We start from the raw sequence: 72,089 nt of genomic DNA on the forward strand, positions 1-72,089 counted from the left end.
TCTGTCTTTGCACTGTACTGTATTGGTTGAGACAGGCTCCAGGGAAAAGGCAATGACTTTTCACTCAATGAAAAAAATGAGCGACAGTCACATTGTAAGAAGAACATACGATGAGAGCTATTGCTTCAGTTCTTTTTGGAAAGTGAACCTGCCACAGTGATGTTTTGTTATGCATTTAAAAAAATTGGAACAGCAGCAGAAAAGGTACAGCAGCAAGATTTGGAAAGCAAAGGGGGAGAAATTGGCATAATGGGAATCATACATTGATACAATAATTGATATTGATAATGATATATTGATATTGATGATAGTCATTAAAGCAATCAGGGACTAAAACCTGGATTTGTATAAGGTTCCATCCTCACATATCCATATACATACATACATACATATATATATATATATATATATATACATACATATAAACACATATGGTGAATGGAGACTCTTATTGTCAAGGTGATGTACAGAGGTGAGACAGTTATATAAGTAAGGTAATAAGTACATTTCTTGTCAAACTTGTTACCCCTTCCCTCATTTTTCTCCTACTTTCCTTCCCCCAGCCCACCCCCCCTCTCCAAGTTGTACAGATTGTTTCCAACATAGTGTCTTGTGTACATCGCTGTTGCATTGGTTTCCCCTTGTCCTTTGTCTCACCATTCTGTTGTTCCCCTTCCTTTCTGTAATACAAATACATGTATATACAATAGCAAACTTTTAAGTGGTCAGAAGAAGTTTGTGAGCTGGGTGCTGGTGGCTCATAATTGTAATCCAGCTACTCAGGAGGCTGAGATCTGAGGATTGTGGTTTAAAGCCAGCCTGGGCAGGAAAGTCCGTGAGAGTTTTATCTCCAGTAAACCACCAGAAAACCAGAAATGGCTCTCTGGCTCAAGTGGTAGAGTGCTGGTGAACTGAGGAGCTGAGGGACAGTGCCCAGCACCACGACCGAGACACACACACACACACACACACACACACACACGAAGAAGTAAAAGATTTTGAGTACAAGTCCCAACAAATAGGAGGACATCAGAAAGTGGTTTCCATTCTAGAGTAGAAGAATGGGGTGTCCTTCACTTCAGGACAGCACGGGGAAGGATCTCATTGATGTTCTTGCCAGTCTGGATCCCACTGTACATCACAGACTGGGTCTATGACAGGGCAGATCAATAGGTGTTTCAGAGTGGAAAAGTCAAGTGTTGACTATTGGACCTGGTCCTGACAGGTGACACATATGAAAAAGTCTCCCTGAAATGACTTGATTAGCTGGTAGGTTTGACATCACAAATCCAAAAATAGACAGAAGCAGCCAACTGAGGGCAACAAAGAAGCAGGGAGTCTTTAAAACTCCATTCCCTAACTTCTCCAGTATTTTCTGTGCTCCATACGCCACTGCCTGCATTAAGGCCCTCAGAAGTGCCCTTCTGAGCAGGCGCCCAGCTACGGGAGCCTGGAGACATCTGTTGTGCCATTTCAACCCTCCATTCTCTCCACTGGGCCTTCTTTGTTTGTGGACCAAATGTGCCTATTTTTTTGCTCCACTGATTTAATATCCCCAGGAAAGCTCATAATGTAATCATAAAAGTTGGATCTGAGTGGGAAGTCTTTAGAGTTTCATCTTGAGCCTTTCCATGGGACCCCCCCCAGTCTGCCCCATAGCCCTCCATGCCCCAGACCCCCTGTACTAGGTAGCTACACTTGGAGTTGCTACCTTCTCATTGTTTTGAATGCATAAGCTATTGAAATCAATGTCTTCTGTGTGTGTGTGTGTGTGTGTGTGTGTGTGTGTGTGTGCTGTGTAGGCACCACATATATGCTTGTGTGCACGTGTTTGTGTATGTGCTGCCATGCCTCTATCAAGAAGCAAGGAAAATTTCCTTTTTCCTTTAGCTGCTTTTTAAAACAGGTTTCAGTCCATTAAAAGCAAAAGAGAGCATTAAGTGGCATTCTTTAGCTTTTAAGTGGTGAGCTTTCATCAATTTATTAATAAACTCTCACTGCAAATGTGCTCGTTACAGGCTAGAGCTTTAGGCTGGCTCTAGCAGCAAGAGCAATGTCCTCTGGGAACAGAAATCCAATTTGAAGTTCTGCCTTCAGGTAATGCATTTGGACTGTTTTGGAGAGATTAAACAAATAAATGCCAAAACTTTCTTTCCAGACAGCTAAAACTGAATTGTTTGTTTTGTTTTATTGTTTTTGTTTTTGTTTTCTCTAAAATGCTGGCCTAAGAATACAGCCTAGAAGCATTGTGCCAGGTAGGCCCAAGTCTTATTCCAGTTTCTATGTCCTTAATGTCATTGCGGTCCCATTTCTACTGAGCTGTTCATGTAGGAACAATAGAACTGGAAGCTGTCATCAGAATTCTTATAGAGACAGATTTGCCTTCATGGTAGCTATGATAGAAGATTTGATTTTAGATGCATAGACATATTTGTTATTATTAGCTTCCTAAACAACAGATATCCCTCCTTTCTCCATGGGAATTGTGTTGCCCTTTTTGCCTTGATTTTCAGGAAAACAAGAACAAATATTATGCATTGGGTATGGGAAAGGAAAGAGGTAGAGAAAGGAAAACAGAAATGTAAATTTATCTCTAGTTATAAAATTTCAACCTGGAGAGATTATATTGAAATATGTCCTCCTGTCTTTTTCCAGAGCATTGTGCTTGGGAATCTTATGGAAGACTGGCTTCGTCTTAACAAAAGTATTTTATTTTCTTTGTATATCCAGTTGTGATAATAATAACAGCTAATATATAGGAAGCACTTGATGAGAGTCTAACACTCTAATGTTTTACATTGATTGATTAGTTCAATACAAGAACTCAACAAAGGTTTTGACCTTATTCTTGAATAAGATAATGTAGAATTGAGAGGTTAAGCATAATGTTTGCACTTAGATATTTGATTCTATATCCTCCATCAATTTTCTCCATTCAGTAACTATATTAATGTTGTTATATGTGCATGTATTCCATGACATCTGCGTGCATTCACACATGATTGCATTGTGTGTTTGCATGTGCGTGTGTGTGCGTGTGTGTGTGTGTGTGTGCATGTGTGTGTGTGTGTGTGCCAGAACCATGGCTTGAACTCAGGACCTGGGATTCTTTCTTGGCTTTCTTGCCTCAAGGTTCTAATACTTGAGCCAGCCCACAGTCTGGCATTTTGCTGGTTAATTGGGAAAAAGAATCTCTTGCACTTTTCTATCTAGGCTGGTGTTGAACAATGACCTTCTAGGACCCAGCCTTTTGAGTATCTAGGATAGAAGGCATAAGCCCCAAGCACTGGCCATTGTGTGCATCTTTACAATTGGAAACATAAGTAAATGTTTAGGATTGACAACAACAAAAATGTTGGTGATATTAAACCTATTATTGTCATGTTAGGTGAGACTTGGAATTGATATGATACTCACCCAAAGCTCTCATTTCTTTCAATTTCCAAGTTCTGTTATATTTGGGCCACTTAATTAATTCTAGCCAATGGGTTTATGAGTAAAGAAGGTCAGATTTTGAACTACTGTGTTTTCAGTCAACTAAACAAAACAAAACAAGCTTGGAAAACCAGATTGTAAGTGACGGCAATAATTTGTTAAAAGTAACAGAGTTTTTTGAAAAAGAAAACTAAAGATAGTTACCCTGGAGAAATTTAGTGCTATAAGATGAGCTGTTTTCAAATACCTGATAAGGTGCAGCATAATAATTACAATCTTGCATTGCATAGTTGTAAGAATACAATAGAGGATCTCACTTGGATCGGCACAAATAAAACCTTATTTCTGATAAAAGATTTCTCATTTTAGATATTCTATCATATTTGTGAATTTCATACTTACTTTTATAGATTTTCAGCCACTCATAGTAAAAATTGAGAACATGTCTGTCTCTTTCATGGCAGTTTTCTTAGTTCTTTACATGTAATTAGCTTGCGATTTCAAAAAAAAAAAAAAGACAAAATAAGACATAGCTTAAGGCAGCTCTCAACTGTAATCCTAGCTACTTGGAGGCTGAGATCTGAGGATCAAGGTTTGAAGTCAGCCCAGGCAGGAAAGTCTGTGAGACTCCTATTTCCAATAAACTACTCAGAGAAAGCTGGAAGTGGCACAGTGACTCAAGTCATAGAACCTTAACCTTAACCTTGAGCAAAAGAAGCTCAGGAACAGTGCCCAGGCCCAGGCTCTGACTTCAAATCCCAGGACTGCGCACACACACACACACACACACACACACTCACTCACGCACGCACCTCTCCCACACACTCAAAGATATAGTCATCAAACAAATAAATGAACAAAAGAGTGTATAAATGAAGAAATAACAAATTACCTTTTTTTTTGGGGGGGGGTCCGGTCGTGGGGCCTGAACTCTGGGCCTGGGCGCCGTCCCTCAGCTCTTCAGCTCAAGGCTAGCGCTCTACCACTTGAGCCACAGCACCACTTCTGGCGGTGTTGAGGAATCTCATGCTTCATGCATACAAGGCAAGCACTCTACCACTGAGCCACCTTTCCAGCCCTAGTCTATGGATTTTTTTGGGGGGGGGGGGGTGTTTGGTCGTGGGCCTGAACTCTGGGCCTGGGCGTTGTCTCTCAGCTCTTCAGCTCAAGGCTAGCACTCTACCACTTGAGCCACAGCGCCACTTCCGGCTTTTTTCTTTTTGCTTACGTGGTGTTGAGGAATCGAACCCGGCATGCAAGGCAAGCGCTCTACCACTGAGCCACCTTCCCAGCCCAACAAATTATCTTTTATCCCATAGAGTAACCCAGATACATTCCTGACATTGGAAACCCTTGTGTGGGCTTGTAACTAGGTTTTATGAGTATTTTGTAATAACCTGGGCTGGGGTTATGGCCAAACTGATCCAGTGGTTATCCCAAAACCCTGATCTTCTGATCTTTACCTTTATACTGTTCTTCATTCCTGGTAATGATCTTGGAAAGCTTTTCATTTTTGCATCCCTAACAGATAGGAAATTCAGTCAAGATGTTTGTTGTTACAAAAGCACAGAGAAATATTGCAAGCATTTTTTGAGCCCTTCCTGTTTGTGGAGACATTCATCATCTTTTGATAACTTGTCACATCACCTTCAGAGAAATGGACAGCGTGTACTTTGTAATCAGGACAGGAGCCTGTAGTGTGACTGATGTGAGCTTGATCAGTTATCATTGTCAAATATGAGCCTCAGAAATGCGTGCCTTTGAAAGGCTTGTGCTTGTGTTTATGATGCTTGGCTCCATTTTTCCATAGGTGGTTATAAATTAATGCATAAAGGGGCACCTCATTTCAAGTTGGGTTCTCATATGTATGCATAACGAAGTCTTGATCATCAGGCAGATTAGCCTCATCATTCACCAAGCATCCTTTCCACTCAGCTGATCTCTAGCTGAATTTGTGACTTTCCAGATAATTATGTTTAAGCTCTGCTAAGTCAGTTTCCACAGAGGGTTTACCTCTACCTTGCAGCTATGCGTAGCTAGTTACTCAGCACCTACCCCAGGCTGCTGTGGCAGGTGGAAGTTTGAGAAGAGCTTCCAGCCTTCAAGGAGGTTGCAGTCTTGCTTTGTAGATTTCACCTTAAAGGTACAAGTGAAAAGGGCTACATAGAAGTGGCATTTGTGACAGAGGGGCAGGATGGGTGTGGGAAGAGAAGGGGATTATTTCTAGGTTTCGAAGCTCTGCTTCACCCTTCAATGGTCTTCATTTTACGATTTCATTGGAACCTCTCATGTCTACATTATGAGCCTCCTTCTGACCTTTCAAACACAGAAGCCTTGTGTATGAGGATGCTCATTTTTTTCAGTTGGTGATGGCAATACCCTCTCTCAGAAACACTTGCAGGTCAAAGAAGCTTTGGCCTGTGGTCTAGGCAAATCCATCTGCTTTAAACACAGCCATGGGAAATTTCTGGTTTTAGACACTAGAGAAGGTCCTTCTAACCTAGTCCTGCTGATGACAACTCTGAAGCCTAGACAGAATCCAGGAAGACAGTCAGGAGACCAGGCCAGGGAAAGAATGGGGTGAGAAAAGGGCTGGTGAGGTACCTCAGGATTTGAGGCGTTACCAAGTGGAGAGCTTCCCACTCTCCTTTTATGTGCCTGCTTGTTTCTTTGTGTTGTTGCGTCCTACACATGCCAGCCCGTGCTCCAGTGGAGTCTGCACCCAGAACTGCCAAAAGATAGAGTCAGAACAGCCCCAAGCCAAGCCTGCTCTTTCCACTCCTGTGTCAGGCCTAGGAGAGCAGCACCATAGGAGGGGATCCCTTTCAAGCAGCCCAGCTGTACTCCCAAGGAATGCCAGGAAAATGCTGTGCGTTTTCCTCCCTCCCCCCAGCCCCATACAGAAAGGGATGGAAGCTTCCTGCTAACCATTGCTGCCACAATCCGAGTCAGGAAAACAGAATAAAACTTAAAAAAAACTATGCCAAATCCCACCCCTCCATATACAGAAAGATTCAGACCTCCTCTATACTTTAGGGAAGAAAAATCACAGAAAAGCATAAACAATGTCAGGCAAAAAGCTGGAGCCTGTTTGTTTCCACGTAAGTAACACTTTTGTTTCATTAAACACACTAATAATACAGTTACTCAATTTCCTCTGCAGTTATATCAAAGATATCCGACAGGCCAGGCATTTAATTTTGGAAATAAAGTTTTATTTGCACACCATGAAAACAAACAAAAATAGAGAAATACAAAGCAGAGCACCGTGGACCAGTCCCAAGCTGGGAAAATGAATTTGGACCCTTTAAACATCTTTCTTTGGCAAGCTGGCCTGAGGTTAACCATTGTCAGTAGATGGGAATAGAAAAACAGTACAACAAAAGGAAGGAGGCTTTGTACCTGGCCTTAGGTGCTCACAAGCAATATCCAGTTTGTTGAAAGATTCTTCTAGAGCTGCCATATTCCTGAAATGTTTGGCAGTCAGAATAATCCATAGATTAGCAGCTTTCAAAACACCCTCAAGACCGAATTCTGTGACTGTTCCTCTGACAAGATATTTAGTAAGAAGTTTTTCATAAAGAACTTATTTCCAGCAAGTTCCACCAGGAATTCCTAAAGCAATGTCTAGCCTTCAGTGAGTGGTGGCCATACCCCTCTTCCATGAGGTCTGGTGTTTAGCTCTGAGTTGAGGAGTCACCTTTGTCCTGAGCCAGAGGTCCTGGCCCTGTGAAGGTATGAGCCTGCTCTTCTGCCTCCTACTCCAAAGTTATTTAGAGATCTCTGTAAATTTTGCCAGTTGTATTTAATCAATCCTATTGCAGTCAACACTAAACTTCCAATTACTATTTGCCTTCTTGCTTGCTTTCTTTTTTAATCTTTAAGGAGTTGTACACAGGAGCTGCCATTCAACAAAGCAGTTTCATAAAATTCAATGCAAATCTGTGTTTCTAACGCATTTATAAGATTATTTCTTTGTTGCTTTGTATGTCCCTCCCCCACAGTGTAACCCCCGCTTTCACTATATTTGATGTCAGTATAACATGTGGAGGAGACGGGGACAAACAAGTCGTTTAAGGATTCAGGTGGACCTGTTGCAACAATGAGAAGTACAAAATGTCATGTCAAAACCAGCTTTACAATGTCGGTGGGGGGGGGGGAGGGGGGTATGATTGGGTGGGGGGGGAGGAGGGAGGCTGGGAAGGGAGGTGAAGGGTAAACAAAGGAGGAGGTTGCAATGCTTGGTAAGAAATGTATGCATTATCCTGCCCATGTAATTGTAACCCCTCTGTACAGTATGTTCTCAAATAAAATAAAATAAAATTTAAAAGAAAGAAAAATAAAAAAAAAACAAAAATTCAATGCAAATCTATAAAATTAAGAAAATCAAAGGAAGTGGTGGGGTTGACAGGGTTGGGAGAGAATTATGAAAGGGATGACTTTGATCAAGATGCGTTTTATTCACAAAATGCTTTCTGTCTTGATTGGACTCTGAAAAAGAGTGACATCAAAGGCACGGTCCATATAGTAATGATAAATTGGATTTAAAAATTACAAATGTTTGAACTAGAAAACAAAACTATCAGTCCAGGAGGAAATACCTTGATTTTTATATCTGACAAAAAGTACATGACAAATAATGTAAATTGAACAATAAAAAAGTAAACTACCTAAACTGAAAATAGGAAACAGCCATAAACATTCATTCTACTGAAGAATGCACAGATGGTCAAAAGCATATAAAAAGATATTCCGTATCCATCCCCTTAGCTACAGGGAAAATGCAAGTGAAAACATAGTAAGACAATACTACTCACTTGTTAGAATGGCTACAAAAAAAATAAATACTAATTCTGACAACACTAAGTGCTGAAGAGGAGACAGACAAAGCAACTAAGTCTTTTCACATATTGCACGGGAAAAGAAAACTAACCAAGCTACTGAGTCAGTCTGGCAGTTCCATGAACATATGGTTGCCATATGACCAAACAATCTTACTCTAAGTATTTGCCCAAGAGGAATGGAAACTTCTGTTCACACAAAAATCCAAATATAAATGTTTACAGCAGTTTTACTAATCCTCATCAAATACTGGAAACAATCCAAATGCTTTTCTTGAGCAAATGGACTAACAAATTATAATAACTCACAATTGTAGAATGACTCTTTGTAACTAAGAAGAATAAACTACCAAGTGTAGCAAGTTGGGTAGATTTCAGATACATAGTGATGAGTGAACAAAACCAGTCTGAAGAGGTTCTATGTTTGCTCTATTACTTTTTATTTTTTCTTTCCTTTCCCCCCCCCCCCCTCAGCCATGGTGCTTGGGTTCTGTCCCTGGGCTCTTTTTCTCAAGGTTAACATTCTACCCCTTTAAGCCACAGCACCACATCTGGTTTTCTGAAGGGCAATTGGAAATAAGAGTCTCACAGACTTTCCTGCTTTAGCTGGCTTTGAACTGTGCTTCCTAGATCTTAGCTTCCTGAGTAGCTAGGTTTACAGGCGTGAGCCACCAGCATCTGCCCTTTATAACTTTGTCTATGCAGATTTCTGAGTTAAACTATTGGAGTGGTTTCCAGAGCTTAGGGTTAAAGGAAGCTGTGCCAGTAATGTGGTAGCAAGAAATATTTTGTTTTGAAATGAATGAATAATGTAGTATGTTATTGGTCATGGTGTGATTACAAAAGTCAACATGTGTGATTTCACAGGCATATATAGAGATTACATGCTGAAACTTGTAAAAATCTAAACAAAATCCACTATTTTGTTAGTACTGTTGTCTAGTATCAGTTTCTAACAATGTTTCTGTGGTGACATATGATGTATCAGTGAAAGAATTTGAGGGAAAACTGAGTAGAGACACATGAACAATGTTTTGTAACTTGTATGTGGGTCTATAATTGGTTCACAGTGAAAATTAAGCAAATTAGCAATGACAACAATAGCAATAGAAACAGAAGGAGACACAGAAATTAAACAAGAACCATGTAGAAGGCCAGGGCTTAGCCTCTTGGCTAATACTACCTCACACTTGACACTTGATTGAATGCACAGGAATTAGCATTTTAAAAATATACAGATGATTCTACTGATAGCAGAGATTGGAAAACCAGTGATTTGAATTAACTTTAGAGTAAAAGTCAGCTTTGCCTAGAAGGGAGTATTTATGGAGGACTGTTCTCCAGGTCTTCTGGGTTTATGGTATTTGGAAGTACTGCTTTGTGTGCGCTCATGCACATGCTGGTCCTGGGGCTTGAACTTGGGGCCTGGACACTGATTTTGAGTAACTTTTGCTCAAGGCTAGTGATCTACCACTTGAGCTATAGCTTCGCTCCTGCAATTTTTAGTGTTTATTGGAGATAAGAGTCTCATTGACTTTCCTGCCCAGACTGTTGTCAAACTCTGATTCCTGGATCTCAGCCTCCTGAGTAGCTAGAATTAAAGGTGTGGGACACCAGTGCTCCACAGCACTGCTTCTGTTGGCTTGTATTTATTTATTCATTCATTCATTTATTTATTTATTTTCAGCGCTGGATTTCCAGGGTAGACCAGGGTCTAGTGCTTTCTAGCCAGTGCTGAACTCTACTTCCCAGTAGCCTGCTCTTTAATAATCTTAGGCAAAGATGTCTGAGATTAGGGGTTGGTAATTTTTTAATGCAAAAACCAGGTGGAAATATTTTTAACCTTCGCATACCCCATAGACACTGTCAAGGCTACTTAATTCTACAACTGCTGTGCAAAAGCAGTACTGACAATATATAAACAAAGGTGTATGACTGTGTTTCTATAAAACTTTATTTATAAAACAAGGCAGTGAGGGGCTGGGAAGGTGGCTCAGTGGTAGAGCACTTGCCTTGCATGCATGAGGCCCTGGGTTTGATTCCTCAGCAACACATATGCAGAAAAAGCCTGAAGTGGCACTATGACTCAGGCAGTAGAGCGCTAGCCTTGAGCTGAGGAGCTGAGGGACAGCACCCAAGCCCCATGACCAACAAAACAAAAACAAAACAAAACAACAATAACCAAAAAAAACCAAGGCAGTGAGATTTAGCCTCACAGGTCACCATTTGCTGACCCCAGATTTATATAGCCAATTATGGGATGGTCTTAATCAATGGGGTTTTGTAACCCTGTTCTGAATTGTATGGTTGCTCTGTGTTTCTTTTTTTTTTTGAGACGTGGTTGCCCAATCTTGCCTCACACTTCCTAGTAGTTGGGACTACAAGCTACTGCCACACCCTGCCCTAATCAGAAGAAATAAATAAGTCCAGGTCAATAATACCAATGGCTCTATTAATCACTCTTGCTTGACTAGACTTAATTTGGTAAGTTAGTATGGTCTCCTCACTCAAAATTAAAAGTTACAGGTTATAAAAAAAGTCACGAAGACTTGAAGTTTCCGGAAATGACATCCTAGGAAATGAGTGAAGAGATTGGAAAACTAAACATAAAATAGAACTATGTAGGAGATGAAAAAAATTAGGGTTATTCTCCTATTTATGGATCAACAACTATATATGAACACCTACCTATGCTCTTCCAAGATGCAGGTTAAATTCAAGTCATTAAGAATGACTTTTTGAATGTATGTGTGCCATCCTGTAGGTCTAGGAGCAGTTCCTAAGCTTTTCCACTAAACTAGTGCTCTGTCACCTGAGCCACTCCCTCAATGTGTGGCTTTGGGGGAAGTAGTTCATTAGAGATAAGAGTCTCACAAACTTGAGCCATGATCCTCAGATCTCAGCCTCCTGAACAGCTAGGATTTCTGTTGTAAGCCAACAACTCTGGCTGATAATGATTTTTTTTTTTAAGTGCAAAGATCAAGGTGTGGTGGTATGAGCTTGCAATCACAAAGTTTGGGAAGCTGAGGCTGGGAGATCTCATCTTTAAGTCCTGCCTGGACTATATACCTTGCCTAGGAGAGAGAGAGAGAGAAAGAGAGAGAGGGAGGGAGGGAGAGAGGGAGGGAGGGGGGAAGAAAGGAAGGAAGGAAGGAGAGAGAGAAAGAAGGAAAAGAAAGAAAGAAAGAGAAAGAAAGAGAGAAAGAGAGAAAGAAAGAAAGAAAGAAAGAAAGAAAGAAAGAAAGAAAGAAAGAAAGAAAGAAAGGTAGGAAGGAAGGAAGGAAGGAAGGGGAAAGAAAGAAGAAAAGTTATGAAGTTATGAGTAAATACAATTTAAAATTAATAATACCATGTATCTATCTGATAATGGCCAGTTTTATCTTGTCATATGATAAGCCTATGTCTTCTGAGGGAAATATTAGTGGGACTAGATGGCCAGGTGCTGATGGCTGCTACCTGTAATCCTATCTATTCAGAAGGCTGAGACCCACAGGATTGTGGTTTGAAGCTAGCCTGGGCAGAAAAGTCTTCCAGGCTCCATTACTCAATAGCTAGCAAAAAGCTGGACTAGAGGTATGGCCCAAGTTGTAAAAGTATCAGGCCAATACCAAACTGAGCAAGCAAAAGGCCCTCAATCAAAACCCAAGTACTGGCAGATTAAAAAAACAATCTTTTTGTACATTTTTTATTATAAAAGTACTTTACAGTTACCTGAGCAAGGTAATGAGTACATTTCCTATGGAGCATTGTTGCTTCCTCCTTTGTTTTTCCCCTACCATCCCTTCTCTGCTACCTCCACAACTACCCCTCAATTGTTTATGTATTTGACAAAATGAATTATTTAGAATACTAGATCTAAATGTACGTCTGAATATATTTCAAGAACAGATGAGTGTTAAATTACTTGTTACAATGAAAGGGATCCATACCCTCTGAATGAAAGTGGCTTATTGGGAGATACCAAAATCTAAACTTACAGAATTAATAAGCAACTAAATGACAACTATCATCAGAAAATTAATGTGCTAGTGAACCAGGTTATATGTATTGTGTGTCTTACTGATCAGTAAAATACAAATGTCCCTCTTTGCCTTTGGACCTTTCTCTAGTGGAAGAAGGTGTAAAGAGGGTGTACACTGGTATTTCAGCTATCCTGCATTATGATACGACATTGAGCTATAACAGGTGAAACCAACAAGGTCACTTCCTGAGTCCTTGGCCCATTTTTTTTTCCTACACAAATAAGAAGTTCATCCTGTGTATTCAGAGGAACCAAGGGCTTTCTCCACAGTAGGAAATGCTAGGCAAGTGCTCTACCACTGAGCTACATCTGTATCCCTTGGTTCTCGAAGACAAGTACTCCTTGAGCAGCCCAAGCTGGCTTTCAACTCACGATCCTCCTGCCTCAGTTTCCGGATAACACATTACAGGTGTGAACACCACCACATTACACTATATGGACTTTTCTAATTCCTCCTTTTCTTTGTGTATATGTATGGATCCACCAGGCTGACTGCATGTCACTCTCTCTGTAATGAATATGTTCACATGGGGGTGGGGATGTCATTAAAATCAAATCTCCTTTTTTTTTTTCTAAGCAGAGAATTTTAATCTGTGGTAGCTACGGATTTTATTTCCATTAAAAAAGAAACCAAAAAGGAATAATCTGTGTGTTTAAATAGCAATAATTACCATAGATTCTGCTTGCGTTCAGACTCTGAGTACATCAGGAAGCATTTGTCATAGCTAATGCATTTCTGTCACATCAAGGAATATTGGAGAGGAGCTTCTATAATGAATATTAATGTAAGAGCCTGCCATAAGTGAAGCAAATTATAGAGGCAGGTAAATGGAGAATTAGTGGCGATTGCAAAGCAGCCTTTCATTACAAATTAAGTCCTTCTTAGATGTTAATAAAAATTTAAGGCCCTCTGTAGTCACCAGGGACCTGGCAAACACTGATAGGAATTGCAGAGAATTTCCCTTGTACTCCAGTTCTCAGTCAAGAGCCTTAAATAAGTTTGTCTTACAAAGGGATATTTGCATGTCTTAGTTTTTTATTCTATCCCTTAAATACATTTTCTCCTAAAGAAATCTACTGCCTTGCGGAATTAATTCATTTGAAGTCCATAGTTCCAGATGCATATGTTTAGTGAATACATTAAGTAAATAGAGCACTTTTGTGTTCATTGGAGCTCTATGCTGTATAAATAAGAGGTCATTAACACATCATTACATGTGTTAATTACACATGCTTAATGATAGTTCAGATATGAAAAAGAAAATCTCTAGGAAAGCTACACAGAGCAAAGATAAATTTCTCAAGTGGTAGCCTAGATGAAATGCACAGAGTTATGTGCATTTCTTGTTAATTGAGTGAAATGTATTTACATTGCTAGAATAACTCTGAAGTGTACGGTTAAAAAAAAACACCTTTACTAGACTACTAGTTCAAATATTAAAAAAATTAAGTTGATAATTTATGTTTTGGTCTGAAGTAGTTAATACATCCATACAATCTTTTCTAAGCAGTATTTATGAGAAATTTATGGTTATCACTGGATCCTGCCATACATTTCATTAGCGTTACTATCTTAATTATATATCATTCAAACTCAATACATAACAAAGATTTTTATGACCTAAAAGTTTAAAAATTCTTATTAACCCCTTTCCCTGCAAATTTCCTTACTACTAAACCTGAACAAAGAGAAAGAGAGAAAAATACTACATTTTTCTTGCTGTGTTACTGGGGACTATGTTTTCTTACTGAAGATACGCATAAACTTGAATGCAAGGGGCTGCCCTGTCTAGGCATGAAGCAGTACTGGGAAAGAGCAATCTTACTCCAGGCATCTGATTCTTGCCATAAGGGACAGTTTAGGATACATAATATGATGAGGACATAGGTCTCAGCAGTTCACAAAGCAAAAGTTTGTTCTTACTATAGCTCTGTCCAATGTATATTTATTTGAAGTACAGACTAATAAAGCTGGTACCTTGGGGTATTGCTTACTTCCAGGGGAGAAACTAGAAGTTTTAGGGTACCCCTTATTTAAGTAAGTTTCCTCCTGCAATCTGGAAGGTGGCATTGGTTAATTTCACTCTTTTGGGCGGTGACAAGGTAGATGGCATAATGAAATCTAATGGCAACAGGGTACAGAAGGGAGAAATTGAATAGCAGGGCAGGACACTGAAAGACAATACACATTCTCCACAAGGATCCTCTCACCCACACAACACATCTCCATTGGAATAACCAGCAGGTTGGGATGTGTAATGTGCTAAGGTCATGCTAGTGTAGCCCTGACATGCTCGATTCTTTTGTGGATCCTGTGTTGAGTGAAACCTCATACCACTTTCGTAGAGACCCCCTGAACAAAATTCTCATTAAGGATGATGGAGTGAGAATTAGAGCATGCATGTTTCCCTGCTTCTTGACTGATCTGGGAAAGATACCTTCAGTGAATAGGTGGAACAGGAAGTCACTGCCACGAGTGGACTTGTGTCTTTGAGAAGTCGGAAAATTGGTGGCCACTGTGTCATTTATTGATTTTGATTCCTGAAACTCAGGCTCCAGGAGTTGACATGAAATAATTTAATCTGTGCACTGTGCACAGATTTGGGGGGATGTCAGAAGTAAGAGCAGGCCTGGTAGAAGAAACCAGAACCAGAATTTGATGTTAGCGCTGCAGAGGGAGTTTGGAAGTCCAGCCAGTAAGAGCAGACACAGTGGCCTCTGGGTATCAGGGAGACAAACGCGACCATCAGTATGATCCTGAGGAAGCAGCAGTGACTTGGAGGTCAGTGTGGGGAGGAGATTATCATGAAATTCTTCATTGTAAGGATGAGTCAAGGTCTCCCCAGAGTGTGGGAATGGATCAGAGCTAGGGCAGGAAAGGAAAGGACAGGCAGGAGGAGCATGGGGGTCTGGTGGGTGCTGTCTATATGATATGGCAAAGGAAAAGGTGTCCTAAAGACTGTGAGGTGGACAGTATTTCAGGAGCAGTGAGTTTGGGAGCTGAATTTGATCATGGACATGGAAGAGAGAGGCAGAGAGTTCCAAAAGCCTTCTGCAGATGGGAGACTGTGAAGACTGCATGTGGAGGAGCCTCCACATATCCTCACCATGTCTCCCACCATTGGCAGGGAGGAGAGCATCCTGGAATCACTCTGACGTGGGAGTAATCAGGTCCTGGCAAACGTGAAGGAGAAGAGGAAATAAATAAATAAATGAATTCAATTTCAGTTTGGATGCTGGTTTCTGGAAAGCACAGCTATTTCCTATTTAAAACGCGTAACTTTGCCTATTAGAAAAGAAAATAAAAGGGCATATAAGTCTCTTATCACACTCAAGTAGGCACACACGCCACCACCTGAGCCTAAGTGCCCCGAGGACAGGATTCAAGCAAATACATGTATTACTTTGTACCGTAAGAAGGAAAAGCTGAATGAAGTGGCTCATGCCTGTAATCTCAGCTCCTTGGAGCTACTAGCTATTGAAAGGATAGTCGTGGTTTGAGGCTAGCTGCACACTAAGATGTCAAGACATCCATCTCAATAAACTAGACGGGAATGGCAATATAATCTCAGGTGCATGGGAGACATAGATTGGAGGGTTGGAGCCTCAGGCTGGACCAGGCAAAGAACATGAGAATCAAACTGGATAAAAAAAAATAACCTAACAGAATGGAACTAAAGGCATGGACCAAGTGATAAAGGGCTTGCCTAGCAACTCCAAGGCCCTGAGTTCAAATAGTAAAATTTCTGCTCAACAGGGTTGGGTCTATCTTTTAGAGTTATCAGATAAATAATAAATATATGTTGTTCATTTGAAGGATAATTGTTTCAAAGGACTATCTCTTCAAATGACTCTCTTCCCGTTTTCTGTGCCAATCCTGGCACTTGAACTCAGGGCCTGGGCACTGTCCCTGAGCTTTATTGCTCAAGGCTAGCAGCACTCTACCACTTGACCCCCAACTTCACTTCTGGCTTTTCGGTGCTTAATTGGAGATAAAAGTCTCATGGACTTTCCTTCCCTTGGCTGGCTTTGCACCACAATCCTTAGGTCTCAGCCACCTGAGTAGCTAATACTGAAGGCAAGAGCCATTCACACCCAGCACAAATTTCAATATTTTAAAAGTCTAACAACATGATCATATGTGGTGGCACATCCTTGTATCTCAGGTACAGAGGAAACGCAATGGCTGGACACCATCAGTACTTATCTACCATCTCCCTCAACAAAAGGACACACAGGATTGAATCCATGGCTAGCTTGGGCATAAAACAAGATCATACTTTGAAAATAACCAATACAATAAAAGGTTGAGGGCATGATTCAAGAGGCTGAGTGACTACCTAATAAGAACAAGGCTCTATACAAACAAACAAATAAACAAAGTCTAGCATGATGGTTCATGCCTATAATCCCAGAATCCTAGAAACAGAGACAGAAAAACCACAATTTGAAAGTCAGCCTGAGCAATATGCTGAGAATCTCTCTCAAAATCTAATAAATGTTGGGGTATGGCTCAATATGGAACTCCTATCCAGCATGTTAAAAATCTTGGATTTATTTTACTAGCCACTCAGGAACAAAAACATCTAATACTAGAGTTCAGAATTGTGATTACAGAGCTCATTTTAAGCACAGGCTTATAATCCCAACACATGAGAGGTTGAGGAAGATCAGCCTAGCCTAAAGAGTGAGAGCCCATCTAAAAACAAACAGACAAATAAAGAGCTTTAGCTCTTAATCCATATGACTAGAAAGTAGTGAGAAAACAGCATGCTTGTTACTGTTGATTTGCAGCACATGCAGAATGCACAGAGATACATATGAATTACTTTTCTAAAAGATGACATGGGAATGACCTTCCACTAAGCTATAAAAGGCAAGATAAAGGAACAGATTTCTCTGAGTGTGTTCATAGTACATGCTTTAAACTACAACTTTCATTGCCCTAAAATGTAATAGTCAGGTGCCAATGGATCATGCCTATAATTCTAGCTGCTCAGGAGGCTGAAAAGTGAGCCCAGGATGTAAATCCTATGAGATGATTCTCTCCAATTTACTAGGAAAAAGACTGGAAATGGACCAGCGGCTCAAGAGGTAGAGTGCCAGCCTTGACTGAAAAAGCTAAGGGAAAGGAAGGCCTAGAGTTCAACACCCAGTACTGCCACAGGACTAATAAGTAAGGCTTTTACCTGCCTTTCATCTGTGTTATGTATGTGGAGGTTTGCATTTATTATTTTCTATGGATGATCAAAAAGAGACATGACATTTTATATAAGTGTATTTGAACATATCTGAGTTCTGTGACTTCCTTTTGATTCGCCTTTAGCTCCATTGCCTTCTGTAGTTTTTTTGATAGACAGTTCTCCATCAAATAGCAAATAATCTTCCTTGTATGTATCTTTGTTTATTTTTTATTGTTATTGTAAAGGTAATGTACAGAGGGGTTATGGTTACATAAGTTAGGAAATAAGTACATTTCTCTTTGAACAATGTCACTTCTTCCCTCTTTTCTCCCAGTTTTTTTTCTCCCTACCCTTTCCCACAAGTTGTATTATTTTCAACATAGTGTCTAGTTATTTGTTTATTTATAGAATTTTTCCTATATATGACAGAGACCATTCTTCCTGAGTCTGACTTACTATGTTTAACATGATGATTGCCAGTTTCATCCACTTTCTTATAAACAACAAAAATTCTGTCCTTCCTAGCTAAGTAATACTATAATAAATGCTGGTAGCTGGGTGCCAGTGGCTCACGCCTATAATCCTAGCTACTCAGGAGGCTGAGATCTGAGAATCTCGGTTCAAAGCCAGCCCAGCAGGAAAGGCCATAAGACTCTTATCTCCAATAAAAACCACTGGAAAACCGGAAGTGGCGCTGTGGCTCATGTGGTAGAGCGCTCACCTTGAGCTGAAGAGTGCAGGGACAACACCCAAGCCCAGAGTTCAAGCCCTACAACCAACAAAAAAAAAAAAAAAAGAAAGAAAGAAATGTTGGTAAGAATATGTGTGAATGAAACACCATTCAGCACTATTGGGAATATCAGTTACTATAACCACAATGGAAATCAGTGTTGAAGTCCCTTAGAAAATGAAAAACAAAACCACTATCTGATCCTGCTCTGCCACTCCTGGCCATAAAGGGGTGTAAGTCAGCATACATTAGAGATACTTACACACCTGTGTTCGGAGTAGCACAGTTCACAGTAGAGAATGCAGATTCTGCCTTGTTGACCAACAGCACATAAATGGATAAATCATTTATCTTTTGTAAATACATTGAGGTACTGTTTAACCATAAAGAATAGAATGTTATGACTTTTTTAAAAAATGAAAGAAATCTATATAAATAGCAACCAGATTTTTTTAAAAATAGAGAAGCCTGTGGTTTACAACAATGAAATTTAAAAAACATATACTATGAATACCTAATACCCTGAATAAAGCCTTATTAGATATTCATTAATGAAGATATTCTATTATTTTATATGTATTTACCTGAATATTGTAAATAGAAGTTAACTGTGTCAGGTTTGGCCTTCTTACATATTGTTATAGAATGCATGAATACTATAGTGTAAAATTTGTAGTCTAATCACATTTTCTAAAGCAAACTTAAATTCAAGAACTGAACTAAATGAAACTGAACAATTACTGTTTCCCTCCAACCCACATTTCTGTAATGTTTCCTTTTGAACACTACCTATCTTGGTAGTAGTTTTTCTTATTCTGTGAAATAGATTAAAAAGTAAATAACATGTCAGGAATTCAGCCACACAAGGTAACAAGCTGTTTTTTCAATATCAACAGATAGAGAAAGGGACCCTCATCAAATGAGCCAAATACATCTTGGTCATAATTAAAACACAAAATAAGTCTAAGAAAATGGGTCAAGAAGAATGCAGTCATCAGCATGAGAAATGTATCCCTCATGTATAATTCTGCTAGCAATGCTAGAGCTGGCTTTCAAGCAGTACAAAATGATTTTGGATTTGGAAAATGGCAAGACTTGTGAAAGGGTTCTGATTAGAAAAATAGTCTATATGTTCTAATGTGTGCAAAGTGGATGTTCAGTTTTTTTCTCTCTGGATTTAAAATAAATGAAATATATTTCTAACCTCAGAAATAAAGTGGAAGATCTTTCACAGAAAAGGTAGCATGAACTGTAAGTGCCTGACGTGGTAAAAGAGTTATTTTTGTGTTGGATGACATGACCCAGAGCTATCTGTAACACTATGCTTGACCTTGGATGAGTTTCCCAGATGAAAGGACAGAATGAGATCAGGTTATTTATCAAACATTTCTTTCTTGGGCACGCTCAGATCCTCAGGATTTGAAGCACTTCCCAGGTTTCTAGGGAGACAGGGCAGCATCCACACCATCTTTGCCTCCTAGTCCCTGATAGTGTCTTGTTCTGTGTATCTTTTAGGCTGTTGCATTGTGGTATTCAGGCTCTCCCTGGGTTTTCCCATCTAAGCCTTGGCAATGGGAAGCAAAGAAAGTAGGTTGGGCTGATTGCACAGGTGGGTAATAGCTAGAAAGAAGAGGGTTTAGTTTAAATTGTTACTGCCTGGCACCAACCAGGCTCTCTCCCAGGTATTACACTTGCATTTGTGCATAGTAGCAAACATCTGTGGCAAAAAAGAAATAGTAGTTAAATATAGGTGGCATACCATTTCCAACATTTTGAATGTGATGTGCTTAAGTACTAACTTTGTACTAAATACTATTCTAGGGCTGGGAAGGTGGCTCCGTGGTAGAGAGCTTGCCTTACATGCATGAGGCCCTGGGTTTGATTCCTCATCACCACATAAGCAGGAAAAAAAAAAGCCAGAAGTGGTGCTGTGGCCCAAGTGGTAGAGCGCTAGCCTTGAGCTGAAGAGCTGAGGGACAGCGTCCAGGCCCAGAGTTCAAAGACCCATGACTGGACCCCCCCCCAAAAAAACCCTAAATACTATTCTATTTAAAAGCAGAATATTTAATAGGAGAAGATGAGGGAGTGTGGAGGAAGGGTTGGTTCACCAGCAGCTGATATGTCTGAGGAGATAACATTTATGTCAAGAACTGAGAAGAAGGAATTAAAAAAGGACTTTTATCAGTCAACACAGGAAGGATGTGCAAAGCCTTTGAGTCAAGAGAAAATGTGTCATGTGAGAGAGACAGGAAACAAATATGTCTGCCAAGGCTGAGCATCAGGTTTAAAATACACTTGTTTGTTTTAGTACAGGATCAAAACGATTACAGATTCCTTTAGGAAAGCCAAAGGAGAAACAATCTTGAGGTCCAAGCCTCAGAACCGGGCCAGTCACTATCACTCTATCTAAAGAAAAGAAAATAGAAAATTACTTAGACATATCATATCCTTCTTCAAGCTACTGGTCAAAAAAAGAAGAGGAAAAAATGGAGCAAGGAGGACAGAAATGTCCACATAATGTATAAAATCTCCTGCTGTGTACTTGATAGAAATAAGGAAAATAAGAATTTTAGTTCTAAATCCACAGGCAAGAGCAGCTACCCTGATCATCGCAACTCTATATAAAAGGATACAACCAGGCACTGGTGGCTCATACCTATAATCCATGTTATTCAGGATGCTGATATGCCATGGATGATACCTCCTAAAGTTAATCTCATTGCTTTTGTGAATACCATAGTACATTGTTTGCTCCTGTTCTCTACTCCACCTTGTAACAACAGCAGCTCTTTGCTGTTTCTAGCTCTTAGTATTGAGTTTTTGAAGACTGTTTCTTGTCCTGCTTTTAACTTTATTCTTTAACACTTTGAATTGTCTAGCATTGTTTGTAAAGTCAATAAATATTAATATAGCATGGGTTCTTTGATCTCAGACCCAAAATGAAAGTGGGGAAAGAAGGAGGAAAGGAAGGGGAGAAAAAGAGAGAGGAGGAGAGGGAGAGGAAAAGGGAAGTTGGAGAAGCAAGAGAGGGGAAAGAAAGGAAGTCAGAAGGAAGAGGAAGAAGTAGAAGAGGAAGAGAAAAGGAAGGGAAGAGAAGGAAAGAAAGAAAGGAAGGAAGGAAGGAGGGAAGGAAGAAAGGAAGGGAGGAAGGAAGGAAGGGCCCTGTTAAATGCAATAGGAAGCAATTGAGCTTCAGACTTCACGGAAGGGAACACCATGAGACGAGGTTAAAATACTCAGGCCCACTAGGTTGAACATTTCAATTTAATACACTAGCTAGTTCTCCTGTGATCACTGAAATTCTCTCTAAGATTAGCACAATGTTTCAATTCAGCTAGCATTTTGTTTTCTATGTGAATAAATTTAAAAAGTATTTACTCTGTTTAATCATAGTGAAAATCTGAAGATTTCATGTATGAGTTTAATTAACAGGAAACTATTTGTATCCTATGTATACCTTGCTTGCTGTCATTGTCCTTGAAGAGAAATGAGTTACTTGCTCTGATTAATTTAGTGAGAATATCAGAGCTGCTTTAGGGGCTTTTGATGAAAGGAAGTTCCATAGTATCAGCAGTCTCTAGCTTTGTGCATGTCAATGAAAATAATATCCAGCCAAGTAGTGGTAAGAAAACCCAGAAAGGAGTTCCAAGTCAGAACTTGGGAGAATTGGGGCTTTTAAAAGTAAGTCTATCAGTTTTACATATTATCTCAGGAAAGTTACAGTGTGTCTTCATCTTTTTCCAACTTAGAATTAACATCCTACCATTGTCTCTGAAATTCAGGGAGTTGATGGACTGTTCTCACTTTTTATTGGTAAGAATTAAATAGTATACGAAACTGTTGTCTCTAGTCGTCTACTGTCAGTTTCTAGTCACCCCAATGATTTGAAACGTGATTATAAACCCTTTCAAACCCTGTTCTTTGTATGGTCCCATGGTGACTGAAGGTTGCAGAACTGTAGAACAACAAACAGACTTTACACCTGCCTTATAGTGCCAGGGTTTCATCTATCATTCTTTCTCAGTCCGTGACTGATCCTCTACCACTTGAACCACTCCCCAAGTCTGGGTTTTAGCTGGTGAATTGGAGGTAGACACTTGTAGACCTTTCTGTGAAGGATGGATACTCTCCTGAGTAGCTAGGATGACAAGTGAGAGCCTGTACTTCGTGGTTTGTCCTGTATTTTCCTTCCATCCATAGTTAACCCTGCAGGGCACTTGCATCTGAAAGAAGAGTTTTCAGACTTTGACTCTGGTTGTTGGCTGTCTGCGACCTGAGAACAAGTAACTTCTCCAAATTCTAGCAGACCACTTCTTTCTTTTCCAAAAAGATGAAAGATATAAACCACTTCAGTACATATCATTCCTAATTTGACTTTCATTTTTAGATATAATTCCATGTCGTCAATTTATTTTAAGTCATACCTTTTGATACTCATTCTATGAAATAATATTTCAGAGTTTTAGACAAAATTATCTCTAATTTTATATTATGTTTCCTTATTTTTTAGACTGTGACAGTTGATTAGAACAGTGGGGATGATGTGGGCAGAAAACACACACCAGGTCACCAATTAGAAAAATATTAGTGCGTTCTGGTGGGAATTCTCAAACCTATGAAATTCATACATTCCTGAAGCTAAATTCATGGTTGTTATGACCAACAGTTGTCATTATGTGCAATATGTAAATGTTCTCTTAAATAGATTTTTAAATTAAAACAGTAAATTGGGCATACTGACACATGGGAATCTGAAGCAGGAGAATGATGAATTAGAGTCCTGGTGATACCCTGACTCAAACACAAAACAGCACAGATAGATAGATAGATAGATAGATAGATAGATAGATAGATAGATAGATAGATAGATAGATAGGTAGATAGACAGACAGACAGACAGACAGACAGATAGATATGTATTTTGTGTACATGTTATTTTCAAGAAAATGCATATAAAATATGTATGTGTATATACATATATATACTTCATTAGCCTTCTGTCACTCATGTATTTGAGATCTCTGCATAATGGTGGCACAAATAATTTTTTATAAGAGAGACAATTACTGCAATGTAGGGAGTCAAACCACCAAGATACAACTAAGACAAACTCATGGGTATGTGTTTTCCAATTTTACTTATCTTGGTGAAATTTATAACTCTTTCAATCATCCTATGTATATATCTCTTGTCCATACCTCCAGTAAGAGAACTCTGGTCTTGGGCATAAGGAAATCTAAACTTATATTAACTTGACCCTAATGTTCTTGAACAGTACACCCAACTGGTGTCTCATGAAGTGCAAATTAGGTTCCATTCTTTGCTAGCAAACCAATGAGTTGTGTGATTTGTCCACACCTTCCATAAAGACCAGAAAACTAGCTTGGTATTTATATGGAATAACAGGCTGCTGAATTTCTTTAGCACACATCCAAAGAGATCGTATACAATCTATCCATGAGGAGAGCCTTCACTTGCAGTGGATGCTCCCCTACTTCCCAGCAGGGAAATCTTCCCAATGTTGAAAGATACTGGTGTCTCCTGTAGTTACCCTGTGAGATCCCCAGCTCCCAAAGCTGTGCCAAGGACAGGTTGGGTGAAAACCAACTCCCAGACTGATCAAACTCCCAGGGATCATGTAAGGTGGTGGGGGGCAAAAAGCCCACAGGAAGTCCACGACACCGTTGAATTCCTCCACCTACACGAAATGCATTTAGTGTGCAAGACTCAAGTCCAAGAGAGAGGGGCATGAAGCTGTGCTGACAGTTGGTGCCCTGGAGCCCGATGTGAGGAGATGATGCCTGTGGACCAGTGCTTGTGCTCACTGTAGATAAGAAATGTGGAAGAGGGTCCTGGATGGACTATGGAAATAGACAGTAACTCAGATACTAGGATTGCAAGAAGGTGGATGAATGGAGAGCTTCTCCCATTCATGCTGGGTCCAGGGGCTGCCTGGGCCACTAGCATCTGCGTGACCATCAGAAGAATGTGGGGTTCAAACGGGACCTGGAGCCTGCCGCGTGGCCTCCGCGTGCGGCGCACTTGGTCTGTGGAATGCGCAGGTGATGTCACAGAGGCCAGGCTGGGCAGTGCGTCCTCAGCGACCCGAGGAGAAGGATCGCTGCCGCCCCTTCTCCCTCTCATAGCTGATAATTCGCACATATTTGCCCCTCATGGCAAACGTTCTCAGTAAATTGTATGATGAGCTGCGCGGCCTCACCTTCCCGAGGTGGGGTCGCAGCGCAGGACCCGAGCCTGCACGCTGTCCCATCTGTAGGAAGGTCAGGACGGGTCCCAGGCCGGCGCCGCCACCAGCCGGTCCACCCAGGGCCCCCAAGAGGAGGTGCCCTGAGCCGGAGGCCTCGGACACCACCCCGGGGCAGGGCCTTCCGGCGTCTCCAGAGCGATCGCCAAAAAGACCTGCGCCTCCGCTGCCAGCTGGAGACTCGGGGTTGGAAACCCCCAGCAGCCCAAGCACCCCTTCGGGTCAGCTCGAGTCCACAGCCCGAATTGCAACACCCAGACCGCGCAATCATCTTGTGGTGCCCAGGATGCCGTGGGACGTCCCTCTTCCCGACTCCAACAGCGACGAGTTCGAAGGCCAAGAGGGTGAGTTCAAAATTCAGGGAGACCATCAGGGACAGGCCAGTGGGAGGGGACGACCTAGCAACGGAGCAACGGCACCATGCCGTCCTGTGACCGTCAGGAGAGACTTACTCTCAATGGATGCTGCCTTACTCCCCAGCCCGGGACTCTTCCCAGTGTGGAAAGGAACGAAAAGGTGCTAGTGTCTCCTCTAGGTACCCAATCTCATGGCCGTGACATTCCCAGCTCGCAAAACACCACCGCGGACAATCTGGGTGAAAACCAACCCCCGAACGGCTCACGTTCCCAGGAGTCAGGTAAGGTGGTGGAGGGCAAAAAGCCCACCGCAAGTCCACCACCAGACTCCCAGGAGTCAGCGAAGGGGGTAGACAGTGAAAATACCAAAGCTTGTCCACCACCAGACTCCCAGGAGTCAGCGAAGGGGGTAGTGGCTAAAAAGCTCAAAGCTTATCCAACACAAGACTCCCAAGCATCAGCGAAGATGGTGGACAGTGAAAAGCCCAGAGCTCATCTACCAGACTCTCAGGAGTCAGCCAAGGGGGCAGTGGGTGTAAAGCCCAAAGCTCGTCCACCACAGGACTCCCTGGAGTCAGTGAAGGGGGTGGCAGTTGAAACACCCACAGCTAGACCACCAGCAAGCCCTGCTACCCCAAATCTGGCAGCTCACAGAGCATCCAAAAGGAAAGCAGCATTGCCATCAGCTCTGCCTTTGCCAGAGATTGTGCCAGTGCCCGTACAGTGGGGTCGCAGTGAGCTTCCCCCTCCTCCTAAACTTCCATGCATGGACATGCAGAAAGACGTGGACATTTGTAACACCACTCAATCTACTCATAGTAAAATCTGTAAGACAAAATGCTCAGGGAGAACAGAAGTGACAGATGGCAGTGACATCAACACTGCCTCTTCTGTTCCTCCACCTGTTGTAGAGACTTATGTCTTTGTGACCCTGCCTGCCTGCACTTTAAACATCCCAGCTCTTCTCAGCACCGCTAATGTGGAAGAGCAGGCTGCTGGGGCCAACATTGTGCCAGCATCCTCATCAAACTCTAACGAGGGTCTGGCACCTAAAATCCTCATTTCCTCTTTGGCTCCTCCTGCAGACTCTCTTCCTTTTGGTACCCCAGCCTCTCAACTGGGGGTTCTAAATGATACAAATGGAAACCATGCCCCTTTAATGAGAGCTGCAACCCCTACCACTTCTCTCTCCTCCAAACTTCCTCTTCCTGATCATTCCATTCTCCCCTGCACAAAGGAATCTAACACTGCTACTTCTCCTGATTCCCATCCTCTTCCCTTCCCCACCCTCCCTGTAGTCCCACTTCCCATGAACACAACCACCACTGATATGGCTGCAGCCGCCCCCAGCCTATCCTGTCATGTGAGCCTGCAGCCGGCCACAGATGACGATATTGTTCAGATGGATACCACACCACCATCTGCAGTGGTCATTTACTCATCTCCCCAAGTCTCCACCACTGACTCCTGTGCATTGCCGCAGGCTCCCAATAGCCTGCAACAGGGAAACTTTATGAATGGGCCCGTACCCAGCGGCCCACCTATACCTCCCCCACAACCAATACCTCAGGCCCCCTGTGGCCTGCAACCAGGACACTTGCCGAATGGGCCAGTGCCCACCAGCCCACCAGTACCCCAGGTGCTCTGCAGTCCGCCTCAGGGCCATGTCACCGTGGGCCCAGACCCCACTGCCCCTGCAACACCCTATACCTATCCAGTTCCCCAAATACCCTGCAGTCTGTACCAGGGGCAACTTGGGATGGGGCCAGCCCCCACCAACCTACCTCCTACCAGGGGGTCCTGTTCTTCCCAAACCTTGGTCCCTCAAAATGATCACTATTCCACCAATGCCATCTCTGTTGTGCAACCACAGAACACAATGTCACACAGTGACTCTATTTCCAGCAAGCAAGACCCCCACAATCGGTTTATACAGTCTCAGCACATGCAGGGACCCAGCCTAAATACTGGCCATGCATCTAGTGCTAGTGCTCTTCCACACCCCACACTTGGGGTTTTCAGTGGACTACCTGATAATAATTACTCTCTCAGCCAACCAGTCCCCTTACAAACACCAGTTATTGACCTAACCGCGCCTACAATGCCACCACCTAATGACTCCGTCAATGTGATCCCCCTTGTGCAGCAGATGCACAATCCTTCTCTTCCGCTATCTTCTGCTCCTCCGGTCCTTCCCAACATGGACCAAGCAGTTGTCCTTACTCACGGAAGTGGCTCTTCCCCACCAATGAAATTATCCATGGACGACGATAACATGATGGATACAACACCTCCTTCAGAGGCATTTATGTTTCCATCTCCTCCGATCTTGACAAACAACCTCTCTGTAGTGAACCAGGCCCATCCTGCTCCTGCCCATGTGCCACACAGTGACATTATTTCTAACCAACAAAACTCCTACAATCAGTTTATACAATCCCAGCCCATGCCGGGGCCAAGGCCACACACTGGCCATGCATCTAGTGCTGGTGCCCTTCCATACCCCACCACTGGGGTCTTCAATGGACAATCTGACAGTTTGTCTCAGAGCCAACCAGTACCATTGCAAACACCAATTATTGACTTATCTGTGCCTACAATGCAACCACCTAATGACACCAACATACAAACAGGACATATGGCCATGTCCATGCCTGTGCCTGCAGTGAATGCTGATAATACACCCCAGCACACCTCTTGTAGTGATTCTTACGGTGTTTGCAACACTGCCAGACAGAAAACTCCTGGCAAGAAAATCTCCAGACGCACAGGCTCTCATGACACTAATTCATCCCTGAACCAGGCCACTCCTGCAACAAATACTGGCTATCCACCTAGTGCTAGTGCCCTTCCAGACCCCACACTTGGAGTTTTCAGTGGGCAATCCGACAATTTCTCTCGGAGCCAACCAGTGCCCTTACAAACACCAGTTATTGACCTAACCGTGCCTACAATGCAACCACCTAATGACTCTGTCAATGTGATCCCTCTTGTGCATCAAGTGCACAATCCTTCTCTTCCAATATCTTCTGTTCCTCTGGTCCATCCCAACATGGACCAAGCAGCTGTCCTTATGCATGGAAATGTCTCTTCCCCACCAATGAAATTATCCATGGACAATCATCATATGAAGGATATAACACATCCTTCAGAGGCTTCGATCTTTCCATCTCCTCCCATCTTGACACACCACCTCTCTGCTGTGAACCAGGCCCATCCCGCTTCTGCCTATGTGCCACACAGTGACGTTATTTCTAGCATGCAGAACTACCACTATCAGTTTATACCGTCTCAGCACATGCCGGGGCCAAGCCCACACACTGGCCATGCATCTAGTGCTGGGGCCCTTCCACACCCCACCGTCGGGGTCTTCAATGGACAACCTGACAGTTTGTCTCTTAGCCAACCAGTACCTTTGCAAGCACCAATTATTGACCTAACTGTGACTAGTGACACCAACCTGCAAGCAGGACATATGGCCACGCCAATGCCTGTGCCCGCAGTGAACGTTGATATCACTCCCCAGCACACCTCTTGTAGTGACTCTTCTGGGGTTTGCAACACTGCCAGACAGAAAACTCCTGGCAAGAAAATCTCCAGACGCACAGGCACTCATGACACTAATTCATTCCTGAACCAGGACACTCCTGCAACAAATACTGGCTATCCACCTAGTGCTAGTGCCCTTCCAGACCCCACACTAGGGGTTTTCAGTGGGCAATCCGACAATTTCTCTCTGAGCCAGCCAGTCCCCTTACAAGCACCAGTTGTTGACCTAACTGTGCCTACAATGCAACCACCTAATGACTCTGTCAATGTGATCCCTGTTGTACATCAAATGTACAATCCCTCTATTCCGATACCTTCTGCTCCTCTGGTCCTTCCCAACATGGACCCAGCAGTTGTCATTGTTCACAGAAGTGGCTCTTCCCCACCACTAAAACCGTCCACGGACGATGACGATAACATGATGGATATAACGCATCCATCAGAGGCTTCGATCTTTCCATCTCCTCCCATCTTGACAAACAACCTCTCTGTAGTGAACCAGGCCCATCCTGCTCCTGCCCATGTGCTACAGAGTGACACTATTTCTAGCAATCAGGACTCCTACAATCAGTTTATGCAATCCCAGCACATGCAGGGGCCAAGTCCAAATACTGGCCATGCATCTAGTGCTGGTGCCCATCCACACCCCACTCTTGGGGTTTTCAGTGGGCAACCTGACAATAATTTCTCTCTGAGCCAACCAGTCCCCTTACAAGCACCAGTTGTTGACCTAACTGTGCCTACAATGCAACCACCTAATGACTCCGTCAATGTGATCCCTGTTGTACATCAAATGTACAATCCCTCTATTCCGATATCTTCTGCTCCTCCGGTCCTTCCCAACATGGACCAAGCAGTTGTCATTGTTCACAGAAGTGGCTCTTCCCCACCACTAAAACCGTCCATGGACGATGACGATAACATGATGGATATAACGCATCCGTCAGAGGCTTCGATCTTTCCATCTCCAACCGTCTTGACAAACCTCTCTGTAGTGAACCAGTACTATTCTGCTCCTGCCCATGTGCCACACGGTGGCATTATTTCCAGCATCCAAGACTCCCACAGTCAATTTATACAATCCCAGCACATGCCGGGGCCAGGCCCACACACTGGCTATCCATCTAGTGCTAGTGCCCTTCCAGACCCCACAGTCGGGGTCTTCAATGGACAACCTGACAGTTTGTCTCTGAGCCAAACAGTACCTCTGCAAACACCAATTATTGACCTAAGTGTGCCTACAATGCAACCACCTAATGACACCAACATGCAAACAAGACATATGGCCATGTCCATGCCTGTGCCTGCAGTGAACCCTGCCATTACTCCCCAGCACACCTCTGGTAACGACTCACACAGTGTTCTTAATACTACCAGACGGAAGAAAACTGGCAAGAAAATCTCCAGACAAACCGGCTCTCGTGACCCTAATTCATCCCTGAACCAAGCCATTCCTGCAACCTCTGCCACAATGGCAAATGGTGACTCATCAAATACAGGACACTTGAGATTTAAAAAATCCACCAAACGCTCACTTTCCAACTCTGAAGCACCTACAGGCTGCCAAAGGCAGAAATTTTAAATGTAGAAGATCAAACTCTGTAACAGGACTCAAGAGACAGGTCCAGCTTTCTAATAAGACTGAAAGTTTATTTTACTTTCTCTTAACACAAGTCTTCTCTACCTACAGCTTGATTACTTTAGTAGGGTGTTCCAGTGGAGACTCATTAATGACTCTTTAGTCACCTTCTCTTGCTTGAAAACTAGCTTGACTCAGCAAAAAGCTGGACCATGTTTCAGAAGTCCTAGATCCTGAAAGATGAAAAGCTGTTTCCTCACAAGTGGTACTTATTGCATTATTCATTGCACTACCACTATCTTTCCTTATTTCAAATAAAGCCCCCATCTTTATTAATAAATACAATTTAAAATGAATTCATCAAAATTAAATGATTTGTCCATCTTTTCTTTTGTTGATGGGTTCCATAGGTTTGGGTGTGAATCAGAAGTATAATAAAGGGTCTATTTAAATAAACAGTTTGCAGAGAATGCAAATAGCCATAGAAAGAGCTTTAGATTAAATGTAAAAGTCAACATTCAACCGAAGTATGAGGATTCCTGACTCCCCTTAAATCCAATTTTTTAGGAGGTGCAAGGGAATTGGTTCCCCAGAGCTATGATATCCATGAATATCACTGGATATGCCCCAAACCTGTTTGGTTGTCTGTCTGGCCTCATTTGGTGGCACTACGATGTCCTCGTGACAACATCATGCAGTCAGGACATGTGGCCACAACATCACCTGTGCCTGCAGTGAACCCTGCCATTACTCCCCAGCAGGCCTGTTGTAGTGACTCACATAGTGTTTTCACACTGCCACACTTGTGAAAACTGGCACAAAAACTCCAGCCTAGCAGGCTCTGGTGGTCCTAATTCCTCACTGAACCACGTTATGCTTGCAGTATCACCCACAATGGGAGACGAAGTAACTTGAAGTAAGTACAAAGGTTTGAATTCAGGGGTCTTCATCCTTGCTTGATTGATTGGCCGGTGGTCTACCCCTTGAGCCATGTCTCCAGTCCAGCTTTTTGATGTTTAATTGCAGTTAGAATGTCTTAACTTATCTGTCTGGGTGGGCCTTGAAGTATGATCTTCTGCATCTTCCTTTCTGGAACAGGCAAGATTACCACCAGGAGCCTCCTGTACCCCATTTGTAGGAATTCCTCATAGTGCTCCCCATTCTGTCTTCACATTTTTTATTTAGTTTTATTTAGTTTTGGTTGTTGTGGGGTCTGAACTCTGGGCCTGGCACTGTCCCTTAGCTCTTTAGCTCAAGGCTAGCTCTCTGCTACTTGAGCCAGAGCTCCACTTCTGGCTTTTTCAGCTTATGTGGTACTGAGGAATAAAACCCAGGGCCTCAGGTGTGCAAGGCAAGCACTCTACCACTGAGCCACCTTCCCAGCCCTGTTTTCACAATTTTAAATGACATTAGTTTCAGAACTTAAAAACATTTGCATTTCCCAATACCAGTACATGCATAAAAAAATTGAATGTAAGTTATACCATCTCAAATCTGCATTCCTTGAATCAAACCAGAGGATAGACTTATATTTAGAAAGGAAATATTTGTGAATGATAAAGTATTCCATCCTCTCAATTGCTGTGTAGTATGATTTTTACCAGGTATAATAATATAAAACAAAAATGATACAATTTTAAATAATTCCAACAAAATAATGCAGGTTTTACAAGGGAAGTTAGTGAATAAGGAAACATGGATGCAATAGGAGAGAGCTATTGAGGTTTGAACATCAGCTTTGGGCTGGGAGTATAAGTATGTAGATATCTTCGTTTGTAAGTAAACAAACGTTTCTTGTCATTCAAACAAAAAAAAATGAGTCAACATAAAGATAGAGGTGTTTACCAAACATTTTGGGATTTTGGACCCCTAAGGAGAAAGCTGTTACTGGCTCTGAGTTTTCTGTTTGCTTTTGTGGAGTCAGGGAGTTGGAAAAATCGTGGGATCCTGAGTAGGTCTAGTTCCTTTCCTCCGAGTTCCATAAAGTACTACTTTATGGGTGGAATCCAGTAAGCCTTCCTGATGGCAGGGATTTGTGAGCATCTGAAATACCTCAGGCTCTCAGTCCCTGTGTCTTGAGGCATCAGGCTCAGTTCCCTGTAGAAGACATCATTAAGTGACAATGTAAAGAGCTACACAGAATCCAGGACTCTCCAGTGTCTAGTAACGGGTACTGAATGCTAAATCCATTGAAGACCCTGAGTTCTGTACTTTAAAATTACTAACTATACAAAATTAAAGGTGCAAGTAGGCTTTAAAATTCAGTCAGGGATCCATAAACTATAATACTAGCCACTTGGGAAACAGATATTAAGGGACTGTAATTCAAAGCCAGCCTGAGCATAGAAATACATAATACTCCCATCTCAACAATGAATGGGTGAGGTGGTGTAAGCCTGTTATCCCAAACTACGGAGAAAGCACTCGGGCTGGGCACAATGGCACTTGCTTTTCAGCCTAGTGACAAAAGGAAATACAGGAGAATAACAATCCAGGCTGGTCATAAAATCAGAAACTCCCAAAATTAATCCAAACCAACAAACTGTTTATCAAAATAACTACCAGGAGGTTCAGTGGTGTTAGGGTGAGAGGTAATTAAGGAATAAAGGGAGAAAGTGAAAATTTACACACACATGCGTGCGTACACTCTCACACACACACACACACACACAAGCCAAGAATGTGCTAGAGGCATTGTTCAAATGGTACTTGCCTAGGAAATGTGAGACTTGAGCTGAATCGCAATACTAGAATGGTGAGAGAGAGAGAGAGAGAGAGAGAGAGAGAGAGAGAGAGAGAGAGAGAGAATTCGTTAACTATAGAAACAAGAAGAAGAAAAGAAAAATGAGAAGAACAAGAAGCAGCAGCAAAAAGGAATAAAAGAAATAAAGAATGGGCTTAGGATAGATTATACTTAAAGATCTTTGGAAGGGAATCATTAAAAAATGCCCTGTTCCATAATAATTTTCTCCCAGATCCTCAATGTGTCCCTTCTGTTCTTCATTTTTTCTCATATTGACACACAGGTAATGACAACAGTGAATCTTTAAAATGATTTCAAAGAATACTTTTGGACAATGTTCATGAGGCCTAGTTCAATATCACGATTCCACACCCTGTTCTCTGTATTACCTGTTGGGCTGGAGGTAAAACCACAAAATCTAACTTAATGCACCTGCCTATGTCAGTTACTCAGTCAACACAAACCCAGAGTACTTCTTCCAGGAGCTCCAGGAGAAGGATCAGGGAGACTACACAGAAGGCAGATAGGCAGAGGGAGGGATATCAAGGCAAGTGACTATTTTGCTTTTCTTTCCTACTGGTTCTGTCTAGTAATTGTGAATATTCAAAATTAATTAGCACAGAAAAGGTGACTCTGTGCTTTCCTCTGCATGATATGATAGCATTCTGGGAGTAGGAGAAGGGAGCAAGAGGAGAAAAAGGGGGAACAGGACAAGACTGTTCAGCCAAAGGGAAAGGAGGAGGAGAAAATGGAGGAATGGAGGAAGGAAGGAAGAAAGGAAGGAAGGAAGAATGGAAGGAAGGAAGGAAGGAAGGAAGGAAGGAAGGAGACAATGGTTCTTTTTAAGAGCTATAAGATGCCAGGAGCCAGTGGGTCATGCTTTGAATACTAGCAGGATCACTGTTCAAAACGAACCCAGGCAGGAAATTCCCTAAGACTTTTAACTCCAGTTAGCCACACAAATCTGGAAGTGGAGCTGTCACTCAAGTGGTAGATCACTAGCCTTGAGGAGAAAAGCTCAAGGACAGAGCCACACTCAACAAATACAGGGGGGAAAAAAGCTGTAAGTGATTATGTAGCTTCAGACTTCATTGAAGAGAACACCATGAGACAAGTTTAAAACACTTAGACCTGTTATGGTGAACATGGTTTAATATAATAACAACACTAGCCAGTTCTGCTGCAATCACCAAAGTTCTCTTTAAGATTAGCACAATGTTTTAGCTCAGCTAGTGTTTTGCATTCTATGGAAAGAAATTTGAAAATGAGCTTATTCTGTTTAAACACAATGGGCATAAACTCAGGCAAGCAAACAATAGTAGATTTCCTTTGACTTTCTGAGAGACCAAAGACATTCCAAAGGCTGAAAATGTTCTCGGAAAGAAGTCATTTTTCCACTGTGTCACAGTTGAAGCATTGTAAGTAGTACATTATCCTGTGTACTACAGACTGTGTTGAATAATACAAAAGGTTTCTCATATAATCTGTTTTGATGGTTTAGCTTAAGGGCTAAGAAGTGCTTCTCTGTACTTCATCCTCTGGGAGTTTTTGAGAATCGGAATATTTCACCTAACAGGTTAATTAACAGAGGACTATTTCCACCTTAAGTACACACAGTTGCCACTTTGCTTGAAGAGAAACGAGCTGTTTATTTGCTCTCATGATTTTTTAGTGAGAATATCAGAGCTGCGTTAGGAGATTTTGATGGATAGAAGTTTTATAGTACCAGTACTCCATGGGTTTGAACTTGTCAAACCAACTAGTGGTTAAGAAAATCCAGAAAGGAAAAGTCTGAAACTAGGAGAATTGGGGCAAGGGTATTCTGTGCGTTATATGCATATGTCAGGCAAGTTAAAATGTACCTTCATCTTTTTCAAATTAGAAAGCAACAACATGCATCCCACATTGTCTTTAAATTTTACAGAGGTGATAGACGGTTCTCACTTTTTATTAGAAAGAATCAAATAGCATACGGCACTGGTGTCTCTCGTCTTTTGTCAGTTTCTAGTCACCCCATTGATTTGAAATGTGATGGTGAACTTTCTCAAACTCTGCTCTATGTATGGTTCCATGATGTCTGAGGGATAGAAATAGCCATGGAGAAACTGGTACCACAAGCAGATTTTGCATCCATCTTGTGATGCCACGGTTTCAACTAACACTCTCTCAGCTCCTGGCTGGCTCTCTACTACTTGAACCATTCCCCAAGTCTGGCTTTTAGCTGGTGAATTGGAAGTAGAAACTTGTAGACTTGTCTGTGTAGGCTAGCTTGGAACTGTAATTTTCCTGAGCAGCTAGGATGAAAGGCAAGATCCACTGCCACCTGGCTTGTCCCACACTTTCCTTCCCTCCATAGTCAACCCTGCAGAGCACTTGTGTCTGATGGAAGAGTTTTCAGGCTTTGATTCTGGTTGTTGGCTGATCTGTGACCTGAGAACAAGTAATTCCTCTAAGTGCTAGCAGAACCACATTTTCCCCCTCTTTCCCAAAAAGATGAAACATATAAACCATTTTGAGTACATGTCATTCTTAATTTGACCTCCATTTTAAGATATACTTATGTGTCACCAATTTATGTCATACCTTTTGATACTAATACTTCAGAGTCTTCGACAAATGTATTTGTAGCTTAAGAATAATGCATCAGAAATAATACTTTAGAGTTTTGGGCAAGTTTCTAACTTTATATTGGGTCTCTTTAGTCGATTTTCTGCCTGACATTTTCACAGAATGGTGGGGATAATGGTGGCAGAAAACACCCACTGTCACTCTTCAGAATCCTCTAGAACAATACTAGTGAGAATTCTCGAACCCAGTAGCTACCTATTCTGAGGCTACCTAAATTGGTTACTTAAGCTTGATTGTTTTTAATAGGTAGAAGTCTCAGAATATGGCCTTAATTCCTGAAATCTTATAATATGTGTGTTGAAGGGTTTTTAGGTAAAGCATTATGCTTGAAAATGCCAAAAAAAAATCCAGAGAAAGTAGAAAAGAACTAGATGATGGATTTCCTTTCCAAATTATGCACTGAAGTTATACTCTGAAAGAGATATTTGCCTAAGTGCCTTAATATCCTGCAGCGAGGAAAGTGGAGGTACAGTGTTTTCATTGATCTAACAAGACTTGAATTTTAGCAACGTTAATTTCAACATGAGGCATTCATAGCTAGTATTCTTCATCTTCTCACTTTCTTAATACACCTGTTTGGTGCAGTACTTTGAAGGGAATGGATGATTGTTTTAGAACCAGCATTAAACCTCTAGAGCACAAAACAATTCTTAACTTACATCTTTCTCTTCAAGTCTTCTTACCCATCCTGTTTAGATATCTTCAATTCCAAATGACTAATTCTTTGTGTATTTAAGTAGCCATACTACACTACTATAAAGAAATTAATACTTCAAACTGTTGTAAATTAATCAAACTTCTCTGACTACAATGTCATTAAAAGAGGAAATAAGTGTGCTATGGAGCATGCTTGTAATCAGAAGTGCCTAGAGGCAGAAATGAGAGAATTTTTGTTTGAAGTTAATCTGTGCAAAAACAGCAGAATACTATCTTAATGAACCAGTCTGTCAGGATTATTCTTGTCTCTAATCCTAGCTATCTGGGAGGTGAAGGTGGAAGTATGGTGTTTCAGGGCTGACTCAGGAAGAAAGTATGAGCCTATATCTAAAAAATAATTGAACAGGTCTGAGAGCATAGCTCAAGTGGTTGAGCACCTGCCTAGCAAACACAAAGCTAGTTCCAACCCCAGGACAGAGGGAGAGAGAGAGAGACAGAGAGACAGAGACATAGAGAGAGAGAGAGAGACAGATAGACAGACACAGACACAGAGAGGAGATATGAGCATCTGTAGAAGAAGCAAACACGAACCAAATTCTATTCTTTTATTCTTTTTCTGACAAATGTTCACACTTCATCTATCATTATAGCTGAAAAAAGTACCTCAGTCTTAGAACCCTGCCTCCTCTCAAATTTTCTTTGAATTAAAAGATTTGAAAAAGGGAGAGATGTAATGTCCTTATAGCCTCCTCCTCAGAAAAGCGAAATCATTGTGTACAAGGTATGTGCAGTGCAGCTAGGGACAGCCAGCGTGGATTTAAACTTAGGGCAGATTATGGAAGAGCTCAGAGTGACATTTACCTGAGTGAAACCACAGTGCTTCCCTGAAGCAACTTTCTACATTAATGGGACAAAGATCTTCCTCATTTTATTTAGAGGAACTACATAAGAGAATAAGAAGCCAGGTGCTGGAGGCTCACATCCACAGCCCTAGCTATTCCAGAAGCTGAGATCTGAGTATCAAGATTCAAAGCTAGCCCAGCAGAAAAGTCTGTGAGACTCTTCAGTTAGCCAGCAAAAAAAAACAAAAAAACAAAGTAAGCCAACCAACAAACACAAAACATGCTTAAAAGTGTGACACAAGTGGTAGAGCAATAGCTTTAAAGGGAAAAAAGCCAAGAGAGAGTATTAGAACCTTCGTTCAAGTCCTAGTATTAGCATAAATACAATATAGCTACAGCAAAGTGGGTATATGGAGGACTAGGCAAGATGGAAGAAACAAGCAATAGTAGAGGGTAATATATCATTGGATTTCTTTTTGTTTGTTTCCCAAACTGTTGAGCAAACGAATACATTAAAGGTAGATATTAATAATGCATTTTTATATTAGGATGGATCGGAGTGATATACACAAGGGTGTAAAGATACGACTTACAGGGTTGTTGCGATTGAGGGGAAAAATAAGACTCTAAACTCTGCTATTAGAAATGAAAGTAAAATCTTGGCTAGCTGAGATCAATCTCTGCAGGAGAAGACCATCCTTTTGTAGTGGTCACAGCAGCCCTCTGTATTCTGGTGAGTGATGGAGAATGAATCAGGGGCAGCTTAAGAGACTGCCATCAGCCTGCAGGCAAGGCTTAAAAATATTGAGGGATTTGTGGCTGTTCCCAGACCCAGCATCTCACTGACATCTCTGAGAAGAAAATGGGTGGTAAAGCAATTAATGACAACAATGCTGCAATGCTCATACAGGTGTATTTCTCACAGGAAAGAAATAGTTTGCACTGAAAAGCATATAGCTATGAGTTAGGAGTACCTACAAAAATGAAGAACAAATCCCTTCTTGGAAGAATTGTTCGAAAATTTGGGCTTTTGTCCTAGTGACAATTGGAGGTTAGACTTCTGATTAACACATTTTTTCCTGGGCATTTCCTGGACTATAAATGTTTGCCTTGTGATATCAACTCTGGCTAGGTGACGAGAGGCGGTGGTCTTCTTGGAGATAGAGAAGCAGGAATAGAGGTGGAGAACTTGTAAAAATATGAGAAAGAAAGTTCCTTTCAATCTAAGCTCTGAAGAAAACATTCCAACACATTATTCACCAAGTTGGGGAAGAAATGTACTTCAAATTGACTATATTTTATATGCCTTATTAGAAACTAGAACTATCTCTAAAAACTGGCATGTGTGGCCTTGGACGTTTAGCAGAATACATAAGAATGTAACCGAAAAGCAAGAACATACAAACCAAACACTGGGAGATGAGTTGTAATTGCCTCTCTGTAAATTAAAATTTTGGTTTTACAGGTGGTTAAATATTGGACAGAAAATGTGTTCTGAGGACTCTAGAGAGAGATAGCTCTGGTTAACTTTTAAACACAAGGTTTAGAGGACTTGTCTATTAAATCTCTCTGTGAAGATGTCTAAGTATTTAATGAGGAAGAAATTTATAGCTTCTTATTTTGGACCAGAGTGCTTGGCGGGTAAGAAGGTCACATGACTGCTTCATGAACTTACTTGTATTTCTCTGTCTCATCCCACTGTGAAGCCAGAGAGTAGGCCGTGTAATGTGTGGTAAGCATGGGCACTGGTTCATTTTCTCATGCACTGCATTTATATGACAAATTTTAATTTGCTATATACATCTGTTGGGATTGTCTTTCTATTAAAGAGAAATTGGGGTGTGTGTGTGTGTGTGTGTGTGAGTATGTATATTTAATTTTCCAGAAGCTGCAAATAACTATGTGAGTCTTATACAAAGGGATTTTAGAGACTATAATTTGAAAATGAAATATAAATTTATTAAGCTTGGGATGCAACTTCTAGCAGCTATAGTTTAAAAAATACAAATGTAGATCTACTCTGTTTGGAGAAGGGTTGACTATACTTTTTCTGAAGCTAATATTAATGTTCCAGAGGATAAAACACACTTAATTGGGAGTTTGAGGTACTCTGTGTGTTTTTGTGTGTGTGTGTGAGAGAGAGAGAGAGAGAGGGAGAGAGAGAAAGAGAGACAGAATGTCCCTGTACCTATGTGTATGTGAAAGTCAGTCAGAAAGAGAAGCAGATAAGATAGGAAAATTCCTTTGTTTGATTTTTAATATAAAAAGTCCATGCCTTAGTAGTAATATTTATAGTTTGTTTATAATATAAAAAGTCCATGTATTTGCAGTAAGATTTATTTGTTTCCAGTAAGATTTATTTGTTTCCAGTTAGTAGACCCATTGTCAGATATTGAAAAGAAGGCTTTTCCCCCCATTTTGGAATATAAGTTTACACAGCTCACTAAAAATGTGCATGTAAGTTTACATTAAGGTTCCAGATAGTGATTATGAATTATTATAAAATCTCTGGCAATTACTTTCACAAATGTCTGCTTTTCTATGGTTGAAGCAATGCTTTATCAAATACCCTGAGAATACTGCAATCAGCAAAGTATTTGCTTAGAGGAGAGATTTAAACGAGTTGAAGGCTTACTTTAATCTTAGCTGCCTTTCGTTAAGCCAAATAGTGTGTAGCGTTTACCTCAGCTGAACTTACTTGGGTTAATTGCTTTGTTTGATTTGCATGTATATAGCATCCTCTAATATCTATGAGAATATAAGGTAGCCACGTTTATTCGTTGTAAAGAAATGGAGGCACAGAGGATATTCTGAGAGGATGGTGCAGGGTGGGGACAATCTGGGAAGGAAAAAAAAAGTAGCTGTCCAAAAAACGATTGACACTACCTCTATATTAAATGTCATTGAAAATGAGAGGTGTTAAGTCTGCCTGGCTTCTCTTTACTTCCTGAGATTTGGGCTGTAAGGAGGCCATGAATTTGGGCATCTGTTCACATCTTAGGGTGGGTGGGCACCAAGAGAAGGCTCACCAGCTTGAGGGGGCCTGGGTGAGTGGAAGAGCTAACAGTACCTCCACCAGCTGAACTTCCAGGTGAGGTAGAAAGAGGCTCCTTGTATGGCTGAGGTGGGAGCCTAATGCATAACCACTCCTGCCCTCTTCCTCCTCCTCATTCTAAGTAAGTGGGATGTTTGCTAGTCATGTAAACAATGCCTTATAACACAAAAAGTACACACCGACCTCAGATTTCATTCCAGATTCCCTTTAGCAATGCATGGGCTATTTTCATTTTAAGAAAATGTAGTTCCGTAATGCATGTAATATCATTTTTGTTTATGAATATTTCTACTTTCTGTCTTATTTTTTATTTTTTTAATTTTAATTATCACTAAGGTGATGTATAGATTACCATTTCATAAGCCAGGTAATGAGGACATTTCTTCCTGAGCAATGTCACCCCTTCCTTTACTCTCTCCCAGCAACCCTCTTATATAAGTCATGTATGTTTACTAGTTTTACTGACCTTAGCTAATAAAATTATATGTGGTACAATTCATTATCTTTTAAGTTCACTTGCATTCTTCAAACTCTCAGGTCTGAATTTTAAATTAACTACTATTTTATAAAATACCCTTTTCTTTCAGAGAGCTCTAGATTTTCAGTATGTTTGTTTAGTGCATTGTGTTATAGTCATATGTAATGTGAGCTTCATAGCTTCTCGATTGAAATTTATTTTTAATGTATGACTTACTTCATCATGTATTTGCATTATGATTATATCCTCAGCCTCCTAAAACTTGATTTTACTTCTTGCATTATGCTAAGCATTTTGTAATGTGAATATTACTCATAAAACAGTGCCTAGTGCCTTACCTGCCTACCTATCCAGCTATCTTTTCTTACAAATTTAATTTATTCTATTTGTTTTATTGCAGCCAGATACCAATCTGGCTTCACAAAAGTACATCCACGGGAACTGAAAACACCAGGGAATTCTGCGTGCCAAATCTTTGGAGGTTCAATTAAAATTAGAAAAGACAGTGTTTAGATTTGTATAAATGTTCAGCCACCCAGCCATTGTAATGACCTCTGGATGTCCTATTCTTGGGATGTAGATTATGATGGTGTAAATGTGACAGGCTGTCTAGATATCAGCCATGAAAATATTATGTGTAACATAAAAAGTTAAGTCACACAGCATTTCAGTAGATGACTACTTGCTTCCTACTATTTTATTATTATTATTATTATTATTATTTTGCTTATGTGGTGCTGAGGAATCGAACCCAGGGCCTCATGCATGCAAGGCAAGCGCTCTACCACTGAGCCACCTACCCAGCCCCTTATTATTATTATTATTTTCAGTCGTGGGGCCTGAACTCTGGGTCTGGGAAGTATCCCTCAGTTCTTCAGCTCAAGGCTAGAACTCTACCACTGGAGCCACAGCACCACTTCTGGCTTTTTCTGCTTATGTGGTGCTGAGGAATCGAACCCAGGGCCTCATGCATGCAAGGCAAGCACTCTACCACTGAGCCACCTTCCCAGCCCCCTACTATTTTATTATGTACTGCTAGGCATATACTTTTCATTATTATCCCCAAAGTTCTAAACTGGTCTCATATGCTTGGAAGCTACAAGTCTTATGCGGGAGGCAGCAGAGACGTCACTGTCCTGGTTTGCACCAGCAACTGGCTTTCCCGGACATTTGCTGTTGTCTATCATGCTTACTCTCCACAGAGCATCCGCCCTTCCCAGGATCATTTGAAATGTATGGCTACACGTTGATAGTGGGTGATTTCAACTGGCTAGAGGCCTAATTAGTTCCTGTGCAAATTTGAAGGCAATTAAGTTAGTATTTAACATTTGGCCCAACATGAATAATTTGAATCTCTAATATCTTTACCAAAATTGCTCTCTTAAACAGTCTGCTTTGGAATTAAAGCTTCATTTCAAAGAGGAACTTTAAATATTGTTAACCACATATTTTAAATGTGGAGACCAATGAGAAAAGACATGAGAGTGCAATGTGATTTTGGAGGTGAAAGACAATTTTCCATTCCTCCCTGAAGCTCCTTCAGATAGTAAGATACACGTGGGAGACTGGGTGGTGCAGTACAGAGCTTGTGTTTTTTTTTATGTGAATTAAATCAAGTCTCTGAACAAAAGCAGTTTCTGCTTTGCTTGGCGAATAAGTGAGCATGAAAGTATGTAGCAGAGTGAATACTACTAAACAAATACTAGATACAATGAAAGTAATCAAATTAATATTTTTTTGTCATAGACATCAACTTTGGGACTTCAATAGACATTATCAGAAATCAAGTTAGATAGTTTATGTAATGGCTATAAGTCAAATTAGAAACATCCATTCTAGAGATTACAATTGTTCTAATAATTAAATTTGTTTTTGCTCTTTTCTTTAAAACATTTTGTAGTATATAGGAAAATGTTAGAAAACTTAATTCTTTTTAGTTACAATACAAAGACCAAACAATTGAGCTTCTATTGAAGACCCCATTTCTTATAACTTCTACACAAGATTACACAGAGTTAATTACTACTACACATGCAATATAATATTTTAAAAACTTTACTATGTTTGCTACATTAATGTACACAATTCAAAATTCCTGTCGTTAGATGTTTAAACCAAATATAATTTATCACAAGCAACACTAAATGATAAATGTCCAATATCCACCATTGCTTTAAGTTTATCTGTACATCCTCATGTGGCCTGGTATCTATACACAGAAAACACAACAACTTAATCTGAATTTCAGACTTCTCTAGACACCAAAACCATATTTCAGATTTACATCAATCCTTCACGCAAGCCAGAACATAAGACACAAAACAAGATTCGACTATCATCTTTCTCACACTGGAAAGTAAAAGAAAAGTGGCATGATTTGAATAAAATCTGAGCTTGAAATAGAAGTTAGGCCTCAGTGCATGGGAAACTCCAGTGTAAAAACTATCAATGGAACTAGGAGCACAAGAGTGCTTGTTTAGCACACTGAAGAACTGACAGAAATGTGGCCATGGCTCTACCTACATCATCCGGCTGGGGAGAGCCTCCGCACTGGTTTCCACCCTAAGATGTGAAAACCTGCCCAAATCCAGCATCACCCTACGGCTCAAATCTCAGGAAATGAAGATAAACCCAGTCATATTGAGGGCCTTTTGTCTTTTAATGACAGAAGTTTCTAGATGAAATCTAATATTAGGGTAGGAACAATCATTTTTATGCAGTTACATTTTGTCTTACTTTGTATTTACTTATACAGCTTTCTTCTGCACAGTAAAACAAAGATGTCAAGCAGAAGTAGTTACATGCAACTGTGAAGTAAATCCTTCGTAATACCAAATAATGAATGTACTTTTCAAGAATTTATCATGGGAAAGACAGATTTCATTTTTGAGATTCAAAATCTGGGCGAAAAGATTATTGACGTAAAAAATATGGTAATAGGGTTGGTCCCCAAATAAGACTGCAGACAATGCCTGTGGCTAGTGAGTCACACTTGTAATCCTAGCTATCCAGGAGTCTGAGATCAGATCAGAAGTCAGCTGGCGCAAGAAAGTCCGTGATATTCTTATCACAAATAAACCACCAGAAAACCAGAAGTGGAGCAGTGGTTCAAAGTGGTAGAGTGCCAACCTTGAGCAAAAATGCTCAAGGACAGTGCCCAGGCCCTGAGTTCAAGTCCCATGACTAACCAAAAAAATAAAAATAAAAAACGACTACGACAAGCTGTTCTAAGCACATGGAAAAGGAATCACTGAGTATCCACCATGACATTTGTGCAGAGGTATGGACACGGGAGTGCTGGCATAGAATGTTCTTCTTGGGGCATTTTGGACAGTGTGTCAGCCAGTTGTATGTTACTGGTATGGTAACTAGTATCTCAGATAATAAACTTATCAAAAGACAGGATCATTTGGACACATGGTCTCAGAGGTTTCCATCTGTGGTCATTGGGCCTTGTATTTTTTGGAATTGAGGCTAGGCAAAACAACACGGGAAGAGCAGATAGTGGGGGGAGTTGTCCATATCAAAGAAACCAGGTTGCAAAAGGGGAAGAAAAGGGAAAAAGGTTTTCTAGGCACATGCTCCAATGACCTAACTTTCTGTAACCCGGTGCCATATTCTAATGGCTCCACCAGCTTCCCAGTCACATCGTGCAGTGGAATGAAGCCGCTAACACAAACGTCTTTGGGGGAGATGTTTTCAATCCAAAAGACAGCAGATAGTTTGACAATAATAAAATATGGAGTGTGGTGGAGGAGCTGAATTGGAGGCTTTAGCTGATTTTAATGACAAGAACAGTATACCATAGAAGAGAATGCAGATCTTGTTCTGCAAGGTTTTATTTTAGCAGAAAATTGACTGTCTTCAGCAGGATATTATTAGCTTGAGACACGTGCTGGTTACCAAGCATTCATGTGTATTGGTCTACGGTGTTCAGTTTCCCATCAGAGCAAATGAAGGAAAGGGCCGGGCTGGCTCAGGGGATCTGCACTCTCATAAGATCTCAGAGATCCACCAGTGCACCAACATGAGAATCGTAGTTACATAAGCCAAGATGACAGGAGTTATCATTGGTGCTCTAGAATAGCAAACAAGACACAGAAGTGCTACAACTGGTGAGAAATTTCCATAGCGCTGGGCTTTTTACAATGTAAGAGCTTCACTGAGTTTGAATATCTGCATCACAGGACTCACTTATGTAAAGTGTAGAGTGGCTGTTTTTCAGAATTGTGCCATTATCACTATCCTAAGAAAAATACCATACTCATAAGCAGTGGCTCTCCATCTTCTCCCTCGTCCTTGATAACCACCAATCAACTCTCAGAATCTGTGGATTTCCCCTGCCTGGAAGTTTCACAGAAACAGTCACGTAACACCTGATATTTTGTGGCTGATTTCCTTTACTTGGTATAATAAATTTCCTTCAGGTGTGGATAGTATCATAGCCTTATTTATTTTCAGGGCTGAAGAGAATTCAATTATATGGATATACCACAATCCATTTTTCATTTCATTCATAAATGGATAGACATTACGTTGTTTACTACTTGGGGTAGGGAAATGAGTAATATACTCTGAAAATTTATATTCAAGTATTTTTTGCATGCATATTGGGTCATTTGATAACTCTGTTTAACATTTAGAGGGAACATTGAATTGTTTTTGAAAGTGACTGCAAGAATTTACTGGCCATTATGTTTGAGACTATTTGTCCTCAGGTATTAGCTGAACAAAAGTTGCTTGTGAAGTTCCCATGGTTGATGCTTTCCATACGTAAGCTTTTTACATAATAGATTCACTTGAAAAAAATATATATGTGTATCAGCACCAGGCACTGGTGGCTTACACCTGTAATCCTAGTTACCTTGGAAGCTGAGATCTGAGGTTTGTGTTTTGAAGCCTTTCTGGGTAGGAAAGTCCATGAGACTCTTATCACCAATTAACTGGAAGTGGCTTTGTGGCTCAAGTGGTAGAGCATAAGCCATGAGCACAAAAGGTCAGGGACAGCACCCAGGCCCTGAGTTCAAGCACCACAACTGACATATATATCAAATATATATGTACATATACATATATGTATAAAATTACATATATATGTATAAAGTACACATGTATGCATGTGTGTATATATACACATACATAAAAATACACATATACATACATATATACATATATATGCTATAGATACGTAAATATGTCTTTTTACTCAAGGATGGTGTTGCTGTAAAACAAGGAGTAAAACTGGACAAACATGAAATGAATGAATCCTAACTATGTGTTAAAATTTACTGAGGTTGAGATCAAGATTTGGAGAGCCCTGATACTTAGTAAATATAAGAGTTAATCTCCATAATTTTGCCTGTGTTTCTAAGAAGAAGAAAAAACTAATTTTTACTCTAACTTTGAGTTATGTATCATAGGTTTTACAGAGTTGCTTGATGCTTGGGAATTCAAATTTTCCCATGGTCTTTTAACCTGAATTTCTAGTTTGTATCTTAATCTCTTTTTCAGCTGCATGAAGTTTTGCTGTTTTTTCAAGAGGCTTGGCAGCTTTCTTTCTGGCTGTTTCACTCTTTTCTCTATGACCTAGACAAATAAAAAGAAAATAAGGCTTGGCAATGGTGTCTTCATATAGTGTCTAGCATAATATCCTAAATGCAGAAAACAGTTTTCCACATTCACTCTGTCTAGCTATTGGCCTTTGGAAATGGAAAGGCTAGTAGCGAATGACTTGTTATTCTTACCTTGTTCATCACCTCTTTAGAAACTCTGGGGCATTACAGCTGAAGTGATTATAAACATCCTGTTTCTCAGGGTATCACATTAGCTAGGATCCATAAAGGAATCCATAAATTGTGTAACATGATTCCTCCTAGAAGAAATAATCAGGACTTTCTATTTAAATCACCTGAGTAAACCACACTTGTGTGCAAAGAAAGCAAAAAGTTTCAAGAGATGGAAATGATGTTTACACCAATAGAGTTTTATATAAATATATATATATATATATTTTCTTCCCAACAATTTCCTGTGTTGTTCCTGTGTTGTCATGGATTCAAGAAATGTTTTCCAGGAAACTCTTGTTTCAGGAACTGCTCCAGAAATAAAGGAACAGTAGAGAAGAGAAGAATAAAAATTCTTGCCTCCCTGTAGAGTTTGCCTTCCATGGTAGCAAGACAGATGAAACAGGCTGTCAGATGTTACATAGAATGGCTGAACATAAGACATTCAGGCAGGAGAGGAGAAAACACAAACAACAAGGATTTATAAACGTGAGTAGGGAGATACAATTTTATCCAACGTGGTAAGAAGCCACCTTTTCTGAGATGTTGATACAGGCTTGCGGGTATCAAGGGGATAAGCAACTGGTTCTCTGGGAAGAATTTGGTAGAGAAGGAGCAACCTAAGTGCCTATAAGATATAAATGTACTTGGAGTGCTTGAGAAAATCAACAATACCAATGTTGGTACGTGGTTCTTACAGAGCAAAAAGGAAGGGAGGGCAAGGAGAAACTTAAGCAGTGAATACCTGAGAACCAGATCATGCACAGCTATTGGCCAAGATTAGGACATTAGTTTTAGAAAATGATTTATAGATAAAGAATTCATATAATAGGGAAACCATTATTTTTTATTATACTAATGCATAGAACCAAGGGACTTTTAATGTATGCTTAATGTTGGAAATCATAAAACTATCCGTCTCTGAACACTTGTTTTAATTTTTTGGCCAGTACTGGGCTTGAACTCTAGGCCTGGGCTCTGTCCCTGAGGTTTTGCTCAAGGCTAGTGCTCTACCACTTTGGCCACAGCACCCCTTCCAGCTTTTTCTGAGCAGTTTTTTTGGAGGTAAGAGTCTCATGAAGTTTCCTGCCTGGGTTGGCTTCCAACCTTGATCCTCTGATCTCAGCCCTCTGAGTAGCTAGGGTTATAGTCATGAGCCACCAGTTTCCGGCCCCTGAATATTTTTGTCATGTAACACTGTACCTTCTAATTTTCCCCTCCCACAACCCCTAAAACGTTCTAATATACTTTTTGTCTGCCTTGACTTTCTTCTTTTATTTTTTAAAATATTTTTATTATCTTCAAGTTGTTTATAAAGAGTTATCATTCAACAAAGCAATTTATAAACACAGTATGTCTTGATCAATGACTTTCTTAATGGGGAATTTCTTGTAAAGATAATTATATAATATACAGTGTTTTGTTGATTAGGTTTTTCTCATTTAGCATGATGCTTTTCCAGTTCATTTATATTGTAACGTGTGTCAGTATTTTATTTCCTTATATGGGGCTGAATAATATTTTAAAGTATACCATATTGTAGGTATCCATTTCTCAGTTGACAGACATGTGAGTTTTTAACATCTTTCATAATTATGATTAGTGCTACCATAAAACATTTATTGGTGAGGCACATGGCAACATTATTTTCAGTCACTATGGATATTTTCATAGAAGTCAGATTTTTTTAGTTATACCATAAACTCTATTTCACCTTTTTAGGAACTGCCACACTTTTCTATAGCTGTATCACTTTCTTTCCCTCCAGCAAGGTATGAGGATTCTAATTTCTCCACATCCTTGCTAGTACTTGTCATTTTCTCTTTTTTATTTCTTTTTGCTTTTTGTATTATGATAGTCATTCTAGAGGGTATGAGATGGCTTTTTCTTGTGGCAATCATTGACATTTCTCCTTGTCTAATGCTGACCTTCTTTTCATGTACTTATATCCACTTGTATATTTCATTTGGGAAGTTCATTCAATTTTTTAAATCTAATTTTAGCTAGGAGGATTGTTTTTATTGTTGAGTTGTAACATTTCATTATATATTCAGGACATTAGGTTCTTATAAGCAATATAGTATATATATATGTATATAGATAGATAGATAGATTCTTGTTCCATGTGCTGTTTTCTCTTTTAAAAAATATTAATACTGATCAACTTCAACTTACCTATTGTTTCTTTTATTTCATGTGCTCTGGTTACTGCTTTTAAGATACCATTGCCTAACCTAAAGTCAGTAATACTTATCCTTACTCTTTTCCTACTAAGTGTTATAGATTCCTCGTTCTTTTATTTGGGTCAAGCATCCATTTATTTTGTGGTAGATAGTATGATTCAGAAGTCCAAATTCACTCACTGCATGCAAATATCCATGTCCCAGAATCACTATTGAAGGGTAGATTAAAATTAGCATGTGAAAAAAATTAGCATGTGTTTTTCCTCACTGAATAATGGTGCCAGCTTTGTCGCAAATCAATAACTCATGGGTGTGTGGATTTAGGTATGGATTCATTTCTACTAATTCAACTGTGAGTATGATGTAAATCATACTGTTTATTTATTCATTTATTTATATTTATTTGTTTCTTTTTCCAGTTGTGGAGCTTAAACTCTGGGCCTGGGCACTGTCCCTGGGCTCTTTTTTGCTCAAGGCTAGTGCTGTACCCTAGCCACAGTGCCACTTCCCATCATACTGTTTGGAGGGCTGTGACATTTTAGTAAGCTCTGACAATTTGACATATGATTCCTCCAGCTATTTCTCTTTGTACACTTGCTTAATTTGCCTTTCCCTTGGAATGGATAAGTTGTTACACCTCATAGTTGTTTTTTGAGTGGTGACTAATTGATCCCTTGTAGCGTATCTTTTAACCTACATCTTGCACAACTGATTGTAGACTTCTTTGGTGTTTGCCGTTCATTAATATTGTTTCAGCAATATGTTAAAATTTTATTTATTTATTTTTAACAGTCTTCTTGTTACATGAAGGTAATGTACAGAGCGGCTATAACTACATAAGACTGGTACAGAGTAGGTTACCTTCTGGACAATGTCACCCCTCCCTTGTTGTCTACCAGTTTTTTCCTCCCAGTAGTTTTAGTAGTACTAACAAAACAATTCATAAACTCAGATCTGGTGGCACTTTTTCCATTAGCAGTTCAGAAATCTTCACAGTACATATGGTCAATAGAAACAGCATCTGTGGTAGTGGACCCTTCAAAAATTAAAAGGGATAAATTTCATCTAAGTTCTATGGATTGGTGCATCATCTCAACCCATCTTGATGACTGAGATAGACTTCCCTGACTCAAATGGGTTGAACTTTCCTTAAGAGGAGAAGCTCAGAAAAATTTTCTCCTTATAAAATGTAATTTAAGAAGACAATTGAGACTAATCTGTATAAAGTAGTTAATTTCTACCTTATTCAGGTTTATACTATATAAGTTAGCTTAACATCCAGTCTGAGGAAACTTTATTAACTCAGATTGTCAAGTCAGTCAGACTGGCTTTGGAAGTATTTTCTTTCTTTACTGTGTGGCTGTTTATTTGTCTGTTTGAGACAGAATTTCATTTAGTATCCTAGGATAGCTTGGAACTTGCTGTGAAATCTGGGTTGGCCTTACACATGATCTTCTGGCCCCTTCCTCTGTCTCCCCAGCTCTGAGACTGTAGCATGAGCCTGGCTTTCAATTACCTGAAGGTTAAATCAGGTCACAGTGATTTTTATTGTGAATTGCTGAATAAAAGCAAATTGCTATGCATGATGACACTGTAAGGCTAAAAATGAATATATACCTTCTGATATATGTAAAAGCTTCATGAAAAAAAATACTTTTTATTTCCCCAGCATTAAGACATGCTTCAACAAGTCCTCCAAAACCTACAATTATTTGTGCCCTTAAATTATCCCGCAAAACTTATTTGGAGTCTTAATTTCAGTAAAAATTACTATATTCTTTTAAACGAAGCCCTAAACAGTGTTATTCTCCAGTTGAGAAAAGATGGCTTCCCTGAAGTGGACTTTCAGTTTATTCTAGGATCAGAGTTCTTGCTCACCTTCCTTTTTCCTACTCCCAGCCAGTTGAGAAGGTTTTTAATTTGCTTTCTCCAGAAGTATCCTTAAAAAGGAGTGACTTTTGGATGTAAATTGACATCTCAAAGACAGAACTATATGCATGTGTTAGTGTTTTGTGTGGTTTTATTTAGATGAGGTAGGAAGTACAGATTGGCTGCGGGAGGGGGGAGGGGGGTGGGGGGGGCAGGGAAAGGAGGAAGGAGCTTGATCCTCCACTGCTCCTCATCATGATTTCCTACTGCATGGTCCAGGAGCAGAAAGCAAAACTCAAACTGGATGCCAGTGGCTCACAACTGTATTCCTAGCCAGTCTGGAGGTTAGGATCTGGATGGTTTTGGTTTGAGGCTAGTTTTGGCAGAAGTATTTTTCTAGTCTCTATCTCCAAATGATCAGCACAAAAGATGGGGTGGAGGCTCAAGTGGTAGAATATCAGCTGAACAAGTAAGCTAAGAGAGTGCAGAGGCCTGAGATCAAACTCCACTACTGAGAGAAAGAGAGAGAGACAGAAGAAAGGAGGAAGGAAGGAAGGAAGGAAGGAAGGAAGGAAGGAAGGAAGGAAGGAAAGAAAGAAGGGAGAGAGAGAGTGGGGGGAAGAAGGGAAGGGGAAGGGAGGGAGGGAGGAAGGGACGGAGGGAGGGAGGGAAAGAAGTAAGAAAGGAACCAACCAAATCTCTAGACCTATTGCTTCTTTCATTTCTTTCCTATTCTCTCCCAGAAGAGTGGGTACTGACATGAATATTCTCTTCAATAAAACTATGATTGAGCTGTCCAAAAGGTTCAGTTTCCAAGCTAAAAATAACTTGACAAGGTCGCCACATTGTCTGCCTGCCACATTTTAAGCCATGTCCTCAAATACCCCAGAACCTGTTTCTTCTCACCCAGCTTGCCTTCTGGCTCTGATTTCTTCCTCATCCCTCTGAGTTGGTGCTTGTGGCCTGGCTGTGATCTTGATTGCTTGGCAGAAGCTTTCTAAGAGCCAAGACTTGGCTCTAGTCTCTGCCACTCACACTCCCCAAATGCACAGAGGTTTGACTTTTCACATCCAGTGCTGAACTTCTAGAACACTCAGCCTGAGCAACCTGCCCAGGAGGCCATGAGCAGAACTGGTCGCATAGCCCTAGTAAGGGTTTCACACTGTGAGAGGAACACTTCCAGGAATCATGATGTACGAGATACAAATTTATATTAAAAAAAAACTTTTCAAAAAGTACACTAAAAGAAGACAAATTACCCACTCAAGAGCCTCACTTTTAAGACTCACAATTGGATTTTTGTTAAGTGTAATTTCTAAAATCTTGGTCATTTAAAAATAGATGTTGCAAGAAGACGTTGCACATGCTTATAATCTCAACACTTGAGAGGCCAAGCCAGAAGGCTCACCAAGCTCAAGGCCAGCTTGGGCCACATAGTGAAACTGTTTCACAAACCAATCAAACAGATACACACAAGTGTATGCTAAATGAAGTCATGTATCTTCTCTAAAAATAAGAGCTATGTTTTTAAAGGATATTTTATCTAATTCAATGGTGAATTTTCAGAACTTCTATTTGCCTCTGATGGACTCTCAAAAGGTATTCCGACTTGACTCAGGAAACAAAGATTCCAGCAGGTAGATTGGGCAAGGAATGCTAACACTCCCCGTGGGACAAAATTCCCATCTTTCTGTGGCTATAAAAGTGTTTACCATTCTACAGCATTGAAATGGCTAGTACTGACAGTTTCAGAGACAGCACAAACTTCCTTTGAAATTACTTTTCAGTCTGCCTTTCGTGAACACAACTCTACCTTAAAAATACATTGACATTAAAAATACTGGATTAAACATTGATTCATAAAGCTAATGAAGAAATCCTTAATATACTCAAAATATATAATAGAACTTGAAGAAACTTTTGTTCCAATAACAGTCTCTTAAATGAAGCCTGTGGGAAAAAAAGAACAAAGTGTTTTTCTTCATAATTGGGAAGGAAAAGAGACTGATTTCAAGCTCCTAGACTTGGGGCTTGAACTCAGAGCCTGGGCCCTGTCCTTGAGTTTTTGTGCTCAAGACTAGCACTACTGCTTGAGCCACAGTCCCCCTCTGGCTTCTTGGACATTAATTGGAGATAGTGTCCCCTGGACTTTCCTGTGTAGGTTGGCTTTGAATCACGATCTTCAGATCTCAATCTTCTGAGTAGCCTAGACTAACAGGGATGTGTCATTAGCACCAGGATAATTTTTTTTTTTTATTCAAAGCAGGAAGAGCAAGTTCATTTGGAAGCAAAAGGAAGATAGTAAAATAGACTCTTTGTACAGTGAGGCCTCAAACTGGGAGAAGGGTCTTCAAAAGATTGATGAAAAGTTTATTGTATTGGTAAAATGGTGAGAAAATAGCAATAAATGTAGTTACCAGTGAAAGGAAAAATATAAAATATGGTTCAAGCACTAGTCTGCTATCATTTAGAATCTCTAGAACTAGGTGATAGCTCATAGGAATGATAGGAAATAAAATTATATAACCTGAATGTCATGAAAATCAGTTGATATGATATATACATAATCCTACCATTTTAGAAGCCAGTTTGTTGGCTTTGATAGGGAAAAGGGACTTTTTCCCCCCAGAATTCTATTATTTTTAAAGTAGTTTTGTCAATTTTTGGCAGCCAAACTTTTAATAGTCGAATTTTGATTTCTCCTGTTCTATGTTTATTTTCACATTTGTCTATTAATTTTTATGCCTTCCCAAATCCTACAATTCTTGACCTAACCAACTAAAACAATATGCAAACGACTATTGTGAAGACAGAACTTCTATTAAGTAGTTATATTGTAAGATTAACTTCCCTCTGCCTCCTTTTCCTACAGAGGGAGTAATAAAAAGAATTTGCTATTCTGAGTGAAATGACTGTTGGAACTTGAGACAATCCATCTTACAGTTAAAAGAATGTCCTCAACAGTTATTGAAAATTTTCAGTAAAAATTAAGCAACCCTTTTGCTAACTTTCATGCAGCTTCCTTCTTTTCCTTGTATTTCCTTCATCTTTGCAAATCATTTCCTGCCCTTTGTGTAATGGAATTGTCTCCCTTTCTTTTCCCCTGAAATGGGAAAGAGGCCTTTCATCGAGAAGCTTGAGTTGTAACAAGTGCTTGAGTTGTAACCGTTACATCATGATATTTTCCCAGTGATTAAAATGTTTTTCTGCATAGTTAATCTCTGAAACACTAATAGTATTATGAAAACCGCTAAGTAACTCTAGCACATACAATAAAATGCCTGAAACTAGATGGGATAATGTCCTAAATTATATCCTTAATAAATATTTTATCCTGTACCCTTCATTATGAGAGCTTGTTTTCTTATCTTCAAGACAGCTCTGTGGCACACACAAATTGAAGAGCTAACAATGTGATTTTATTATTATTATTTTTACAGCCTGCCTAATAGGATCAGTTTGTATCCTAAATGGCTTGCATGACCATTTTCATATTCCAAATTCCCCACCCATCCTAACTTTGAAGCCAAAGGCAAGATTTCACTTAATTTGATTCAATTACAATTAGTAAAATCTCTCAAGTTTTATGACTTCCTGTGATATAATTCTGAATGGTTGGATATTGTAGAAGTTAAGGAAATAAAACATACTCTATTTCTAAACAAAAGCACGTGGCTAGAAGCATAAGGGTATTGCTATATAAAACAGATATCTACCAAAACCCATAGCTGAAAACCTACACCTTGACATTTTGCCAGTTTTGAAATCAAGACTGACAATATGCAGGTCTTCTCGCTAATGAATGTGCAGCTGTCACATTCAGGACTTTTCTTCCTTCTAAAAGTTTTTGGAACATGGGAACTACCTTCCTACATTGTGAAATATTTTCTTGCTTCCCACTTTGGGGAAAAATAACTTCACAAGAAGTCTGAAGAGTCATGAGTGAAATAAAACAGCTTTGGAATATATAGATTTCCTTCTTGTTCTTTCTTTGTTCCCTTTTGCAATACTAAAGTCTTCTGACTTAGTGCTTACCAACTGTATGTACAGTGGCCCCAGTTTCTCAGCTAGACCAAGGTCAATCAGGCTGATTTTCTTCCTATCCACTTAATTTTGGAAAGAAGAAATTGGGTAATTTACTCAACTTCAGAGAATGCAATAGAAATGAGTTCTCATAGAAACACCCTGACTAGTTGAGAGAGAGAAATTTTATTCTTACAATAAAAAAAAAAAACAACAAAAAAAACAAAACACCCATAGATTACCTGCACAATAGTAAGTCAATTGGGCTCCCATAATTATTTCCTTCTGCAATATGTCTCTATTCTTCCTCCTTTATCACATGTATCTCAAGAACTGTTAGCCATGTGCTGGTGGCTCACGCCTATAATCCTAGCTATTCAGGCCTGCACTCTGGGCCTGGGTGCTGTCCCTCAGCTCTTCAGCTCAAGGCTAATGCTCTACCACTTGAGCCACAGTGTCACTTTCAACTTTTTCTACTTATGTGGTGCTGAGGAATCGAACACAGGGCCTCATGCATGGAAGGCAAGCACTCTACCACTGAGCCAACTTCCCAGCCCCCTGTCGGACTCTTATCTTCAATACATCACTAAAAACCATAAGTAGAGCTGTGGCTCAAAGTGGTAGAACACTAGCCTTAAGCAAAACAGCTCAGGGACAGTGTCCAGGCCCCCAGTTCAAGCCCCACAATGGGGGGAAAAAAGGGAATTGTTCATGTTGTATCTTGTATAAGAGAAGAGAGGGGAGGAGTGGAGGGTAAGGGATAAGCCGACAGGCAAGAATCAAAGTGGAAGAGATGGGAGGGGAAGGAAGGATAGGGGAGAGAGAATTTTTTTCAAATACCCTTTTATGGTGCCCAGCCTGTCTTGTTTTGCCTGGGACCTGTTATAGCACCCAGACTGGCGTGTCCCAGGAACAACCTGGTTCATAGGCAAGCAAAACTAGTCACTTGATTTTCATTTTCCCTTTCTTCTGTTTGTGTGTTTCCTTTGAAGCTTAGATCAATTAATGTAAACCAGAAATTGGCAGGCCTGCCAATTGTGGTCTTCAAGTGCTGCTTGTGATTCTCATACAAGCCACAGAAGCAGAAGCAACCCCTAAGAATTTATTAGAGATGCAAACTGAATCACTACTGAACAAGAGACTGATGGAGAACTTGTAATTTGTCAAACCCTTTAGGCAATTATGATGCTTAACAAATATTTCAGGGTTACTAGTTGATCATAACAGGATTATTTGTGATTCGTGGAAGTTCCCAAGACCTCAGTCTTGTCAGGTTTGGATACTGTGAGGGTCAAAGGAACAGGAGCACATAGAAAAGAGTAAAAGAAAGAAGAGTTAAAAGACATAAGAAAAAGATCAATAAGGATGAAACTTTCTTTAGGGGGTCAGAAATTTTCTATTCATAGTGATAGATCAGTCTTCAGTCTAGCACCTTCCAGAAGTAGGACCCTAACTTGAATGAAAAAATAAACGCCTAACAAAACAAATTTGATGACAGCATCATCTGTATTTATCAATACCAATTAACCAGCAGATGGTGTCCTAGTTGTGATACAGAGTATATTGATAACTCATAAGAGTAAGGAAAGCAATCCCTATTTCATGTAATAAACTAAGACTCTGAAATGATAAAACATTGATACAGAATGCTGTAGCATCTGTTAGTCCCAGTAATATCACTGAGGTAAGTTAAGATGAAAGACTATATGGTAAGGCTTTTTCCTTTGCATATGTCCCTTCTTTATGTATTCTAAAAGAATAAGAGAAAAAGTAATACTAAGTTTAATAAGTTTCTCTTTCCTTAAAATAGCAATCTTATATTCTGAGGGAAAGCCAAAGTCAGTGCATATGACCAGTCCCTTACCCACAATGAAAATGAGCAGTGCTGGAGAGTTCAAATACAGTGTCTCAGAACCCTTCCCCAAAGTGTCATCTTGTCTAGTAGACTGCATGCAGAAGATTAATGGCCTACACACACACACACACACACACACACACACACACACACACACACACACACAAATATTAGCATATAAGGTCTGTTCATTTTAGATGAAACTGTGATGCCCAATTTGGTTATCAGAGTATCCCAAAGTATTGGCTAAACATGGATGTGCTTCTAGTGCTACCAATGACTCTTATCCTACTCATCTTCTCATCTTCTGTCTCTTTTCCCTTCTACTTATTTCTTTGAAAAAGGACTGGCAGTATTGCCTCACTAGTATGTACTTGCCTTTACTTTGTGAAATCTCAATTCACAATAGCGTGATCCTTTAAACGACTGGCCTGTTTTGAAGATGTCAGGCAGTATGAAGCTGTAAAGTAGTCCTTAGCTTTTCTTGGCCAACTATTGAATCCTGCTTGACACCCGAGTGAAGGATCAGACCATTCCTGCTAGGGCCTACATTTAAGGAGTCCCTAGTCTACGTTTCAGAAGATCTTGGGAACCTCTGATTCTTTTCCTCCTGCTTTGCCTGCCTCTTTTCCCCTTCTGCTTCTCATTTGCTTCTCTCTTTTTTACCCTACCCTGATTTCCACCTCCTTCTCTGAGCTTCTTCAAACATTCTCTATCTGAGAAACCTGATGTGCTAGTCTGCTTCTCTGAAAAAATCGAGGTAGTGTTTGCACTTGCTGAACTTTTAGATTATTTATCCTTGTGGTGAAAGTTATATTACTAAGATAGCATTAACATCCCAACAAATAATGTGTGCCCTAGAAAACAGTAGGTTCTTATGAAACTAATTGGTGCTGGCTCCAAAAGAAATACAAAATTGAACATATTTTATTTTATTTTTAACAGGATTGGTATTAAGTATTTTTGCATCTTGAAGACTTAGATTCTAATTTGCATAGGTCATCTATAGTACAAAGTGAGTTCAACACATCACCATTATCTCTGTGTATGGGTCAACTCTTAAGCAGTTGCCTCAAACACACCATACATAAATTGGGCAACTTTGAAAAATGATATCAAAAGTTTGATTTTCATCTTGGTTAGATTTGTACAGTTTCTAACATATGCAAGATTAGAGACGGTCTTTCAAATCACTTGAAGGCAGAGGAATTGTTCACTCGGTTCTTTAGGTCATTAAGGATTTCATAAATGTCACTGCAGGGCAGAAATTGTCTCACAATTAAATGTTTGTAGGACCATTTTACTTGCATGGAACTTCTAAATCATAAGCTAACAGAGATGCAAGAGTATCCATTTGAAGGAATGTTTACTTTCCTCATGTTTTTCTGGTAGTATTTCCTTCTCTTATCCTCCTAACAGAGAAAATCCCCTGTTCTCCACTGTTTTCATATTAGAGCTTAGCAATCTTTGGACATAAGATACAATACATATATTTCACTAGTAGTGAGCACAGTGCCCAACGCAGAGAAGTGGTCAATCAGGGAAAGTCCACAATTTTCCAGGACTGGGAAGAGTACAAGTGAGATAGATGCCTTGTGTCTAAATATCTTATCAAGTTTTCCCCAGCGGGACCAGACTCTATTCCCTGCAGATTGACTAGGCCACGGAGAATGAAGAACCTCTTGCCTTGAGCCCTAACTGAATACTAACACCAACTAAAGAAAGGTTTCATCCAGAAGTTAAACTTAACCAAACCCAGGGTCCCAGAGATGAAGGGACAGAAGTCCTGCAGATTCTGTACATCTATGTGGCCAGTATCTATGTGGTCTGTCTCTATGAGCACATGTCTACGTGGCCTGTCTCTTTGAGGGTTCATGTGCATGGACTATACAGATGGTTAGAGAACTTACTGTATTGAAAGTCCTAGGGGTCTGCTCTTTATAAGTGCAGAATCAGAGGAAGATTCTGATTCATCTATGTAGCTGACATCCTTGTAGCTCTGGCTGATGTTACCCAATTCTGTGAGGCCTTATGCAATGCACCTTGATTGTCCAGATCTAAGGGACCTGCCTCTATGTAACCCTCTATTTGACCAGTGTCTATAGAGTCCTCAGCTATGTCAAAGTCTGTGTGGCCCATATTTATACATCCAACATTACAACACACCAAGAGAAATGGCAGTATTCAAAGTACTATGGAATGACTCTTAGGAAAACAGCATTGGAGCAAATTTCACTTGGTCTATTTAGTCAATATTCATGAGGCCTATGCTTATACATACAACATCTGTGCAGCTGACATCTATGTGGCCAGTCCTGTGTGGCTACATCTACGAGTTAGACCTCTATGCACACCACATGTTTAGAGATTGTGTCTATATTATCTGTCTTTATGAGGTCTATGTCTATATGACCAAAGTCATAGATAGTTCTCTATTCTATAGTTCAGACTTTGCCTAGTTTCGGAGGAGCATAGCCTTCAAAAGTACAAAACAAATCATTTTCATGGTTCATTCTTGCCTGAGTCAAAGTGTATGGCATGGTTCTCAATAAATGTTGGTTAAACTAAATAAAATCTTTAGGAAATAAACCACCAGCAGTAATTTTTAGAGACTTATGAATATTTTTGGTCATGAAGCACATTTTTATACTTCAAAATGTCAGCATATTTAAGAGGAAGCAGCTGTTGCATACCTACTTGCTAGTTAATCTAAGAGAGACTTAAAATTCACACAGGAGAGAAGATAATAAATCAGATATATTTCTAAGTCTTCCTTCTCCACAAAAACTTATTGAGGATCTTTAGGTTGTATCATGAACCCCTGCTACCTGGGAAGAGATTGGAATAGCTCGAAAGTCTGTAACTAAAGTAATAAAATTTCATACACAGATTATATAAGGTGTTCTTTTATTATCCAGAATTCAAGTTGTTGGACATTTTCTGTAAACCTTCCTGGTGCTTTTTGGATGTTTTGCAAAATGTATTTATAGAGTTTTTATACAAGAGGAGGGTCACAAATGGACCACTATGAATACTAATGCTTCTTTTCATTCTGAACCAACGCCCCATTCCACAAAGTATTATCAATTTGTTTCAGTGCCAAAGAATGAGTGTTTCAATAATGAGTACTTGCTATAGGGCACTAGCAGCAAAATGACTCAAAAATCTAAGTCCACACAATCTCAAATCTTTCTCTTCCACAGAATGCCACCCATTATTTTCCATTCCCTGTCACATATATTGTTGCTAGAGTCATTGGTTGAATAGCAAAAAGAAATCAGAATCAGCCTTTGGGAAATACTGAGAAAAGTGAATCATTATCCTACTTTCTCATTTTTATCTGGGGAGGGGCGCAGTACAGTGAAGAAGGCTGTGATTTATTCTTACCACTTTTCACAAGAGGTAATTTCAGAGCCGCAGGTTTTCCTTTTTCCTCTCTTTCTAAATGGATTTGAGCAAAGTATAGTAGTTTCACATAAATGCATGATTGGACATTTGTGATTTGACTCATGCTCTGGCCAAGTTTAGGTTCTTTTAAAGTCAAATGCCTAACACATCATCTTTCACCATGAATAATAAATCATGAGTGACTCAAATTCTTTTACCAAATATATTTAAACTTGAGCAATAAAAGAACAAATGAAGAGCATGTACACTGGGGTAGACGGTGTGATTGAAAGCTATGATGTTGGCCAAATTCCCAAATTTCTATATCCAGAATTTCCTTCTTTAAGATAAGGATAAGAGTGATACGTACCTTTGGGAGACATGTAAGCTGAGAGTGCACTAGGACCTGTAACTGCTTAAAAAAGTACTTCCCCATCCTTTCTTATTATTTTCCTTTCCTATGTGTCAAACATTTATTGGGGAGCCTATTTCATGGATATTGAAATACAAGTATATAATATTAAACAAAACACATGGAAGGTTTTTTTAAATAGTTATAATGATTATTATTATTGATATTTCAAATTATTGTGTGAGATGTTTCATAAATTAACCAGTTACATTATTATTACACAGACCACCAAATCAATATGAGATATATCAAAAACTAGCCTCTTTATCCCAGTAATGACATGATCTATGTTTATTGACCTTCTTGTCCCCAGTGGCTTAGCACAGAACTTAGCACAAAACAGCAGCCTAATAAATGTTGATGGAATGAAGGCTGGGCTCATGAGACCCGGCTATGTAGGATAACAAGCTTTGATTTGAAACTGTACCACACACACTTCAGTTCCAGTTTTTACCTTATACATCATGACGTTGAAAAGTGTCCTGGAAACTTTCTATTTTGAAATTAAGACTGCTATGTTTTAAAACCACTAAGGCCGAGTTTAACTATGATTATGCAAAGTAACCCAAACCACACACTATTTCTTATCTAGTTCTACTTGTCAATATGAGAAGAGTTTGGAAAATCTGAAGTGTTAGATGACAAAACAAAATACAGGAGAGCTTCCTTACACCTTGTATTTAATTTTCCTTTTTTTTTTTTTTTTGTCAGTCAAGGGTCCTGAACTCAGGGCCTGGGTACTGTCCCTTAGCTCTTCAATTTAAGGTTAGTGCTTTGCCACCTGAGCCACAGTACCACTTACAGCCTTTTCTGTTTATGTGGTGCTGAGGAATCAAACTCAGGGCCTCAAACACTCTACCACTGAGCTACCTTCCCAGCCCCAGTTTTCCTTATTTTTAACGTTTCACATGACCACAGTTCATCTGTCAAGACTCATGAATCAATACTGACAAATTGCTAGCAAAAACCTCTTCTTCATTTACATTTCTTATGTTTCTGACAAATTTCCTTCTATCACCACAGGAGCCCATCCAAGATCCTACATTGCAGTTAGATGTTAAACCTGCATAGACTCTCCCACACAGAGACAGTTTTTTTAGACATTCCTTGTTCTGACGGCATTGGCAGCGTTGAGGGTTCTTGCCAGGAATTGGGTGGAGTGACCTTAACTTGAGGTTTCTTTTGTGCTTTCTACGACTGGTCAGGTATTATGATTTGAAGAAGAAAGACCACACAAGGAATCCTTATCATATTACCTGATGCTGCCAGGTACATCCATTGATCCTTCTATTTTAATGAGTAAATAAGAATGAGTTACAGTAATTGTATAATTAGTGATTTAATGTAACCACATTAAGGAAAGCCTCTTTGCCCTTTTGCAAATTTCTATGTCATTTTGCGTGCAGTGTATAAAATAGTTGATTCTCATGGGATAGGCATATGCTAAAATGTGTTTACCTTAACTCCTTGACTTGAAAAGAAGGACCTTTCATCACAGATAAAACGCTGATAAGTGAAAGTCCACATCCTGTTCCAAGTCAATTCAAATCCTACCTTTAAAGAATCATTATCCACAGATTCAAGTTAAAATTTAAAAAAAGTATATACCTTTATATTCTTTCAAGTTCATTCCAATCTCAGAAAATAATATGTATGCTCAACTATGTGGTCAAAATAGGACAAGAAATAGAAGTAGAAGAAGTTAAGCCTTTGAATATTAATTCTCCTAAGCCTGTTTCAAGTAAGGAACTTGCCTAAAGAGATGTTAATTCTTTACTAAGTCCTATGCATAAATAATCTGGTGTCTCTAGTCTTAGTGATTTTGGTGTAAATGTGTACTCTCCTGTGGGATTAGAAGATATACCAATGTAGCTATTACAAGGATTGGAAACACCATTTTTTTTTTACTCTTGTTTCCCAATTTCAATGTAGAGAAGTTATTGTGGGATTAATATGATCTATGTCATGGACCATTTTCAGATCAAGACATAAAAGAAATATGTCAGTCCAGAGAAGAAGTTATTGAAAGATAAGGATTACTACAAAAATTGTTACCATGGTGAATTTCCCTGAAATAAATACCCAGACTATCACATCTGGTTTCCCTGTGTGGCCACATTGGAAAATCCAATTTCTGTAAACATAGCTATCATTCCTCCACAAAGCTGCCTATAAGAACAATTTACTGACTTTACTACAGCTTAAGATCTTACTGTAGACAATCTTGGACAGGATTGTCTTGCACAGTATTTTTACCCCATTATCCAAGACATCTACATCTTATGAAGTAATTTGCTTTGGTTGACTTCATCCCACTGGTGTGATATCGGGGAATTTTTGTAATTTCTGGGATGTCCTGATTTTCATAGCTCCCTGTGAAGATCAAGTTGTGTTATTTGTATAAGTATATGAGGGGACGGTGAATGCAGTAAGATCATCTTGATTTTAGTAATGGGACCTTAGCAGGCAACTGAATGCTAATCAGAAGCTTCTCAGTGTCCAAGAGAACAAATGGAAAAAAATGGCATGAGGGTTATTTTTGTTTGTAAAGTTTATACAGTGAGTCACTCATTTGCAGGTTGACATTTAAAAAACAAACAAACCACAGTAGTTGAGTGTTTTCCATTCCACTGAACCAGACTGCCTTAATAATTTCAGTCACTAAAATAAGTGATTGTGTGAAGTGTCAAGCATAGGAAACAAGATCGGGAAGAGCCTTTTACAAACCAGCCCTTCACAAGAGTCTTCTCTTTCTTTTATTGTGAAAATACCATACAGAGGGGTTACAACTACATGGATAAGATAATGAGTACATTTCTTATCAAGCCTTGTTGCCTCCTCCTTTGTTTCTCCTTCCCATCTCTTCCCATTACCCCCACCCTGCCCCTCTTCCCTTGACATTAACTAATGTTTTTGATTCCATATTTAAGAAAGTAGGAATAAACAACCTCAACCCGTGTCCTCATTCTTATGCTTGGAACAATGCAAACACACAAGGTCAAAGGCATTTTATACTGCTATCTCCCCTTGAAAGTATGAGGTTATAAGAAGTAAGTGTGTTCAGAGGCAATAGCACTGCAGGCAGGCTGCTGTCCCTTACGTATCGCCTTGTCCAACCTATTTATCATGAACTGCTTAGTGTGTCTTTGAAAAGTGACCACAGCAGCACATGGAATGACATGTGGAATGAGAGATCCCAGAGCAGCTGAAGCTGGAGATACAGCAGGGAGTGTTCAGACTAAGAGGATAAGAACCAGCTGACAGGCAGAATGAAGGAGAGGAGGTAAAGATGGGGTATTGACAGATGGAGAAACCAGTAGAAAGCTCACTTGCAAGTTATTGCTGGGCATGACACGCATTGCTAATATCACAGTGAGTGGCACTTTTAAGAGGACAGTCCTGTGTGCCCAAGTCACATTAGGACAGGGTAATTTCTCTTTGAAGGTTGATCTCTCCAGATTTAGTATCAGACTTCAGCGCCAAAAGGGTTGTTGGATTACAGCGCATGGACACTTTCATGGTCCTCGAACTTGTGAAACCATGTGACAGTTAACATAGGATGATTAGTCTGTGAATTCTTTGCGAGTGAGGTTGATCATTTGATTGCTTCTACCACAACTTCCTGCATGTGGTCTGATGCAGACTGCCCACTTAAGAAATACAGCAGACTAGAATTCCTCTTGGTTTCATACTGATGAACTTTTCAAAGGAAGCTGAATTATGATTCTTTGTAAATAGAACAATGGTTTTCTCAGCTGCTGATCTAGGGAAAGCAATTTTGATATCAGAGTTTTGCTGATTAATAAAATAAAGCAATATAGGAGGACAACAGAAAAGTAATAGGACAAATAGGAAAAAAGCATGTTTTAAAGGCACTTATCCTCTTTTTAAAATTTTTAAAAGGAAAATGTATGTATTGCAAACATTCTTCTATTCCGGCATTGTGTTAAGAAAAACTTATGACATGTTTATTTATCCCCAGAGAATATTTAGAACTTGCATCCATGTATATCTTGAAGAATCACCTGATGGTTTCCTCCAAAGCTTAAGTGAAATGTGGTCATCTGTGTACATTCTCTCATTAGATGACAGATGCAGTTAACAAGCAGTGATTTCTCACTGCTCTTATCATTATTAACAGGGTGTCATGTTAGCCATCCGTTTCCAAACAAGGAAAGACAATGACCCTCTATCCTCCCCTTCCTCCTATGCTCTTTTGAATGCAGACAGTACCACAGGGACATCGGCGATATCAATGAGGACAAGTGTGGAAATCCGCAAAAGCAGTGTTATGACAACTGAGATCACCTCTAAAGCAGAAAAAAGCCCCACGACAGCTAGCGGCAATAGCTCATGTCCTTCCACAGAAACAGAGGAGGAAAAGGCAAAACGAATGCTTTACTGCTCCCTATGCAAGGTTGCCCTCAACTCTGCCTCACAGCTGGAGGCGCACAACAGTGGTGAGATGCACATGCTTTCATTCTGTCTCCACAGCCCTGCAACCATCTTCCTCTGAATAGATTAGAACTTGTGCAGCAGGACACAAGGGCTGGGGGACAGTGGCACAATTATTAGATGGCATTCATTAGCCATTAAAACATAAATGTGACAAGCAAAGTGGCATTTATATGGGGGCAGGGGAGGGTTTCCAGAGCTTGTCGACTATGGTGTGTGCATGTGTACGTATGCACATGTGTGCATGTATATGTGTTTTTGCAAACTAGGTGGAATAGCATATAATTCTAAGTTTTTTTTTATTAACCTGATTTCAGGATTGCTGTGCACATCTAGTATTTGCTTCTAAATGATATTTTCTAAAGTTATGTCATAAAGTATGGCCTGTACTTTTCCATGTATGTTTGATTAAAACATCTATATTATGATTTCTATAGCAAATAATGCTATTGTAGCCAACACTATGTAAAAATAAATACTTAAGAGAGAATTTAGTATTTCTTATGGGAGGCCACTGAGTTATGAACTCTACATGTAAGTTTTTGTGTGCTCTTCCCACAACTTAAAGACAGTGTGTTTTGTTATAGGACCAATCAAGCACAAAAACAATAAAACAAAACCCTAATGTCTCTTACTTGAACTGCAAACTTTAAAACAGAAAAGTAAATAGGAGAATATTGAAAAACAAACACAAAATGCTCTTCCTTTATAATTTGGTCCTATCTAGTTGTCTGTTATTGTCTCTGACTCTGTCTCCAATTTTTTTTCTTGGAGGTTTTTTTATATTTTATTTTATTATCTTTAAGTAGTTGTACAAAGAAGTTCCCATTCTACAAAACAGTATATGAGTACAAGGTGCCTGACAACATTGTCACCCACCTCTCTTAACCCATCCCTTCTCTCACTTCTTTTCCTTTAATTGAGATTAGGTGATTACATAAAATTTCACATATTTCACAGTATTGTGGAATAGTGATACTCAGAGTCACAAACACATTTAAATTTTTACAAAGCATATTGTCATTACCATGGTCTATACAGTTTGTGAATTCTATGAGCTTTGACATTACAAGTTATTTTTTCCACATCAGGTGATGTTTACACTTTGCTTTTGCTTAGTGTGGGCTGTTCCCACTTCTGTCTCCACTTCTGTTTGCCCCTGCTTTTCTCTCTCTCTCTCTCTCTCTCTCTCTCTCTCTCTCTCTCTCTCTCTCTGTCTCTCTGTCTCTCTCTCTCTGTACTTCTCTTGGTTTCTCTTTCGGCATGTGTGTGGGAAGTGTGGGTGAGATTATGTGTACATACAAACATCAGCTTTTCTCTAAAACGTGAGTTGATTTCCAAGATCGACTTTTCATTTAAAGGACTCTTCTTTGCCAGGGTTATGTCAGCAGCTGTACCAGAAGTAGATTCATCTGTGAATCTTGTCTGAAGTTAATACTGCAGCTGCATGTTGAGTCACTGACCGATTGTGCCTCATTCGTAATATCTGGGCATTGACTTTAAAACTCTGAGGGGTGACTGCAGATGGAGAACAATTCCTTTAGCATGTGTCTTCCTCCTACCAACATTAACTGCAGTCAGGCACAGTTCAGGAGTTCAGTTGCTGGAAACCTAGAAACCGATCTGCCTTTCTATCAGAATCTGTACCATCCACATTTGCCATACATATACAAGTATAATGCAAACACAAGTATAATCATCATGAAGTCCACATACTTCTTAAAAATTCTTTGACAGAAAAACACATTTATTTGGAGGCAAGCATCAATTTGGCAGGTCAAATCTGTCCTTCACAGTTAGAGTTTAAGAATTTTGGAGTCCTAGAATTCTTAGCAGAAACATTGATAAAGCAATGTGTTTTTCTGGCTGGCTTCACACTCACTATGTAATAAAGGCTGGCCTCAAACTCACAATCTTCCTTCCTCCATTCTCATTGTTGGGATTACAAGTATATACCACTATACCTGGCTCTTGTTTACATGTTTCTTGTTGGAAGTCCTGGGACTTGAACTTAGGGCCTGGATACTATCCCAGGGCTTTTATGCTCAAGGCTAGCTCTCTACCACTTGAACCCCAGCCTCATTTCTGTCTTATTTGGTAGTTAATTAGAGATAAGGGTCTCACAGACTTTCCTGCCTGGGAAGGCTTTGAACCCTGAGCCTCAGATCTCAGCCTCCTGAGTAGCTAGATTATAGGTGTGAGCCACCAGTGCCCTGCTTACTTTTACATTTTTAAAATAAGCAGCACTGGGGTTCAAGTCATGAATCAAGCCTTCAGTGAGGTCAGCCTTTGAACTGCTATGGATTTACTAACAAGTTGTATCTGTGGAGCTGTTGTGATGTCAGTTGTAAGCTATATAATAAATTAGCACATTGTGCTAATTTCTCATATAGAAAATTACCATAGTAACCATGTTCACTATTCAATAGAGACTGATGTGTTTTTTTCTCTTCTTTTCTTGTCTTTTCTTTTGTTGCTCATGCGTCTTGCAGTTTGGGCCTGGGTGCTGTCCTTGAGCTTTTACACTCAAGGCTACCATTATACCATTTGGAGTGCCAATTCCAGTTTTCTGAGGGTTAATTGGAGACAAGAGTCTCACAAGCTTTCCTGTTTGGGATGGCTTTGAGTGATGATCCTCACATCTCAGCTAGAATTACAGGCATGGGTCACTAGCAACTACCTGACTAATGGTATATTAAGGGAGAAGCTCTATATCATTGACATTATTTAGAGCCTTCAGCTCATTATGCTATGGAAAAGCATAATGCACAGCCCACTTCATTCTGTTATTTTACATGATGGATGCTGATTTTTTACAAATACAAGAACAATAATTATTTTGCCTCAACATATTCAAAACTAGACAGCTAAGCAAAAAGTAAATAAAATTACTTGAAACTTTATGATTTGCTGAGTTTGGATGAAATATGGTATTCTTTTCAGAAGTCATTCATACAAAACTTCAAATAGAATTACTATCAGGTCAGGCTTTCAAGAGTGTCAGGATGATACCTTTGCCTGAAATCCTGAAGATTTTCTCAAGACAGAGATGGCACGGGAGGTGGTGCAGAAACATATTTTTGACTGCTCTGCTGAGAAGTTGCATGGGATGCAGAGGTAGGCCTGGACCTTGGAAGGCATTTATGCGATACAGAAACAAGAAGTGATATTGTGGACTAGTACAGGGCCACAGCCCTTTAGTATATCCTGGTTTATAGAATTCTGCTCAGAAGAAGAGGGTGCTGGAAGAAAATAGATTGGGAGGCGGGGTTTGAAAGACCCAAATATAAGCCAGTTTTACACAAGACTATTAATATGTAAGGTAGAAAATCAAAGGATAGATATTATGGAAGACTGGTATACAACCACAGCCAGTTGTGTTGGAAGCCCTTAGTGAAATTTTAGGGACTTAGCTAAAGATCAGTTTTCTAGATTTCAAGAATGTCATGGAAGGCTTGTTTTCTGTGCCCGTGAGGGTAACTTAGTCTTGCCTATCTCAGTGTCTTATCAGGCATTAAAATAGCACTTAATGCATATAGTTGCTGCGAGCCAACAGCACAGTTAGCACAGGCTCGAGGGTGTATCAAGGTATTGCAATAAAAATGAGTTTCAATCTTCATCATGTATATATTCTCCATGTACATTTATCCCCAACGTTTTCAGTTAAAACAAGATTTTTTAAATTGAATTTGAGCTTTATTTGGGATAAATAAAAGTAGTTACCTTTAGAGCTTCTTAAAACATTAAAAATATAAACTGTCTAATAGCTATTTAATTATGATGAATACTCTGCCACTAAGTGCATGAGGTTATACTGTACAAAGTTCAGCTGTACTGATGATTAATAATAACCATAGAAGCAAAGCCACTTGTTGAAGTTCCCCTACCAACCTTGAGATGTGTGTGTGTGTGTGTGTGTGTGTGTGTGTGTGTGTGTGTGTGTGTGCATGTAAGCTATGTACCAAGCCCTGGCTCCAAATCACAAATGATTTGAACCAAAAGTGAACCAGGAGTCCCTTCTGAAAGTCAGGATGACATGCTCTTGGTTTCTCAGGTGCACTGGAAATCTAAATTTGCCCCTGAAGTGCATTTCATTTTGAATACAGGAGGGGAATTTTTGAAATAAAATTATCTGTTGCAAGAAAGAGGTGCAGAACACCTTCTACGTATCTGTATCTGGCATCCTAGAACATGTGTGCCATCTGCAAAGTAGAAAATTCCTGTGTTTACTCTATTGCACGGAGGCCGGGCAAAGAAGAGGAGGGCACCAACAGCACTACCTTGAATTGCTTCGTCCCTCAGTGCAGTGCTGCAGTTCCTCCAATGCTAACACCACGCTGACTTCTTTAGGTTGACATATGAGTATTATAATAGTTATGCATTAAGAACATTGATATTCAAAGCAAACAACCTACGTTGTAAAGTGTGTATGTTTTATATTGATTGGTTAAAGTCATGATTATCCTGAATAAGATAAAATGTGTAGCTATGAACTATCTTATTCGATAGGAGGGGATCTACACTGATCTAGAATGTTCCAAACATGTTTTACTCACTAATGTTCAGTAATGCTCTGAGGCAGATGTATGACTCAGAAGTTAAGAATCTCTTTTTATGTTTGCAGAACTGATCAAAAACCTAATAAATACAAGTAGGAAGTAGAAATTAATTTAAACGAATACCACAAAGGCTACATGTGATAATAAAAGAAATTCCTAAATTAAAACACACCTCCAAGAGGGATGAAGAAGGAACACGTAATAACTAGAAATAAAGCAAAATTTAAGCAATCCTTTTTTTTGGGGGGGGTCCGGTCATGGGGCCTGAACTCTGGGCCTGGGCGCTGTCCCTCAGGGCCTGGGCACTGTCCCTCAGCACTTCACCTCAAGGCTAGCGCTCTCCCACTTGAGCCACAGCGCCACTTCCGGCTTTTTTCTTTTTGCTTATGTGGTGCTGAGGAATCGAACACAGGGCTTCATGCATGCAAGGCAAGCGCTCTACCACTGAGCCACCTTCCCAGCCCCAAGCAATGCTCTTGAGGGAAAATGGCCATCATGATGGAACTACTGTGATCTGAAAAAAATAATGTTGATGATTGCCAAGTGGAGTTACAGTACCTATGTGTGAGAGCCCAGAGAGGTTAATGCTTTAGTGAAGATAAGCATTTATTTACAGGTTATCTTCCTACACTTTGAGCTTACCTTTCATTTTCTTACTTACTTGCATTGTATTAGCCTAAAGTGACCTTTACAGAACCATCAAGTTTTTTTTAAAATTATTAATCTTGCTCTTCCATTTTGAACCTAAAACACACAGTAAAGCGAGGTTGTTTAGATTCTGTTTAAAAAGTGGATATTTAATTAGTGCCACCTTTGTAAACACACCATGTTTAAATTGATTACATTTGTTACACATCACTTCCAACTCTGCCTTCAGCAACTAACTCACTCTTCCTCATCAGCCTTCATTTATGGCTTATTATAACATCAAGAGGAAATGAAACTCAGTCACACCCATTTAATTTCCTCTCAGAGGGCTCTCAAGTTCAGTTGCTAGGATGATGGTGTTTGCTTGTGATGTGGAGCAGCATTTTACAAAAGTGAAAAGTTCAATAGGATTATACAAGGTGACAGGAACACGTTGTTACAGTCTAGACATCATGGCCATGCTTCAGCCTTAGTCCCAAAGGTTCACATTTGGATATTATATGGTTCCTTAACTTATCTACTAGCTAACACTTCCCCTGTCATTCTTTTTATTTCTCTTTCCCCGTGTCCCCAACTATTCCTGGCAGGTACTAAGCACAAAACTATGCTAGAAGCCAGGAATGGAAGTGGGACTATCAAAGCCTTTCCTGGGGCAGGAGTAAAAGGCAAAGGACCTGTCAACAAAGGAAACACGGGCTGCAAAACAAGACTTTCCACTGTGAAATCTGTCATGTGCATGTCAACTCAGAAACCCAACTGAAACAGGTAGGCAGGGCAGATGGTGGGAATGTAAGCAAAGCAGCCCTGCCCCCTCCCCCCACAAGCAGGATACATGTGCAATCTTTCTTCCTTTCCCTTCTGTAATTCTGCTCCATCCTTCCATCCATCCCTCCATCCACACATCTGCCTACTCACCCCCTTGTCTTCTTTTATTTTATTTTATTTTTATTGTGAAAATACTGTACACAGAGGGGTTACAATTACATGGGCAAGATAATGAGTACATTTCTGATCAAGCATTGTAGCCTCCTCCTTTGTTTCCCCTTCCCATCCCTTCCCACCCTCCCCCCTCCACCCCCCACCCATCGCCCTGGTTCCCCCCCCCCCACCCACACCAAAGTTGTAAAGTTCCTTTTCCACATAACGACTTCTATATTTCATTGTTGAAATGGGTCCACCTGTATCCTTATTTAAAGGATTTGTTTTTCCCCTTCCCCTCCACAAATTATACCAACATTAAATACAGTGAAAGCAGGGGTTATACTATGGGGGAGGGACATACAAAGCAACAAAGAAATAATCTTATAAATGTGTTAGAAATAATCACATGAAAGAAAAAAATTATTTGAAAACATATCTTAGGGTTCATTTTCCTAACATCACCTTATTTGACCTTTTCTACTTGACTCAGACAGATACTAGATATTGCAAATAAGGGAAAGCATGGGACCTATGTTTCTTTGGGCCTGGCTTACTTCACTTAATATAATTTTTTCGAAGCCTTTCCATTTCCTAACAAATGGGGCAATGTATTCTTTCTGATGGAGACATAGAATTCCATTGTGTATATATACCACATTTTCTTGATCCATTCTTCTACTGAGGGGCATCTGGGTTGGTTCCATATCTTAGCTATAGTAAATAGTGCCATCTAATCTTCGATAAGGGAGCTAAAAAATAGAATGGAAGAAAGACAGCCTCTTCAGTAAATGGTGCTGGCAAAATTGGTTAACAACTTGTAGAAAACTAAAGCTAGATCCTTATATATCACCCTGCACCAGAATCAACTCCAAATGGATCAAAGACCTCAGAGTCAAAGCAGACACTCTGAAAACATTACAGAACGGATTAGGAGAAACCCTATGTCTCCTTGGCACAGGCCGAAATTTTCTTAATAGAGACCCAGAAACACAACAAATCAAAGAAAGGCTGGACAAATGGGACTGCATGAAGTTGCAGAGCTTCTGCATGGCAAAGGACATAGCCAGCAAGATCAATAGAAAGCCCATGGATTGGGAGAAGATCTTCACTAGCCATACAATGGACAAGGGTCTCATATCTAAAATATACCTGGAACTCCAAAACTAAATCCCCAAACAACAAATCCTCAAAGAAACAACTGTCCAATAAACAAGTGGTCTAAAGACTTAAAGAAAAACTTCTCTGAAGAGGAAAGAAGGATGGCTAATAGACACCTGAAGAAATGCTCAACCTCCCTAGCCATAAAAGAAATGCAAATCAAAACAACATTGAGATTCCACCTCACCCCAGTTAGAATGGCTATAATCAAGAAATCTAATAACAATAGATCCTGGAGGGGATGTGGACAGAAGGGAACCTTACTTCATTGTTGCTGGGAGTGTAAACTTGTTCAACCACTTTGGAAAGTACTATGGAGGTTCCTCAAAAGACTCCACTTAGAGCTTTCATATGACCCAGCAATCCCACTTTTGGGCATTTACCCAAATGTTTACAAACAAGACCACACTAAAGCTACCGGCACAACTATGTTTATTTCTTTTTTTTTTTTTGTGGGAAGACAATTTTTTTTTA

The 72,089-nt window shown here is 39.9% G+C and overlaps 1 long non-coding RNA gene and 1 pseudogene across 1 annotated transcript; both read left to right on the forward strand.

The window, feature by feature from the left end:
- Positions 1-33,616: 33,616 nt before the first annotated feature.
- LOC122108158 lies at positions 33,617-54,878 on the forward strand. The gene is made up of 3 exons (XR_006147490.1): positions 33,617-33,692; positions 39,677-39,686; positions 54,868-54,878. It is a non-coding gene; the product is annotated as an uncharacterized LOC122108158 (long non-coding RNA).
- Positions 54,879-64,021: 9,143 nt separating this feature from the next.
- The window catches only part of LOC122107917, an 11,624-nt pseudogene continuing 3,556 nt past the window's right edge, over positions 64,022-72,089 (forward strand).

The sequence above is a fragment of the Dipodomys spectabilis genome, unplaced genomic scaffold (assembly GCF_019054845.1).
Source record: "Dipodomys spectabilis isolate Male_0828 unplaced genomic scaffold, ASM1905484v1 ptg000054l, whole genome shotgun sequence".
Lineage (NCBI taxonomy): Eukaryota > Metazoa > Chordata > Mammalia > Rodentia > Heteromyidae > Dipodomys > Dipodomys spectabilis.